This window comes from Salvelinus fontinalis, chromosome 1 (genome assembly GCF_029448725.1).
Source record: "Salvelinus fontinalis isolate EN_2023a chromosome 1, ASM2944872v1, whole genome shotgun sequence".
Taxonomy (NCBI): Eukaryota; Metazoa; Chordata; class Actinopteri; order Salmoniformes; family Salmonidae; genus Salvelinus; species Salvelinus fontinalis.
The window spans coordinates 64,402,480-64,463,427 of record NC_074665.1 but is presented as its reverse complement, the minus strand read 5'-3'; the positions used below and the strand labels follow the sequence as shown (position 1 = coordinate 64,463,427).

Below are 60,948 nucleotides of genomic sequence, written 5' to 3'. Positions count from 1 at the left end.
CTCTTCATATGACAAGGATTAAAAAGGATTTGCCAGTAGATTGTCGACTTGATTCATGATAACTATTAGCTAAGATTGTGAAAGTATGTTGACATGATCAGTCGACTCAAAGCTGCTGTACATATAACATGATCTAAAGTAATTTTATCTGTGGCCAATGATCTTGAGCCTTCTTGAATGGGCACTTCTAATATAACACCCGAAGGGCGAGAATTTGCAAGGTCTCCTCTTACACTTGGCAGTGACGTAAAGTCCCCATGAGTGACAGAACACTGAGCCAATCACGGCGCAACGCTCCGTATTTTCTGCTGGCTTGCCCCACCATCACAGAAAGCACTGAGCTAGGCTGAAACACCTGCATTTGGAGCTGCCTTACTCAAGAAAACAAAAAGAGACCATGTTTGTATGTGGCTTTATTAACTCTGATATTTTTACATCGTTTGCAAATTGATGTGACACATTAATGCAAAAATAACATGCAAAAATAACATGTGTTATACTGTTGTATGTTGAAGAGAGGGAAAGATTGAAGTGTAGGGTCATTGAGGTTGGATGGGATTTTGGGGATGGGGCCAGGGTCTACTAGACGTTAGTATGGCTCTTTTTTATTTTCTCAGAAGTACTGAGTTAGGTAGGAGGATTTTGAAATTTGGAGCCAATGTTGTAAACCGTGAACGACCACACACTCCAGCAAAGTAGGTGGCAGCATGCACCTTTAACGTTTGTTTGCGGACCACCATTATCATATACTGAATAAAAATAAACGCAACAATTTGAAATCAGTCAATTGAAATTAACATAACATTTTCTGACAACAACTCTGGTGGACATAACTGCAGTCAGCATGCCAATTGCACACTCCCTCAAAACTTGAGACATCTGTGGCATTGTGTTGTGTGACAAAACTGCATGTTTTAAGAGTAGCCTTTTAGTGTCCCCAACACAAAGTACACCTGTGTAATGATCATGCTGTTTACTCAGCTTCTTGATATGACACACCTGTCAGGTGGATGGATTATCTTGGCAAAGGAGAAATGCTCACTAACAGGGATGTAAACATTTGTGCACAAAATTTGAGAAATAAGCTTTTTGTACGTATGGAACATTTTTGGGATCTTTTATTTCAGCTCATGAAACATGGGACCAACACTTTACACATTGCATTTATAATTTTGTCTTCAGTATAAGTTGTCGAGTCAAGTATACTGTATCCATTTTAAGTCTACATTTAGCAAAAATGAATTTTCTTATACATTTTGGGCAGTTAGCTGGCTAACTCATTGGAACAGCGCCCAGTTAAGGCGTTCTCATACATAGGTTGGGTTTGCTCCAAGCAGAACTCGGCTAGGCGAAGTGAACAGCTGCGCTCGCATATTCCGTTAGAATACATTCATTTGAAAAACAAGAATAAGGCAGCAATATTACTCTTTGTCCCTCTTAAGACGCCATAGCCAGTACACTCTTCAAATTAGTCAGAATGAATCTAAGATAAATCAATTACACATTTGAGTTTCCAGAAGTCTTAGTTGCGCAACTTTTCATCCAAGATGATTGGTACAGTATATCTCAAGTGAAAAAATGTGCATGAACTAGTAGTCTGTCATTGAATAACAACACACTTCATTGAAGACCCCCTACTGTTGACCAATCACAGACGAAGGGGCATAGACTTCGGCTAGCACACTTCAGCTTGCCACAAGAAAAAATTTGTCGAACAGTCGGGAAAAAAACCTGCCGAATGCTGCTGAACACCAAAATGAACAAAAACGTCAAAAACAATTGTCATATATGCAAACTGTTTAACGTTGGCTGACAAAAATAACCAGAGGGGTACCAGTCAGCGAACGGTTCCAAAAACAGAAATAACTTCAATTGAGTGCAAACAAAAATAGAAAACAAGTGCAAATAGTAAAATGAATTAATAGAACTGCCTCAGTTTCTGTAGATAGGATTTGTCTTTTGCATTGTGCAACAAAGTGCATGAAAAAAAAAAACAAATAATGTAACATTTCTTCACTTGAAGTGATTTACCTGAGAAAAAACATGCAGACAGTTGGGTTAATGGCACCCTATTCTCTAGTCAAAAGGGAATAGGGTGCCATTTTGGATTCAGCTTTAGTCTACAGTCTAGATGACAGTTGGCCTAGACCGGTACAATTCTATATGGATGCAGCCGGGTTGTCTTCCGTTGCAGTCTTCTCTGGTTTCTCTCAGCTTCTCTCAGTCTCCCTTCATTCATCACATTTCTCCTCCATCTCTGAATCTTTCTCCAAACTGCCTCTCTCCTCAGTCTCTCCTTCAGTCTGTCCTTTCCTTCCCTCCTCCACTACTGCTGCCTCCCTTTTTTCTGTGACCCTCTCCTCCGCCTTGACTTCTGTCCGTTTTTCCTCCATGTCCTCCATCTTTTGTTCCTCACCTGACTCCTCTAACGTAAGATCCATCCGCTCCTCTTCCAACTCATCCATCTTCAGCAACTTCTCCTCCCCTCCTAGAATCTCCTTCTCCATGGCAAAGTATTTTTCTGGCGTCTCTCCTCGTTCATCCTCCATGGCCAAAGCCTTTTCTGCAATCCTCTCCTCCTTATCCTCCTCTTCTCCTTCCATCACTTTCCCCTCTTCATCCTCCATGGCCAAGTATTTTTCTGGTGTCTGCTGTCTTTCATCCTCCATGGACAAAGCATTTTCTGCAATCCTCTCCTCCTCCTCTTCTTCCACCACTTCTCCCTCCAACTCCATGACTGTCTCCTCATCCCCTCTCTCCTCTTCTCTCTCCCTGTGGGAGTGTTTGCTCTCCTGGCTGCTACTCACTGCGTCCTCAGGCAGAGGCTGCCAGTAGTCATACAGTTTACCCTGGAGGCAACAGACATATTACATTACTATAAAACACATCACACTGCTATCAAACATGAATTACTACAGCTTACCCTGGAGGGAACAAACATACATTATTACAACAGTATCTCTCTGCAATGATAAACACACAGAATTAAACCAAACACAGCTCTGCGATACCATAGTTTACACTGGCAGTACTTTCCAGCTCTATATAAACTCAGCAAAAAAAGAAACATCCTTTCACTGACAACTGCGTTTATTTTCAGCAAACTTAACATGTGTAAATATTTGTACGAACATAAGATACAACAACAGACATAAACTGAACAAGTTCCACAGACATGTGACTAACAGAAATGTAATAATGTGTCCCTGAACGAAGGGGGGGGGTCAAACTCAAAAGTAACTGTCAGTATCTTGTGTGGCCACCAGCTGCATTAAGTACTGCAGTGCATCTCCTCCTCACGGACTGCACCAGATTTGCCAGTTCTTGCTGTGAAATGTTACCCCACTCTTCCACCAAGGCACCTGCAAGTTCCCGGACATTTCTGGGGGGGAATGGCCCTAGCCCAGAACGAGCAGTATGGCTGGTTGCATTGTCATGCTGGAGGGTGATGTCAGGATGAGCCTACAGGAAGGGTACCACATGAGGGAGGAGGATGTCTTCCCTGTAACGCACAGTGTTGAGATTGCCTGTAATGACAACAAGCTCAGTCCGATGATGCTGTGAAACACCACCCCAGCCCATGACGGACCCTCCACCTCCAAATCGATTCCGCTCCAGAGTACAGACCTCGGTGTGACGCTAAATTATTGGACGATAAACGCGAATCCGACCATCACCTCCGGTGAGACAAGAATCGCGACTCGTTAGTGAAGAGCACTTTTTGCCTGTCCTGTCTGGTCCAGCGACGGTGGGTTTGTGCCCATAGGCGACGTTGTTGCCGGTGATGTCTGGTGAGGACCTGCCTTACAGGCCTACAAGCCCTCAGTCCAGCCTCTCTCAGCCTATTGCGGACAGTCTGACCACTGATGGAGGGATTGTGTGTTCCTGGTGTAACTCGGGTAGTTGTTGTTGCCATCCTGTACCTGTCCCTCAGGTGTGATTTTCAGATGTAGCGATCCTGTGCATGTGTTGTTACACGTGGTCTGCCACTGCGAGGACGATCAGCTGTCCATCCTGTCTCCCTGCAGCGCTGTCTTAGGCGTCACACAGTACGGACATTGCAATGTATTGCCCTGGCCACATCTACAGTCCTCATGCCTTCTTGCAGCATGCCTAACGCACGTTCACACATATGAGCAGAGACCCTGGGCATCTTTCTTTTGGTGTTTTTCAGAGTCAGTAGAAAGGCCTCTTTAGTGTCCTAAGTTTCCATAACTGTGACCTAATTGCCTACCGTCTGTAAACTGTTAGTGTCTTAACGACCGTTCCACAGGTGCATGTTCATTAATTGTTTATGGTTCATTGAACAAGCATGGGAAACAGTGTTTAAACCCTTTACAGTGAAGATCTGTGAAGTTATTTGGATTTTTACAAATTTTCTTTGAAGGACAGGGTCCTGAAAAAGGGACATTTCTTTTTTTGCTGAGTTTAGAACACCTCTATCTATGTCTTTATGTACTGTAGTTATGCCATTGTCTACCTGGAGAGGCCTGGTTCTCTGGACCAGCACCTGCCACTTGGTGTAGATCCTGGCTACAAAGTCTTTCACCTGGAGAGGGGGAGGGAGAAAGGAAGACGAGAAAGATAGGGCGGAGAGAGAGGAAGTGAGCGAAGGGGGGGGGGGGGGGGGTTTAAGAGCAGTTTAACCAGAGAGATCATATCATTAATTCATTTATGTGGGTTACAGATCCATTGAAATGTCTATATGGAAGGAGTGACCACATACCTTGCTCCTGTACAGCATCTTCTCACTCTCCCTGATGTCACACTTGATGTGTTTCTCCAGCTCAGCACATAGCAACAACAACTGGTTCTTCTGCTCCGGAGGGAAGAACTCAAAGTTGGTGGCTTCGTTAGCCAGGGCCAGGAGGCTGTAGCAGAGGTAGTAAGCCTGAAAACAACATGTTCATTAGGCACCAAACGGAAGTGCACTGACTGAACCAGGGAGGGATTACTTGGATTATTGGTCCAATAAAAAAATATTTTAGTTGAAATCACTGTTCATTGTCTGACCTAATGAACACAACCCTAGTACTCCTGATTTACATGAACAACAGGGGTGTACTAATTAGGAACCAGACGGAAGCAAACAAACCTTTATATACCCTGGTAAATAACCCTTTGCTGACCTGCTGGTCCAGAGAGGCACAGTCCTCTTCCTCCTCTTTCCTCTCTCTGTGTGGGTTTTGACTCCTCCTGAAGGAGGTGGCCAGGCCCCGAAGGAGTGAGGATGGGCGCATGCGGGGGAGGTACCGACGCAGGTCTGACAGCTGGAACTCTGTGTTGGAGGGTCTGTAAGTGCATCTGATGTTCAGCAGCTTGGAGATGGCTGACACACTGAGGTGTCTCCTGAGTTGCTTGCCGCGAATGTTGTCTGGCAGTAGCTGGACCAACCAGCGCAGGTTGTGGTGGTCATCACTCAGGTCAATCAGCGACATGCAGATCCTGGGCAGCTATAGGATGGAACAGGAGATAGATAAACATCAGAAAAAAACACAAGTGACATGAGTTTACCTAGCAAAGGAAAGTCAACCTAAAGAACGAAGAATCAAATCGTGACATTGTCTACATTCAGCAGCTAAAAAGATAAGGTCCTAAACAAGTCCTCGAAGACATGATCATAGAGTAGGATTTTTTTTAAATGTCAGCGTCCGAAATCGGTCTTGCCTACTACTTACTGAAACTACATGCTGTGTACTTATCATATAACATAGGCTACTACTTACATCGTACTGTGGAGTTAAAAAGCAGTAAGCAACACATATCAACATACGAGGCTCATTCATTCTGAGAATGCGTCAAATGTGCAATTGCATCAATTCCCGCCATTCGTTAATTTTGGTACAGCGCTCACCCTGTGATTAACAGCTGTTGTCAATTTTTTTTATTTTACCTTTATTTAACTAAGCAAGTCAATTAAGAACAAATTATTATTTACAATGACGGCCTAGGAACAGTGGGTTAATTGCCTTGTTTAGGGGCAGAATGACAGATTTTTACCTTGTCAGCTCAGGGATTCGATCTAGCAACCTTTCAGTTACTGGCCCAACGCTCAAACCACTAGACTACCTGCCGCCCCAATCACATGTGGGTCTGGAAATAATTATACTCCTCCATATTGTGCTCCAAATTCTATTAGATGAAAAGCCGAAATGAGTATGACATCCTGGAATTTAAAGCACTCAAACTTCTAAATTTGACATACGATAAAAACAGTAAATTTTTGCATTCCCAAAATACCTACTATTTATAACGCAAGTATGAGTATTCAGACATGGCCAGTGATTTTCAAAACACGCAATGCTTTCTAGCCAGAGGGAGGGCATTTCCCTGCTCCCCATGTAACCACAAGTTTTTTTTTTTTTTTTTTACTTTGACCACATCATATTGAACGTTTTAACTTTGGGCTCAATTCAATCCGTAGCGCTGAAGAGCTGCACTACAGCTCGATATAAATGTAAAAGGTAATGTTCCCCACGTTAGCGGAGATGGCACGGTAAACGATGCATATGTCAGCTCAAATCGGAAATTACCTTTATATTTCGATCGCGCTGTTTCGTTGAACTTCAGCGATACCGATTGAATAGAAATCTTTATCTTTACAAAACAGATGTGATGTTTTCACATGTATGGTGCTGGAAATAATGAATTTGAGTTTGAAAAGTGGTGGAATTGCCCTTTAAGTATTGTTACGCTTAATTAGACGGCGGACACAGGTAAGTCAGAGATTAAGTTTGAAAGGCTGAGGCGGGGACTGAACCCACAACCATCGGGGTTGTACATGACTGATTTCTACTGGACCACGCAGGAGAATGACATTAAAGGTTGACTGACCATGATGTCCCAGTCCCTGATGCTGCTGATCAGGTTGCGCAGTAGGGAGCGGAGGTGCTCAGTGGGCTGGAGGGTGAGCTGCGTGTCCAAGCCCACTCTGCTCACCACCGTCAGTAGTAACAACAGTTCTCCGTCACTGTAGGCCCGCGGGCACAACGACGTACACTGAGACAGGTACTTGATGACGCTATCAAAGTTGTGTTCAGGGAAAGTGCTGAGCTCCTTCTTACTGGACAGGCTCTCTGTGCTGATCTGGAAGCCCTCTCTACACAGACAAACACACAGGTAGTTATTATCAGTCTATCATCACATTTTTATGAACAAAGTTTTTATTGACACATGCTTACAGCAGGTCTCCCTCGGTGAAGGAGGGTTGTAGGTTCTCCAGGGGGAACAGGGTGACAAAGGGAACCCCCATGTTCATGAAGACCAGGGTCACGTCTCCAACACTGGGCACCCACACCTCAAAGCGCTCATTCTTATTCAGCATCATGTGTTCAGCAGCGGAGCAGGCAATATCTTTGAGGGCCTTTAGTACCTGATGACAGGTCAGCTTGTCTGAGTGGACTGACACCATCTACAGGAGGGAGGGAAAGATAGTCAAAAGTCTATCTTTCTTTAATAAGCCATCCTCATTTGATTAACCCCCCTCCCCTAAAAACACATTGCATACCACGAGAGAGAGAGAGACAGACAAAAGGAGAAAGACAGATCCATCCATTGATCAACATTTAATTCAAGCAATTATTCAAACAAATCTATTTGTAAAAGGGGGTGTGGAATAGTACCTGGAAGAGCCAACGGGCAACCTGGGGAGGGCAGGGGGAGGAGCGGTAGGCTCTCTGGATCAGCTCGGAACTGACATGGGACCTGAACTGGTCTGGAGTGGACCTGCGAGATACCAAGGGGGAGGGAGAGAGAGAAAATGAGGGTGATGGGAGCAAGAGAAGTTAGAACTAAACATTGAACTGCCTCTCTTTCAGCCTGTTCACTCTCACACAATGTCTTACCAGAGTAGTGTTTTCTGTGCGGTGTCTCGAGGGGAGACGTTACAGTGTCTCAGCTGCAGTGTGTGTTGGCTGAAAAGACGGCCAAAGTTGTCCAGACTGAACATCGCTTCGCCGGGGTGCAGGTCCCGGATGCCACTGGACACCACCGAGAAACGCTGCAGGAACTCCCTGGGCGGAGAAGAGTGTGGAATTGTGGTCATTTCACCCTTCCCCAGTGGTCTCCGAACTGTTGTTGTCGTGCCTCCTCTGTTGTTACTTTAGTTTGTGTGAGATGGCCTCTTCTATGTTCTCGGTGCTTTCCTACTCTGCATTTAAGTGTGTGTGTGTGTGTGTTAAGCATTTGTGCTGTTACCTCTGCTGGTGGGAGATGGCCGCCTCCAAGTTCTCTGTGCTCTCATCCTCCTCCTCCTCCTCCGCCAGTCTCAGCAGGTTCTCCTCACAGGACATACGCAGCTTGGTCTCCATCTCCTTAGACCTTGGGGGAATAACCATGACATTGAAAACATTGTTATGACATAGTACTCATACGATATGACATAGTACTCATACAATATGACATAGAAGTCTTGTTGAAGCAATGCAGAGACCTCTACATCTCCTTAAACAAGGGGGGGGGGGGGGGGGTGGAGACAACAAGGACAGAACAATGTCATGTCACAATGGCACGTTGTCATTTTAAAGCAATGCAGTGATTTTGCCATCACCTCGACCCACATAGAGACAATAGCACATATAATAGTCAGGTTGATAAAGCAATACCTTTGAATGCTCTCCTTTTCCTTCAGCATCTCGTCCAGGTTGTTCCTGTAACTCGTGGGTTTGGCTTTAGACATCACAGGCTGCCCGAGAGAACACACAAACGTCATCAACTCATTTAGACTGAGTTCATACTAGTGTAACACACTGTAGTATTGTTAGTGACGACTTGGGATTTGTAGTCCACTATTTTTCTGCACCTCAAATTAGTAATTTGAATTTTTCTAACCTTATACTGTAAGTTAACGAAACACAACCAAGCGACATGCTAGAAAGTAGCTGTTACATTGTTGCTATACTGCACATTTAAGCCTACTTCAAAACTGGAAAATTACAATGAGTAAATACACATTTAAACAATAATCTTGAGTCCCAAATGGCACCCCATTCTCCACATAGAGCATTACTTTTGACCAGGGTCCATAGGGACACCATTTGGAACACAGCCCTAAGAAAGTAGCATTTTACCAGCTGGCTGTGGTGTCGGGGCCCAACAGGGGTGCTGGGTGCAGTGAAGGTTCCTTTCTCTGGGGTGTCTGGGGGCCGGGCGGTACGGTCCAGGATCTGCTGCAGGGATGGCAGCTCGTCCTCACTGCTGCTGCTGCTGCTGGCCTGAGATGGCTCCAACTCTAGCCCCAGGTCGAGGCCTAGGCCCAGCTCCACATCCAGAGGGTCCTCCTCCAGAAATATCAGACTTTTCTGAGGATTGTCTATCTTGCTTCTTTTTTCTCCTTCCTCAAGGAATGATAAACTCTTCTGGTCTCCTTCCTTCCTCTTTTCACTCTCCTTTCCTTTTCGGTCCAGTCGTGAGGTGAGAGAAGGGAGGAAGGGAGAGCTGGTGCTGGCTTTGAAGTCTGCAGTCCCCATGTTAAGCGACTCGTCCTTACACAAGGATGAGGACTTTGCGGAGGCTGAGAGGGGGATAGTTTTCAGGGCGGAAGACTCATTCTTGAGGTTGGCATGCTCATCCATAGGTGACTCCAAGCCTGCTGAAGGAATACCAGGAGATCTGGGTCCTGCCTCTGTCTTAACAGACTCATCCGCAAACAGTCTCACAATGGGAAAAGTAGGACTCGTTTTCAGTTTGGACGCGACATCCTCCATCGTAACAGACTCATCCTTAGGGGATGAGGGCTTCCCTGAGGAAGTGCAGGTGATGGTCCTGTACGAGGCGGTCTCTAATTTAGTCAAGTCAGTCCCACACGACTCCAGCCTTAAAAAAGAGGGAGAGCAGATGTTAGGGCCCAGGAGTAGTTTAGAGGGGTCCACTGCCGCTACCTTACAGGGAAAGATATTGGGGCCAGAGATTCGCTCCGAGGGGGAGATTTGTGGGATTTCTCTGGGGCTTGTTACAGAGGTGGGCCGCAGTCTTTTAGAAGCACCACAGACTGTAGCCGACACACCAGACACAAGAACCTTGTGCACAGAGGGCGACCCGTCTCCTCTCTGGGGACTGGGGGAAAAGGTCATCGCTGCTCTAGACAGGCTAGAGGTTATGGGGTCAGGAGTGAAAAGATCATTCAGGTCATCCGACAAGGCCGACATTCCCCGGGGGCGAGTGACGTTTCGGTTCTGTGCCAATCCGAGATGGCGCAGAGAACTAGAGCAGCTGGAGTATGAGCTGTGAGACCTTGAGACAGGTTTGGGGGTTCTTCTGTCGGTGCGACCTGTCGGTTCTCTTCCTCTACTCTCTGGCACTCTTGCTCTGCCCTCTTTCCCTCTGCTGCATTCTCCTCTACTAGCACTTTTGACAGGCAAGTTCACTGGGTGACCGGATTGGAGATTACTACCACTATAAACAGATTGAGGGTTGCCAGATTGGTGATTCATCCCACTGTATCTACACTGAGGATTGCTATTCTCCCTCACACTGTTCCTGCATGGTGGTTGTCCTCGGTTGTTAAAGAGCTGCCTCGCAGGCTTGGGTGTGGGGAGTGGAGAAGTAGGGATAATCTCCATCCCTCTCGCCATCCCTCCCTCCGTCTTCTTAGGGGTGAGACGCTCCTTCAAACTCAGAATAGGACCTGAGTTCAGACTGTTTTTCATGAAGACTTTCTTCAGGTAGGATGGGCTGGGGGGGGGGGGGGGGGGGGTGGTATTTACAACAGAGCATTTAGCCATCGCAAACCAGACTAAATAGACAAAATATCACAATCAGCAAGATTTACAGCTTTTCAATCGTTATTTCAATTGATGATATATTCATTGATTCTTGTAAAAAATTACTTAGAAATGCCTTATGAGCCTAGATAATTGTACTTTCTAACTTATCATAACCCAAAATATAAGGTTGGCTTACTCCATTGTCTGTCTTTCTGTAGTAATTTTCACCAAGTACACTTCATGCAAAGTTAACCCTAATAGTAATTGCCCAAAGGGGACAAATCAAGTTTTTAAAATTTTATTTCACCTTTATTTAACCAGGTAGGCCAGTTGAGAACAAGTTCTCATTTACAACTGCGACCTGGCCAAGATAAAGCCAAGCAGTGCGACAAAAACAACAGAGTTACACAAACAAACGTAGTCAATAACACAAAAGACAAGAAAAATCTATGTAGTATGTGCAAATGTAGAAGAGTAGAGGGGTAAGGCAATAAATAGGCCATAGAGGTGAAAATAATTCCAATTTAGAATTAATACTGGAGTGATATATCTGCAGATGATGATGTGCAAGTAGAGATCCTGGGGTGCAAAAGGGGTAAGTAATAATATGGGGATGAGGTAGTTGGGTGTGCTATTTACAGATTGGCTGTGTACAGATACAGTGATCGGTAAACTGCTCTGACAGCTGATGCTTGAAGTTAGTCAGGGAGATATAAGACTCCAGCTTCAGAGATTTTTGCAATTCGTTCCAGTCATTGGCAGCAGAGACCTGGAAGGCAGCCAAAGGAAGTGTTGGCTTTGGGGATGACCAGTGCAATATACCTGCTAGAGCGCGTCCTACAGGTGGGTGTTGCTATGGTGACCAGTGAGCTGAGATAAGGCGGGGATTTACCTAGCAAAGACTTATAGATGACCTGGAGCCAGTGGGTTTGGCAACGGATATGTAGTGAGGGCCAGCCAATGAGAGCATACAGGTCGCAGTGGTGGGTAGTATATGGGGCTTTGGTGATAAAATGGATGGCACTGTGATAGACTACATCCAATTTGCTGAGTAGAGGCTATTTTGTAAATGACATCACCGAAGTCAAGGATCGGTAGGATAGTCAGTTTTACGAGGGTATGTAGGAAGCTGATTCTAGATTTAATTTTGGATTGAAGATGCTTAATGTGAGTCTGGAAGGAGAGTTTAGTCTAACCAGACATCTAGGTATTTGTAGTTGTCCACATATTCTAAGTCAGAACCGTCCAGAGTAGTGATGCTAGTCGAGCGGGAGGGTGCGGGCAGCAATCGGTTGAAGAGCTGGCACTTAGTTTTACTAGCATTTAAAAGCAGTTGGAGGCCACGGAAGGAGTGTTGTATGGTGTTAAAGCTCATTTGGAGATTTGTTAGCACAGTGTCCAATGAAGGGCCAGATGTATACAGAATGGTGTCGTCTGCGTAGAGGTGGATCAGAGAATCACCAGCAGCAAGAGCGACATTATTGATATATACAGAGAAAAGGAGTCGGCCCGAGAATTGAACCATGTGGCACCCCCATAGAGACTGCCAGAGGTCCCGACAACAGGTCCTCCGATTTGACACACTGAATTCTATCTGAGAAGTAGTTGGTGAACCAGGCGAGGCAGTCATTTGAGAAGCCAAGGCTATTGAGTCTGCCGATAAGAATGCGGTGATTGACTAGTCAAAAGCCTTGGCCAGGTCGATGAAGACGGCTGCACAGTACTGTCTTTTATCGATGGCGGTTATGATATCGTTTAGTACCTTGAGCGCGGCTGAGGTTCACCCATGACCTGCTCGGAAACCAAATTGCACAGTGGAGAAGGTACGGTGGGATTTTAAATGGTCGGTGATCTGTTTATTAACTTGGCTTTCGAAGACTTTAGAAAGGCAGGGCAGGATGGATATAGGTCTATAACAGTTTGGGTCTAGAGTGTCTCCCCCTTTGAAGAGGGGGATGAGCGCGGCAGCTTCCAATCTGTGGGGATCTCAGACGATATGAATAGGCTAGTAATGGGGGTTGCAACAATTTCAGCGGATAATTTTAGAAAGAGAGGGTCCACGTTGTGTTGAATGTCTACCCCTCTCACCTGGCTGTTCCATCAGGTGGGTGACTGGTACAGATAGGGGCTGGGCTTGAGTCTGGCCTATAGTCCTCCGGACGCAGTTTCTTATTGGCCATTTCCTCCCCTCTTGTTCTCTCCTCCAAGTCTGGGTTTCTACCTCTCTTCTGCGACAGGGATTTGGTGCCTTCTGGTGGGAGAAAGCAGCAGCATCATCAACAACAACTACATGCACAATGATTCGAATAGTTCAAAAAGTAAAATACTACAGAATGAGTGTAAGTGGGTTCTAGCAAGGCCCTTCAATAGATGTGAAAACGTTAAAATTACAGTTTTCATAAAATGAGGGGAAAAAGTCCTTTAACACACATTACAATAAAACAGAGGCCCACTAGACTCTATTTTTCCATCAGCTAACTGCTGCACTTCATGCGAAGTTGGCCAGAATTTACATGGTTTACTACTCTCAACAAGTCATTTGTCAAATGACAGAGGGGGCATCAGAAACTACTATACGTGTCTGCATCAGCATTGTTACTGTATAAAAACAACATTGAAACATAATTTGGAGATGGTTACCCTATTGATTTGTTTATAGACTACATTTACACAGGTTCAGTAATCTATTCAGCAATCTAAACTAAGAGGTCTGGGATGTGCTCGTTATTTTACATAAATTAGGTATAATTTGTACCTGAAGTGAACAGTTTGCTAGTTTGAGTGGTTCCTCTGTAATCCACGGAACCACCACTCTGCAGAAAAACAGAACCAAACATATTAGTCATTTATATTATACAGAGCGACTTACAGGAAGGAGTGAGTGCATACATTTTTGTACTGGTCCCCTGTGGGTATCGAACCCACAACCCTGCCGTTGCAAGCACCATGCTCTACCAACTGAGACAATATCAACATCAGTAGCTGGGTTTCCATCCAAATGGTGACAGATTTCATACAAATATTTTCAAATCTGCATTAAAAACAATATGCACATTTTTCCAACAGAGATGTTTCCATCCAATTGACTTGTTGTCGATAAAAAGGCTGTGCGTGATGACGTAGCGCACATAAAATAACTTTTGCAGTTAAATAAAATATTTAAGTTAAATGGTTTTCCATCGCATTTGTCATAACAAATGTTGAGTTATATAGCAAAGGTGTCCACTCTGGTCTTGATAGGTGCTCTCTAGCCCAGTGGTTCCCAGACTGTGGGGCGGGGGCACAGTGTGTGTCATGAACAGTGCTTGTGCCCATAGAAATAGATGTGGGGTGCTGGATGTTCCCCAATGCTAGAAGGGGGACCTGGGTGAAACATTTTGGGAACCCCTAGCCAACAGCTTGCAGGTACAGTGCGGGTAGGTTACCTACATGAGAGTATTTTTATTTGTCAAACGGCAGCCAAGCATCAATCATCATGTCACCAGAATAAGACTTAATATTTATTGGCAAGGAGCATCAAGCTCATCACTGTGCACTTTCGCCACCCTGTGAAGTTCATCATAACTTATTTGATCTGTAACCTAATAAACTGCATGCTTTCCCAAGTCGTAGTGGGAGGACCAGACATGTCATTGCGCGACTCCAAGTTTACTTCGATATGATGGTTATTACATCAATGTTAGTGCATAAAGGGGTTTCCACCTCCATTTCACCAAAAGATCCCACCTTGTATAGCGTATTTTGTTTTATCAACATTTGGAAAGTTTACCGACAAATGTGCTGTTTCCATCAGGTCTGTCGTGAATGTTTTTTTATTCCACATAAAAGGTTGGATGGAAACCTGATTATTGAATTGTAATTATTGAACTGTGTATGGTGAGAGTTTAGATTATAGTCTGTGTGTTTGTATCTGCGGCTGACACCAGGTTTCGGGATCAATACAGATCTTTATCCATCTACCTGCTGTGGATTGACAGGGCTAAACATGGTGTGTGACAGTGGACAACCATTCCTAAATTTGTGTCCTTCCTGTCGTCACCTGCTGTGTACTGGGGGGTAGACTGGAGGGGCAAGCCAGCAGTAAACAGAGCACTAGAGCTCCCAACATCACTGTTGCCTGTTCCCGTACCAACCCTAGGGTCAAAGGTCATACTTCTAGAGGGGTTAGGGGTCACAGGGCTGTGGGAGGGCTGGGGTCTGTGGGAAGGCTGTACCTTCCTGGTGAGGGGGTTTGTTAAGTTGGCCTTGCCATCCTTGGCTTCATCCCCACCTCCACCCCCGGAAGCTCGGTGGTGCACCCCTGGCGGTTGGGGAGGGTGAGGTCCAGGAGAGGGCTTGGCCCTCACTGGGTTCAGTCCTGGGCTGGTCAAGGGTAGCACTCTTTTTGGCAGGGGGTGCGTGTTCGGGTTGGACAGGCATCCACGGGGCTGAGAGGGTTTCATGGGGGTCACCTGGAGGTGGGAGGTGACCTGGGAGGGTTTGGGACCAGGCAACCCCAGAGGGATGACGTCTTTGACTGCAAACACAGGAGGAAGAACGATACAGGTGTGAGCAAATAAACCAGCAGAGATGTAACCCAGCACCATATGGATGAACCATCCCCTCGCATTGCACCACACTGTATTAATGCAGGTTAACAGCCCGAAAGCATTTCTTGGCCCATCACTATACGAAGGGCAACAAGATACCATCAATTGGTTAATGATAACTCAAATCAAGTATTTTCAGAATACAGGGCAAGTGAGCAAGTAATATTTTTGAGTTTGAGCCCAGAATAATCATGTAAGCTATATAGTTCGTTATGGTTATTGTGCCAAGGTGTCAAACAAAATCCACACAGCCAGAGAGACAAGGAAAGAGACACACCACGCAGAAGCAGCCAGAGTTGACGCAGTTCAAGGGTTAGTGTAAGCATAACACCAACTGACAACAATGAAGCATTATGCTGTAGCCTGTTATTGCTCCAAGCCACAACCCAATAGAAACTCATAAATTCTGTTTCTCACCCGCATTGTTAAGTATTTCCTAAGGCTACTCATCACTCTATATACAGCTGAAGTCGGAGGTTTACATGCACCTTAGTCAAATACATTTAAACTAAATTTTTCACAATTCCTGACATTTAATCCTAGTAAAAATTCCCTGTCTTAGGTCAATTAGGATCCCCACTTTATTTTAAGAATGTGAAATGTCAGAATAATAGTAGAGAGAATGATTTATTTCAGCTTTTATTTCTTTCATCACATTCCCAGTGGGTCAGAAGTTTACGTACACTCAATTAATATTTGGTAGCATTGTCTTTAAATTGTTTAACTTCAATCAAACATTTTTGGTAACCTTCCACAAGCTTCCCACAATAAGTTGGGTGAATTTTGGCCCATTCCTCTTGACAAAGCTGGTGTAACTCAGTCAGGTTTGTAGACCTCCTTGCTCGCACACACATTTTCCGTTCTGACCACAAATTTATTAAAGGATTGAGGTCAGGGCTTTGTGATGGCCACTCTAATACCTTGACTTTTTGTCCTTAAGCCATTTTGCCACAACTTTGGAAGTATGCTTGGGGTCATTGTCCATTTGGAAGACCCATTTGCGACCAAGCTTTAACTTCCTGACTGATGTATTGAGATGTTGCTTCAATATATCCACATAATTTTCCATCCTCATGATGCCATCTATTTTGTGAAGTGCACCAGTCCCTCCTGCAGCAAAGCACTCCCACAACATGATGCTGCCACCCCCGTGCTTCACGGTTGGGATGGTGTTCTTCGGCTTGCAAGCATCCCCCTTTTTCCTCCAAACATAACGCTGGTCATTATGGCCAAACAATTCTATTTTTGTTTCATCAGGCCAGAGGACATTTCTCCAAAAAGTACGATCTTTGTCCCCATTAGCGGTTGCAAACCGTGGTCTGGCTTTTTTAAAGGTGGTTTTGGAGCAGTGGCTTCTTCATTGCTGAGCAGCCTTTCAGGTTATGTCGATATAGGATTAGTTTTACTGTGGATATAGATACTTTTGTAGCCGTTTCCTCCAGCATCTTCACAAGATCCTTTGCTTTTGTTCTGGGATTGATTTGCACTTTCTGCACCAAAGTACATTCATCTCTAGGAGACAGAACGCGTCTCCTTCCTGAGTGGTATGACGGCTGCGAGGTCCCATGGTGTTTATACTTGCGTATTATTGTTTGTACAGATGAACATGGCACCTTCAGGAGTTTGAAAATTGCTCCCAAGGAAGAACCAGACTTGTGGAGATGTACAATTTGGCTGATTTCATTTGATTTTCCCATGATGTCAAGCGAAGAGGCACTGAATTTGAAGGTAGGCCTTGAAATACATTCACAGGTACATCTCCAATTGACTCAAATTATGTCAATTAGCCTATCAGAAGCTTCTAAAGCCATGACATAATTTTCTGGAATATTCCAAGCTGTTTAAAGGCACAGTCAACTTAGTGTATGTAAACTTCTGACCCACTGGAATTGTGATACAGTGAATTATAAGTGAAATAATCTGTCTGTAAACAATTGTTGGAAAAAGTACTCGAGTCAAGCACAAAGTAGATGTCCTAACTGACTTGCCAAAACTATAGTTTGTTAACAAGACATTTTTGGAGTGGTTGAGAAACGAGTTTTAATGACTCCAACCTAAGTTTATGTAAACTTCCGACTGCAACTAAGTACAATCTCACTCCGTTACATTAGCCTGAGGCAGTCACACGAAGCAGCAGGCACCACACTTATCTGTGTGTAGTGAAATCATGTGTGTTTGTATATAGATAGGCTTCCTGAGTCATAAGTTCAGTGTTGTTTCATCAGTTGTCAAGATCTGAAACTCACCAGTACTGCCGTTTGGAGACAAGTAGTCTGCAATTGATCTGTAACAGACAAAAGTCAGTCGAAGTTATTCCCCCAAAAGTCTGGTTCAACATTATGCTGCATTTTAGTCAATTAAACATTGAAAATGGCATACAACAAGTCATTCATACAATGGACAGAGCAACCTGACAGTGGCAAAGTATTTCATTTTTTATTTAACTAGGCAAGTCAGTTAACAAATTCTTATTTACAATGACAGCCTACACTGAAGTAGATGGGTTACACCTGTCAATCATATAGACTGGTTATGTGTAATCGAAACCAGTCAAACCTGTCTCACTCACATACTTGTGCATTAACTAGGACACTAATAGTAAGTTGGCTAGTTAGGCCTAATTGACAATAACACATTAAGTCTACAAAGCAATTTGTCTCACTCGTTACCTTAGTCTTAGCTTAGCATTTAAAAAAAAATTGTCTACAACGCAACACATTTGGGTTTTTAGCTTGCTACTCTAGTAACCTAATATTCTGTTGACTTGTAATAGAGCTAGCTAGCTAGCACTCCACTAGCTAGGTGACGTTAAATAGCTCCCAATGTTAATTAAACTTCCGCCAGGAACATTTAGCTAGCTAGGTTACACATCTGTATGTGATATGACTAACTTACATAGCTAGTAGTTACTAGTTACCACTAACAAGTCCAAAAGATTTGACAAGCTCACAGTGGTTAGCTTGGTGGCTAGTTTGTTGCAAAAAACCGTCAAAGATAGAACAATGAGCCAGATGTTTGACCGGATGTATAAATCTGAAGCATCCGGTTGACGATTCCACTGAGGAAGCCCAGTGGCTGAAAGTGGGAGAAATTTATTTTGGTCGTCCTACAAATTTTATCATCGATGAAACATTTGATCTCAATAGTTTTTCTCTAGCCAAAACTACCTGTTACGAACACAATGGGCTAAGTTTAGTAGACTTTACCCTTTGACAAATTGTATAAAAATTGCGTTGTTTAGGAGTGCAAGTTCCAATCGGGTTATTGCACATCAGAGTAGGCGTTCCCTAACGAAAATATGCATATGCCAGCTAGAACGCCCCAATAGGATCTCGCTAGCTCTTGCTTGGCTCTGCCCACCTCCTTGCTTGTTCTGCCCACTATCATTAATGTACTCCCATTGAAAATGACAAGGTAGTGGTATATCTTTTGTTAGTTATAAACAATCTTAGGTAGCGTTAGCTAGCTAGCTATATCTTCTGGAACGCAGTTAGTTTCTTACCTCCCATTTCCTTCAGATTGTATTTTTCTCATTATGACAGAACAAGTTAACATTTAAATTGACTTCGCTATGTATTTGTTTCCATATCAGACTATCAATAATGATATGTTCCTTGCTTTCACTCTCCCGCCTGCAGTAAAGTTATTATGATACCCGCCATTTTTGTTAATTTACACAACGGGTGGGTCTAAACATGAATGCTGATTGGTTACAACCGCATTTAAACCAGTGTCTATTCCACAAATTACCACCGGCTAAATCTATTACATTAAAATGCCTATTTACGCTGTTCCATCTGACTGCGAAATCCACTGTCTCATCATCCCATCCAGGCCATTTATAAACTTGATCTCAAATGTAAAAAGCATCTAGACATTCTCACGTTTCGTTTTCAACCGCGTAGATTTGTATAAAACTTGCTGTCTGTCTCTTGACATTTGCTACATTGTTTCGATATTCAAATTCGATCTCCAGCTGTTGCATAGTAATGCATGTGTCTGGCAGTCGAAATCATGAATCAGACACATTTTTATGGATATATACAATGAAATATCAATAGAAAACAAACGAAAGGAAGTGCAGCTTGTTTGCAGTCTTTCCAGCTTCAGTTTGAAGTGATTGTGTTAGCTGTGTTGTTGGCCAGCTCCTCTAACCAACAGTGTCCTAATGAGAGCACATGTTATATGTCAGGTGAAATCGCGCATTGTTATGGGTGTTTCCAAATAAATGTCACTAGGAAACAGTTTAAACAAATGCAGCTACTGTTGTTATTCTGGCTGCACTGTTTGACGTGACTGTAAATTAGCTGTAGTTGGCTAGCTAGCAAGCAAGGGATAAGATCGTTGCCAACCAGTATGGCAATGGAACATTTAGAACGAACAACTGGGTCTTGTCCATAGATACAGAGCAAAACGACTTGACGACTGGGTCGCGTCTCTGGCAACCGAACCGATAAAACGAACGACCAGGTGGTTTGGGTAGCAACTCTAGATTTCTGTCGGGATTATATATTGTGGAAGGATGCAATTCACCGAACAAAAATATAAACGCAACAATTTCATAGATTTAGCTGTGTTACAGTTCATTTAAGGAATTCAGTCAATTGAAATAAATACGTAGGCCCTATTCTATGGATTTCACATGACTGGGAGCCAGGCCCAGCCAATCAGAATTAGTTTTTCCCTGACAAAGGGGCTGTATTACAGACAGAAATACTGTTCAGTACCCCGCCCTCCCCCTCTGATGATCCCACAGGTGAAGAAGCCGGAAACTGTGTGCAGGCTTTTGTTTCAGCCCAGCACTAGCACACCTGATCTGACCAATTCTGTTCATGAACAGTTGATGATTTCAAAACAGGTGTATTAGTGAAAGGCTGTAACAAAAGCCTGCACACCCTGTGGCTCTCCAGAAATCACTATTCTAGATTCTGGCTGGCGTGGTTACACGGTCTGTGGTTGTGATGCCGGTTGGACGTACTGTCTAATTCTCTAAAATTACATTGGAGGCAGCTTATGGTAGAGAAATGAACATCTAATTATCTGAAAACAGCTCTGGTGGACATAACTGCATTCAGCATGCCAATTGTAAGCTCCCTCAAAATGTAAGAAATCTGTAGCATGAAAAACCTGCACATTTTAGTGGCCTTTTATTGTCCCCAGTACAAGGTGCACCTGTGTAATAATGATGCTTCTTGATATGCCACACCTATCACGTGGATGGATTATTTTGACAAAGGGTAAAACGCTCACTAACAGGGATGTAAACAAATTTGTGCACAAAATGAGAGAAATAAGCTTTTTGGGTGTATAGAAACTGTCTGGGATTTCTTAATTCAGCTCATGAAACATGGCACCAGCACATTGCGTTTATATATTTCTGCAGTGGTGGAAAAAGTACCCAATGTCATACTTGAGTAAAAGTAAATATATCTTAATAGAAAATTACTCCAGTAAATGTCACCCGGTAAAATTCTGCTTGAGTAAAAGTATAAATAATTTCAAATTCCTTATATTAAAGCAAACCAGATGGCACAATTTTGTTTTAATTTACAGAAAGTAGTCAAAAATAAAAATAGTAAAGTACAGATAATCAAATTATTAGTCACATGCACCTTAGTGAAATGCTTACTTACGAGCCCCTAACCAACAGTGCAGTTAAAAAAAAATACCCCCTAAAACTACTTAAGTATTTTTACACCACTATTTTTGTTCATGTGTATGAATAAATTAATCAAAATAAAGTTCATGAAAATATGTAAATCATTATTTGAATATGTTGGTAACCCGTATAAAAGTGATAATGCCCTCGACACCGGTGTTTGGAAGATATTGGCATGGTTTGCCAGCCCTCGACAACAATCGTGCCAAATATATCCTCCAAACACCGGCTTCTCTGGCATTATCACTTAAATGTGCATGTTCAGTAGCCAAACGTTGTCAAATAGAGCCTATACATGACTCCTTGTTCTACATATCGGAGGCTTTTTTCTTCTTCTACATAACATTTATCTGAACATTACAAAAAATGCTGAACACGGCCGTGGGATGTATTCATTAACTCTTGCAACGGAAACCATTGAGTGTTTAGGAACCAAACAGAGCGAAAACGGGCAGGGACCCACCTGAATTTGTCCAATAGAAACTCTTGTTTGTTGCAAAACGTCTTGCAACAGGATCAGAGTAATGAATAAACCCCTTCAGTGAAATTCATACTAAAACAATCATTCGATAACATTTTTTTTTAAAGGAAAAAAAAAGTACAAACTGACCAAATCATGTTTCTTCCCACACACATTTATTGGTTCAGCACAGGTTTCAGTGCTGTACATCTAAAAAGTGCATTGCAATGAACCCTAATAACATCATTCCAAATGATCTTATTTTCAGTCATAAGATTGCCAACCATTTCAAAAGAGAAAGCCTTGGGAATGGGTGGGGAAGGATATAAGCAGCTTATCCTATAGGAGCAGGTAAGCAGGTACCTACACTGCAGTTTCCCCATTTAGAGGGGTCCAGCAGCATACAGGGTAGCAAAAGTAAACTTATAGTAAAATGCATGTTCCACCATGAAGCATATTCATAGGTTGTGGAATGCTCAAAGTTGCAATGTTTAGAATCAGCTCGCTTGGACATAGAAGAGCAGAGTTGGTCTTTCGTGTGCAATCTATTTCGATCTGTGAAATATGAATGTTTAGCCCTGAATGCCACTGATGCTGGCTGAAGCAGAAACAGACCGACATTGCAGGTACCAAGCATTTGATCCCACTGACAAAACAGTAGCCATGTGCCACAATACTCACCAGGAAATGGGATGGAAAGACATGTCACACACAGTAGTACTAGACATGTAAACGACACACAGAAGTAGCATCCAAGGCTAGGAGGCAGAGGAGAAAGATGTTTTTAGTCTCTGCCATGGCTCTCGCAGGAGATGGAAACAGTCTTCCAACTACTGATTCAGTGGTTCTACAGAGAACTGTACGGCCAGAGACAGAGCACATTGGAAAATAACAGAACCAGTACAACCTTACGTGTTTAGTGTAAATAACTGTTTACGTTTTAAGTGCAAATATTCTTCTATACCATCTAAATATATACTATTTTCTAGCGAGACTAGGAAGTATGGTAACGCAGGACTAAATATTTTCAAATAAATTAGGCTTCATCATCACATTCGTAATCTCAATGATCCATTGTTAAACAGGGAAACATAGACACAATAAGCCAGTGGAATGATGACTGATTTGATAGTGTAGTCAGTTGTCCCCATAGAAGTGGCTTCGTCAATATGAATCTAAACTAATTTATTAGTTACTTTATAATCCACATTTGTTAAGACTTTCTATGCACAGTAGGGTTGAATACGAACACACATTCTTAGTGCCTATGTTTCTTGGACTGCAAGTACAGTGTGTGTGTGTGTGTGTGTGAGCTCCTTTGAGAGCTGTAGTATTACTATCCTCCTCCAACCCATATCCCTTTACCCCTACTCTGTGCCACATGGAGTAGAATGAAGCTTCCCAGAAACACTGATCTAAGGTCAGTTTTACATGCTTCCTCCGGAAGGTTAGGAATTGATGGGAGGCTAATATAAAATCTGATCCTAGATCTTTAAATAAGCACAACGTCCTACTCCATGATGCACAAAGTGCCCCCTCTATTTTTTGGCTTTGCCCTGGGCTGCCACGGCCTCCATAGCCTTCCTGACGGTTTCCTCATCCCCCAGGAACTGCATGGGCTTGACAGGCTTTAGGTTCTTGTCCAGCTCATACAGGATGGGGATGCCTGTGGGCAGGTTCAGCTCCATGATGGCTTCCTCAGACATACCTGCAGGGGGCAGCACATAGGGGTTATGATTAATCAGTGACGACAACATAAATCATGTAAATTAAACAATCACAACAAAGAAAGTGTATACAAAAAAAATAAGGAGCACACAGATGGACACTCACATTTCATATGTGCAGATTAGAATGTGTAGCAAGTAAAACTATACTACCACAGACCAGTACTTCCTAGAAACCAAGCAGAATAAACTCCAATTCCAGTCCTGGGGAGAAACGGTGTGCAGGCTTTTGTTTCAGCCCAGCACAAGCACACCTGATCCGACTAATTCTGTTCATGAACAGTTGATTTCAAAACAGGTGTATTAGTGAAAGGCTGTAACAAAAGCCTGCACATCCTGTGGCTCTCCAGAGATCACAGTTCTCTGCAGTTCTTACTACTTACCCTCGAGATGCTTGACAATGCCCCTGAGGCTATTGCCATGGGCAGCGATGAGAACCCTCTTGCCCAGTTTGATCTGGGGCACAATCTCGTCGTTCCAGTAGGGCAGTGCCCGGGCGATGGTGTCCTTCAGGCTCTCACAGGATGGAAGCTGCTCTTCCGACAGGTCGCCATAACGACGGTCCTAAATAAAAGATGAGATATTTAGTATGTCAACAAACAGACAAATGCTTAACAGCAACCTGGGCCTAAACCCTCATACCACCATATTGCTTTCAGTCAATCAATTGCATTTATAAAGTCCTTTTTACATCAGCAGTTGTAACTATAGGCTGTGTTTACACAGGCAGCCCAATTCTGATATTTTGCCCAATTATTGGCAAAAGAACTGATGGGTCAAAAAAACAAATTAGTAAAACATAGCAGAATTGCAGCCCAACTCTCAGGGGGCACAAATAACTTGACGATGCCTGGAAGTTGGAGTCATAACCATTATGCTTAAATTTGTTAATTTTTCTGCATATCCTCTTGAGCTGTCTGTATTCTACTGAATGGTGTTTTATTTGTATTTTTTTTTACTAAATATGCTTCTGTTCAAATCTGGTTAAGAGATTGAAAGGAATGAGAGTTCAGTACATTTAGTAATTTCTTGCTTTTCTGAAGCCTACCAACACTTTACATTTTAGTAATTTAGCAGACACTCTTATCCAGAGCGACTTACAGTAGTGAGTGCATACAGTTTCATACTGGTCCCCTGTGGGAAATCAAACCCACACCCGTCGCATTGCAAGTGCCATGCTCTACCAACTGAGCTGGACAACCTTACCAGCAGGCATGCCAGCTAAGATAGTTAGACAAGCTAGCTACTCTTAAGTTGATTGACAGCCTGAAATGGCTTCTTGGTAGCTAGTTATAAAATTGCTAGGTGGCTGGTAGTATCATCCCCAGCTTCCAAGTGGCTCATTCGTCCCCCCTCCTCCTCTTCCCTGTAATTATTCCCCAGGTCATTGCTGTAAATGAGAATGTGTTCTCATACTACTTACCTGGTACAATAAAAATAAAGAATTAAACAAATGTAACAATTTGGGGGAAGGAAGACACCTTCAACTGTCCAGTGCCTGGTTCTACATTGAAAGACAAATTCATTGCATATTTCCATATGTTTAGCCTAAAGACCAGTAGGCCCATGCCTCTTTGCTAGTCCTACTTGGTGATTTTTAAAACATGACCCGACAGTGCAAATTACGCTTTCACCAATTGATTCTGATCTCAGCTGAACTTTGCCCTTCTATATCAGACTCCCCTGCAATACATTAACTCAGAGTTGAAACACCAAAAGACCTTGTGATATACAAGAGGACCATGAATACAAATATATATATTTTTTTTAAAGGCCCAGCGCAGTCAAACATGATTTTCATGTGTTTTATATACACTCAGTGGCCAGTTTATTTTTTATTTTATTTATTATTTTATTTTATTTTACCGTTATTTTACCAGGTAAGTTGACTGAGAACACGTTCTCATTTGCAGCAACGACCTGGGGAATAGTTACAGGGGAGAGGAGGGGGATGAATGAGCCAATTGTAAACTGGGGATTATTAGGTGACCATGATGGTTTTGAGGGCCAGATTGGGAATTTAGCCAGGACACCGGGGTTAACACCCCTACTCTTACGATAAGTGCCATGGGATCTTTAATGACCTCAGAGAGTCAGGACACCCGTTTAACGTCCCATCCGAAAGACGGCACCCTACACAGGGCAGTGTCCCCAATCACTGCCCTGGGGCATTGGGATATTTTTTAGACCAGAGGAAAGAGTGCCTCCTACTGGCCCTCCAACACCACTTCCAGCAGCATCTGGTCTCCCATCCAGGGCCTGACCAGGACCAACCCTGCTTAGCTTCAGAAGCAAGCCAGTAGTGGTATGCAGGGTGGTATGCTGCTGGCAAGTTCACAAAAATGGTTTGCTCCTATAGACAGTGAGTCACGTGGCCATCGCTTGCTATATGAAGGCATTGAAGCAGTCAGTTAGTGTTCGATTTAATGTTAGAATGGGCAAAACGAATGACCTTGCGCATGGTATCATTGTCGGTGCCAGTCGTGCCGGTTCCAGTATCTCAGAAAAGGCCGGCCTCCTGGGTTTTTCCACGCACAACAGTGTCTAGGGATACCGAGAATGGTGCGACAATCAAAAACAAAAGTCAGCAGCAGTCCTGTGGGTGAAATCAACGAGCTGTTGAGAGGTCGAAGGAGAATTGCAAGAATCGTGCAAGCTAACAGGAGGCCACAAACAAGCAAATAATGGCTCTGTACAACAGTGGTGTTCAAAACGGCATCTTGGACCGCCTATCTCGTCATCCTTGTCACGGATGGGCTATTGCAGCAGACAACCACACCGGGTTCCACTCCGATCAGCTAAAAACAAGAAGCGGCTCCAGTGGGTACGCGATCACCAACACTGGACAATTGAGGAGTGGAAAAATGTTGTACTCGACTAATTATAATTGAAGAGAATTCTCTTGGTAGATAATGCGGTCGGCATTTGATTATAAGGAATTCTAGGTCAGGTGAACAAAAGGACTTGAGTTCCTGTATGTTGTTATGATCACACCACGACTCTAATCATAAGGCATACACCCCCGCCCTTCTTCTTACCAGAGAGATGTTTGTTTGTCAGTGCAATGCGTGAAGAAACCAGGTGGCTGTACCGACTAACATGTCGCGAGTGAGCCATGTTTCCGTGAAACAAAGAATGTTACAATCTCTGTCTCTCTGGAAGGGAACCCTTGCTCAGATTTCATCTACCTTGTTGTCAAGAGACTGGACATTGGCGAGTAATATACTCGGTACCGGTGGGCGATGTGCCCATCTACGGAGCCTGGCCTGAAGACCGCTCCATCTGCCCCTTCTGCGGCACCGTTGTTTTGGGTTGCCTGCAGGGATCTGATCCATTGTCCTGGGTGATGGACCAAACAGAGGATTCGCTTCAGGAAAGTCATATTCCTGGTCGTAATGTTGGTAAGTTGACATTGCTCTTATATCCAATAGTTCCTCCCGGCTGTATGTAATAAGATTTAAGATTTCCTGGGGTAACAGCATAAGAAATAATACATTAAAAAAAACTAAATACTGCATAGTTTCCTAAGAACGCGAAGCGGCCATCTCTGTCGGCGCCAGTAAAAGCACATGACAGCGTGCTTGGAGTTTGCCAAAAAGCACCTAAAGCGCTCTCCTCAGCAGAACACACAATCCATAACAGTCTCTGGTACTACCACTCTCACGGAACACTAAGTTGCCATGACAGAGGCTTTGGCATCTACGTAATCAGACAGCCCATGTCTCCTGTTAAGGGGCCGGTGCATCAATAAACTGGGGAAAACACATGGTGATACTTTGAGACATGCTTTACTGTAGCCCTCAGAAACATACTAGCACAGGAAGAAACCCAATCGTCAACAACATTTAAATCTGTCAAGACTTCCACTATAGGCTCTTCCCAATGTGAGTGAGCTGGCCTAAAGAAATATCTATATTCTGTTGTTGTCCGATGTCATATCAGGCAAATTCTTATCCATACTAGTGAGTGTATGTGAATGTGTGTCCCTCACCTTGCTGATGATAGTGTAGAAGTCATGGTCTGGGTCCATGGTGGGAGGAGGGATATCGAAGCTCCGCCTCCAGATCTTCACCTGAGCTTCGCCATGCTTGGCAGCAGTCTCTGACTTGTTTAACCCCGTCAGGCCACCATAGTGGCGTTCGTTGAGGCGCCAGGTCCGGTTGACGGGAAGCCACATCTGGTCAATGCTGTCCAGACACAGCCAAAGAGTGCGGATGGCCCTCTTCAGAACTGAGGTGTAGCATACGTCAAACTCATAGCCAGCATCTGAGGAAGAGAAAGGTTGTGATCGGGTTTGATTCATGATGATTTGTGGGTGGGTGGATGGACAGATGGATCAACAGAGTAAGACTAGGAAAGCAACCAATGGTCAAGTTCTGGGTTGGGACAAAAGCTTATGCTAGGTCTACAGGACCAAGAGTGGATTCGATTGAGAGTACAACACCTGGACACTGCTGTAGACTTTTTACATAATTCAAGCAAGCACCATCATCATCGTCAACTCATCTATCACTCCAGTGTTCATTTTCTAAATTGTAATTACTTCGCTTCTATGGCCTATTTATTGCCTTACCTCCTCACGCCATTTGCACACTGTATATAGACTTTCTTTTTTTCTATTGTGTTATTGACAGTAGCTTGTTTATTCCATGTGTGACTGTTGTTGTTTGTGTTGCACTGCTTTGCTTTCTTGGCCAGGTCGCAGTTGTAAATGAGAACTTGTTCTCAACTAGCTTACCTGGTGAAATAAAGGTGAAAAAAAATAAGTTACTAAGTCTTCGTTTTGGCCCAAATATGACTATTTAGTCAGAAACACCACATATTTCCCTAACCAATACAATAAGGCTTGATAGTATTACTTCTACGAAGCAGCACGTCTAGAACTGCAGGTTCACATTCTTCGGAAAAGCTGTGACGTCAAAAGCGGTGGAGTCGGGATCTCCGTTGCTCATTTGTCCACCGGGAAAGGGGGCTGAACTAATAAGCCACAAGAGGGCATTCTATTAATGTCCCGAGCGAAGCATTGATTGCATTCAATTTGGAACTGGCTGCGTCCCGGGCGTGAACCAGGTAACCCCGTTTTGGCCACCAGCACGTTGAGTAATGCGTAGGATTCTGTGTTTTCACATACAGAAGTGATTGCATTTGATACAAAAGCTTATCTGCCTTCCCAGTGAATCATGCTGCCTTGTTGACAACATGAACGAGAGCCGAAGATTACTGTTCGATTTGAGAAAGACGCTCCTTCCTCACAGCTTTTGACCATTCACGTAATAGGCCATAGCCCGGTGCACTTAATCGAACTCCTTATTAGAACGGGGCACGGTCAAAGTGGAAATGAGGGCGTGATTGACAACGGGGGAGACCACCAAAACACACCTCCATCCTATGTCAAATCGATGGAGTAATCACGTAACGTTACTGGTATTGGTAACAAGTGGTTTCACATCTACATTTTTTATTGTAAATCATCAATAATAGTTGAGATCCCTTCAAGCAGCAAAACATGCCAAATGTGCAGGCACTCAGCCTTTGAAATTGCTGTAGTCGCTGCTGCCACAGGACTTTCGATAAACAGAGAATGGAAATGTACAATCAGTCAGTTGCATTAGTGAGGACACATTTGATGTGTTGTGTCTGGTATAGTATCCAAACAATGTAAGTAACTAGCTGGTCAAATACAATAGAACTAGAATCCACCTTTCAGGGCCTGTCCTCCTCTCTTAGCCTCCCGTTCTCCAGTCTCGCTCAGGTCGGCGTCGAACCAGCCACAAAATCGGTTCTCCTGGTTCCAGTTGCTCTCTCCGTGGCGGATCAACACCAGCTTGTAGGCGGCCATAGTGTTATTAGTATTTTAATTTGAATAAGCTCCGTATATAAGGAGGAAACGCCGCTATTCAAGTTGAAAAGAAGCAACAGAATGGTTGGACCCAGCTAGCTACTTTTGAAGCTAGAGGATATGAGTGATGCGATTGGTTGTTTTCTCACTCTGTGTTTCACACCAATCCAATGGGATCCCGCTGCAGTAGACCTACTTCCTGAATATTTATCGACCAATGAAATAAAGGTAGGCGGGCACATGGTCCCATGACCTTCATAGGGAACATGTATTTTATAGCTGTATTATAATGTTTTGTAGTTTGATACCTACAATGTGACTACTACCACATTTCAGTGGCATCAATAGCAACCACTGAATTTGGACTGAAAATGATGAAGGATTGTAAATGTTATGAAAGAATACTTAACTACCAGCGCCCCAATCTCGCCTGATTTATCACATTCCTTTGATCAGTTGGGTGGATCATTCAGAATAATTCAGTCATCGCGACAGTTTTAGTAATCATCACTGCATTGTCAACCATCTTTGATGTCAAATAGGTTGATACATTTTTTTTATTTATAATTCCATTTTACACTGAACAAAATTATAAATGCAACATGCAACAATTTCAAAGACTTTACTGAGTTCATACAAGGAGAACAGTCAATTGAAATAAACAAATTAGGCCCTAATCTATGGATTTCACATGACTGGGATTACCAATATGCATCTGTTGATCACAGATACCTTTAAAAAAAGGTAGGGATGTGGAACAGAAAACCAGTCAGTAACTGGTGTGACCACCATTTGCCTCATGCAGCGCGACATATATCTCCTTCCCAAAGATTTGATCAGGCTGTTGATTGTGGCTTGTAGAATGTTTGTCCCACTCATTTTCAAAGGCTGTGCGAAGTTGCTGGATATTGGCGGGAACTGGAACATGTTGTCGTAGACGTCAATCCAGAGCATCCCAAACATGCTTAATGGGTGACATGTCTGGTGAGTATGTAAGCCATGGAAGAACTGGTACATTTTCAGCTTCCAGGAATTGTGTACAGGTCCTTGCAAGATGGGACCATGCATTATCATGCTGAAACATAAGATGATGGTGGCGGATGAATGGCACAACAATGGGCCTAAGGATCTCATCACAGTATCTCTTTGCATTCAAATTGCCATTGATAAAATACAATTGTGTTCATTGTCTGTTGCTTATGCCTGCCCATACCATAACCCAACCTCCACCTTGGGGCACACTGTTCACAACGTTTACATCAGCAAACCGTGCACCCACACATCGCCATACACACTGTCTGCCATCTGCCCAGTACAGTTGAAACCGGAATTAATCCGTGAAGAGCCCACTTCTCCAGCATGCCAGTGGCCATCGGAGGTGAGCAATTGCCCACTGAAGTCGGTTATGACGTCGAACTGGAGTCAGGTCAAGACCCTGGCGAGGACTACTAGCACCAAGATTAGTTTCCCTGAGACGGTTTCTGACAGTTTGTGCAGAAATTCTTGGGTTGTGCATAAATTCTTGGGTTGTGCAAACCAACAGTTTCCTCAACTGTATGGGTAGCTGTTCTCAAACGATCCAGCAGATGAAGAAGCCGGATGTGGAGGTCCTGGCGTGGTTACACGTGATCTGTGGTTGTGAGGCCAGTTGGACATACTGCCAAATTCTAAAACAACGTTGGAGGCGCCTTATGGTAAATAAATGAACATTACATTATCTGGCAAGAGCTCTGGTGGACATTCCTGCAGTCAGAATGACAATTGCACACTCCATCAAAACTTGAGACATCTGTAGCATTTGGTTGTGTGACAAAACTGCACATTTTAGAGTGGCCTTTTATTGTCCCCAGCACAAGGTGCACCTGTGTAATGATCATGCTGTTTAATCAGCTTCTTGATATGTCACACCTGTCAGGTGGATGGATTATCTTGGCAAAGGAGAAATGTTCACTAACAAAGAAGTAAACAAATTTGTTCACAAAAGTTGCAAAAAATAAGCTTTTTGTGTGTATGGAAAATTTGGGGGATCTTTTATGCTAAAATTTCAAAGACTCTGTTTTTGCTTTGTTATTGTGGGGTATTGTGTGTAGAATGATGAGGGGGGAAAACAATGTAATCCATTTTAAAATAAGGCTGTAACGTAACAAAATGTGAAAAAAGCCAAGGGGTCTAAACTTTTTGAATGCACTGTACGGGTTTCTAACTCCATTGAGAAATGGTAATCAGAATCAGAGATTATGCAACAGATCTGCTTTGCTAACACTGATTGAAAAGTGTTCAGAGACTCCGCCGATAACATCGACGAGCTAACATCCTCCATCATCGGCTTCATAAGGAAATGCATCTGCGACGTTGTCCCCACAGTGAAGGTTAGCTGCTTTCCCAATCAAAAGCCCTGGATTAACACAGAGGCTAGTGCTAAAATAAAGGACAGTGCTGCCACATGCAGGGCTATCGCAGACAACCCTGAGGCTACGGCTGAAGAAAGGAAAACCACAAGATGTCCTGTTACGACCTCCGCAGAGTCATCAAATGAGCAAAAGGACAATATAGGAATAAGGTGGGCTCTGACGCCCGCCGCTTGTGGCACGGGCTATAGTCCATTACGGATTATAAAGAAATAGCCAGCCGTGATCTGCTCAACGATACCTCTGTTCCAGATTAACTCAATGCATTTTATGTATGCTTCGGCAATAACAACGTGCGTGAGGGCCCCCAGCCACCCAGAGGACTGGGTGATCGCGCTCTCCGAGGCTGACGTGAGTAAGGTCTTTAATCAAGTCAACATTCGCAAGGCCGCAGGACCGGACGATATTCCAGGACGGATTCTCAGAGCATGCACAGGTCAACTGGCAGGCATATTCAATGTAATTTTCAACCTCTCCTTGTCCCAGCCTATAATCCCCACGTCTTAATTACTACCGCCCTGTAGCACTCACATACTACTTTACTCATCTCATATGTATATACTGTATTCTATTCTACTGTATTTTAGTCACTCTAACACTCTAACATTGCTCAATCTAATATTTATATATTTCTTAATTCCATTTTCTTACTTTTAGATTTGTGTGTATTGTTGTGATACTACTGCACTGTTGGAGCTAAGAACAAAGGCATTTCGCTACACCCACAATAACATCTGCTAAATAAGTGTATGTGACCAATAACATTTGATTTGATATGTAATTATGAAGTGCTTTGAAAGGTTGGTAATGGCACACATCAACTCCACCATCCCAGACACCCTAGACCCACTCCAATTTGCATACCGCCCCAACAGATCCATAAACAACGCAATCTGCTGTATCTTCCACCCTCATTCCTACAGAACACATGATTGGGTAGGGATCACTAACCCCTGTAGATTCCTCCTAAACCTCCCAATTACATCTGCCTGCCAATGAACTCGAGATCAGAGTAAGAGCCAGAGCAGATTCATTCCCATTTACTGGGTCAATCCTCGTTTCCTCGGCCGTCATTAAGGCACACAAGCCCTTTCTCATCTAGGAGTTCCTCCAACACTTATCCATTTACATCAGTCTGTGACCCTCCCCAGAGTGTACTGAGTTGTCATAATGCTTCAGCAAATGTACATTATTCCAGGGGTGTTGGAAGACAAAATGTAAGTAACCTCATTTATATCCCTCTTACAGCCCCAGCCCTGAATGCCTCTGTGGATCCTACAGCTATTGCATGCAGTAATCATATGCCTATGAACCAGAGTTATACTGTTAGCACTGAGGTGTTGTGCCCTAGCAAGAAGTCCACTCTGCACTAACATAAATAACCTGAGCATGTCTACCTCTGCCAAGCTTCCCAGTAAAGCAAGAAAAACAATCAAGCATCCCAGAAAAGTGTTAAAAAATTGCCCATGTTAACATATGTAGCTTAAGAAACAAGGTTCATGAAATCAATAATTTGCTAGTAACATTCATATTCTGGCAATCTCTGAAACTCACTTAGATAATACGTTTGATGATACAGTGGCAGCAATACATGGTTATAATATCTACAGAAAAGACAGAAATGCCAGGTGGAGGTATGGCTGTTTATATTCAGAACCACATTCCTGTAAAGCTTAGAGGGGATCTCATGTTAAATACTGTTGAAGTAATATGGCTTCAGGTTCATCTGCCTCACCTAAAGCCCATTCGGGTAGGATGCTGCTATACCACCAAGTGCTAACTGTCAGTATCAGGATAATATGTGTGAAATGCTTGATAATGTATGTGATATCAATAGAGAGGTATATTTTCTGGGCAATTTAAATATTGACTGATTTTCTTCAGGCTTCCCACTCAAGATAAAGCTTCAAGCTGTAACTACTGCCTGTAAAATGGTTCAGGTTATCAATCAACCTACCAGGGTAGTTACAAAGAGCACAGGAATGAAATCATCAACATGTATTGATCACATCTTTACTAATGCTGCAGAAATTTGTTTGAAAGCAGTATCGAAATCCATTGGATGTAGTGGTCACAATATAGTAGCCATATCTAGGAAAACCAAGTTCCTAAGGCTGGGCATAATATAGTGTATAAGAGGTCATACAATAAGTTTTGCAGCAATTCCTATGTTGATGTAAAGAATATTTGTTGGTCCGTGGTCTGTAATGAGGAGCAACCGGACACTGCACTTGACACATTTATAAAATTGTTTATCCCAATTACTAATAAGCATGCACCCATTAAGAAAATGACTGTAAAACTGTTAAATCCCCATGGATTGATGAGGAATTTAAAAATGGTATGGTTGTAGAGGGTGATGAGGATAAATAAATGGCAAATAGGTCTGGCTGTACAACCGATTGGCAAATGTACTGCAAATTGAGAAATCATGTGACTAAACTGAATAAAAAGAAGAAAATACACTATGAAACAAAGACAATTGACATAAAGAAGGACAGTAAAAAGCTTTGGAGCACCTTAAATGAACTTTTGGGCAAAAAGGCAAACTCCGCTCCATCATTCATTGAATAAGATGGCTCATTCATCATAAAACCCACTGATACTGCCAACTACTTTCATTATTTTTTCATTGGCAAGATTAGGAAACTTAGCAACAAATGCTGACACTACACATCTAAGTATATCTGACCAAATTATGAAAGACAAGCATTGTAATTTTGAATTCCATAAAGTAAGTGTGGAAGAGGTGAAAAAATATTGTTGTCTATCAACAATGACAAGCCACCTGGGTCTGACAACTTGGATGGACAATTACTGAGGATAATAGCGGACGATATTGCCATTCCTATTTGCCACATCTTCAATTTAAGTCCACTAGAAAGTGTGTGCCCTCAGGCCTGTTGGGAAGCAAAAGTTATTCCCCTACCTAAGGATAGTAAAGCCCCCTTTACTGACTCAAATAGCCAACCAATCAGCCTGTTACCGACCCTTTGTAAACTTTTGAAAAAAATGTGTTTGACCAGATACAATGCTCTTTTACAGTAAACAAATTGACAACAGACTTTCAGCACGCTTATAGGGAAGGGCATTCAACAACCACAGCACCACAGCACAACACTCAGAACAGGGCAGCACGGCTGGCCCTTGGATGTACACAGAGAGCTAACATGAATAAAATGCGAGATTGACTTCATCATTACTTGTATTTGTGAGAGGTATTGACATGTTGAATGCACCGAGCTGTTTGTTTGAACTACTGGTACACAGCTCGGACACCGATGCATACCCACAAGATATGCCACCAGAGGTCTCATCAGTCCTCCAGAACAGACAATGGGAGGCGCACAGTACTACATAGGGCCATGACTACATGGAACTCTATTCCACATCATGTGGAATATGCAAGCAGTAAAATTTGGTTTTTTGAAAATTATAAAAACACACCTTATGGAACAGCGGGGACTGTGAAGCAATACAAACATAGCCACACACACATTAAATCAAACTTTATTTGTCACATGCCCCAAAAACAACAAGTGTAGACCTTACCGTGAACAATACAAATAATTGAACAATACAAATCGTCTTAATTATTTATTTACTAACTAACTTAGTCAATCACAGAAATACATAGCAAACAAATAGTAGATATTGTTTACTAACACAATGCATTGATAACATGATAGAAAAGTCCCTAGTGGGCTAAGCCGATATGACGGCTTGGTAGACAAAGGAAAGGGGTGGGGACTGAGAAAGAGCGGGAGAACAGAATGGATAACTACACTCATAGAAATTGCTAATACTTCACATGAACGATCGCTCATTCAAAAATAATTGCAATTTACATATTTACGGGTGTATGTCTTGCTGTCTCTCTCTGTGGTCGCCGGTCCATCTGCTGGAGAGAGTCGGCAGAAAAGTCTCTGATTGTGTTTCCCTCGAAGATCAAAGTTGTAGGTGGTTAGAATGGATGCTTCAGAGTACCATTCAGGAATGTTCTTAGAATAGGTGTTTTCGGCAGTTGTCGGTATTCTTGTTCTAGGTTTATGTAATTTCTAGCTGCAGACAAGTAATTCGTCGTCTAGAATTTCTCACTTATTCTCTAGTGATCAATAGTCTCAATTCCACGTGGGGATTGTCTTCTGGTCTTGTAGTTTTAAACCATTTCACACGTAGCTTCAGCTGCATGTTTTCTAGTCTTAGAAATTCAACCATTTGCAACCTTAGTTTACACCGTGGTTTGCTTAGTCTGGTGTGAATTGAGTCACGAGTGGGTTTTATACACTTCAGAGAAAAGGGCGCTCCCATGACACCGACGTAATGTATATGCTCATGTGGGCGTGGCCATTGATTTGGTTAACTTTATTTTAAAAATCCATACTCTCATTTAGAAGGTTAACATCACATTACATATTTTCACAAATAGTTTCATGTTTAATCACATACGTTTCACAATATTTAGATGTAAACCTGATAGCTGGGAAATGTACACATTAAGAGATACAGTTATGTGTGTTTCCTGTCCTTCATGAGATCACCAAATGAAACACACTCGTCATAACTGTCCTCTAAGTGTCCACGGACCATTCCCACATTCTCAAAAGTAGAAATATTGTTTATTCTCCCATTTTGGGGATTAGGAGTTTGGCCAAGAGAGGTTATGTGTTCTCTTAGACTCTCGCAATACTGCACGGCAGTTTCTACCAGGTATTTATGACCTGTCATAAAGTCATGAAACTGTGGAGAGAGATGGGGGGAGGGGCTATGATCCTCCCCCCAGTGCACGTCATGACAGTACGTACGGTCACTGTGGGGACGACGTTGTCGATGCACTTATTGATGAAGCCGATGACTGTATACTCCTCAATGCCATTGGATGAATCCTGGGAAAAAATGTTCCAGTCTGTGCTAGCAAAACAGTCTTGTAGCGTAGCATCTGCGTCAACTGACCACTTCCATATTGAGCGAGTCACTGGTACTTCCTGCTTTAGTTTTTGCTGGTAAGCAGCAATCAGGAGGATATAATTATGGTCAGATTTGCCAAATGGAGGGCGGGGGAGAGCTTTGTATGCATCTCTGTGTGTGGAGTAAAGGTGGTCTAGAGGTTTTTTTCCTCTGGTTGCACATGTGTCATGCTGGTAAAAATTTGGTAAAACTGATTTAAGTTTGCCTGCATTAAAGTCTCCGGCCACTAGGCGCGCCGCTTCTGGATGAGCATTTTCTTGTTTACTTATGGCCTTATAGAGTTTGTTGAGTGTGGTCTTACTGCCAGCATCGGTGAAACATAAGATATTACAGTTCTTAATGTCCCATTAGTAGGATAATTGTAATCGTATGTCATCAATTTTATTTTCCAATGATTGCATGTTAGCAAGTAGAATGGAAGGCAGTGGGAGTTTACTCGCACACCTACGGATTCCCAGAAGGCAGCCTGATCTGCGTCCTCTTTTCCTTCGTCTTTTCTTCATGCAAATTACGGGGATTTGGGCCTGTTCCCGGGAGAGCAGTACAGTATATCCTCCTCGTCGGACTCGTTAAAGGAAAATGCATCTTCCAGTTCGTTGTGAGTAATCGCTGTTCTGATGTCAAGAAGTTACTTTTGATCATAAGAGATGGTAGCAGCAACATTATGTACAGAATAAGTAAAAAAATAAGTTACAAACAACGCAAAAAAAACTAACAAAATAGCACAATTGGTCAGGCGTTAGCCACGCTCTTCGGCGCCATCTTATGTAAATGCATACACAGTCGTGAAGAGGGCACGATACATGCATACAAACACACAATAACATACGTACTATGCACACACGTACACATGGATTTTGTGTTGTAGAAATGTGGTAGTAGTGTAGGGGCCTGAGGGTACACACTTAATACGTTGTGAAATCTGTTGTTAATGTATTGTAATGTTTTAGCAGCAGCTAATAGGGATCAATAATAAATACAAACGCAAATACAGTGGGCATTGAAATCTCCACACCACATCACCCGTCTCCTATTTTGACTTTCTATGCTCCCAAGGGCCATCAACTCTCTTACAGAAGTTGTGTCATCGAATTGCCCCTACCCTGACCGACAGTCCCCTCACCCTATCACCAACCACTATCGCCTGTCCAATCCCCCTCCAGCAGAGGTGGGACTCAAGCTACTTCACCACCTTTAAATACCCCCACCTGTCACTAATCAGTGTGCCAGACATCATTGTTTCAGTTTGCAAGTGTTTTGTTACAAGACACTTTTTCTCTTTTCTCCAAGTTTGTTTTTATTTCTTCTTTTATATTACCAATTGAAGAACATTTACTTCATGCTTTTCTTTTACTCATGTTTAAACCTGTAGCCTAAGTTTTTTTCAATGTAATATTATTGAGATTCATGAGTATATTTGTGGATCTACACTTTATTTATATTAAATCACTAACATGTATGTTTGCTAACCACCATCTGCTAACCACCATCTGTGTTTGAAGGGACACGCCACCACAATAGCCTTAACTCAAACCAACAGCTACAGCGAGATAGTATTTTTACCACAACTCTGATCAGCTTTCACAGGCTGTAAAAGTTAAGTATTACCAGATTCCCCCCTCCAAACCACACTTCAACATAGTTGGTTCATAACCACATACAACTGGGATAAATCCATTTGAACTCCCCTCCAACTGGCAATTACTAATGGAGGGGTCAAGCCTGAGCTCTGACTTCTCCCACATGCTGACTTCTGAGGTCAACTACTAAGGAAATTACCTCGATAACAGCATTTTCGGCAGTTAAATGCAGCTACAAAACATTTTTTATAAAAATATATTATTATGGTTTTTGAACGCTTTGTTTACAAGCATGAAAGCTGCACTTGTAGTTTATGGTTGACGCAGCGTTTCACAACGAATTGAAAACAAGTGAATGCATCCAACTGTTATTTAAGCCTTCACAACTGGTAATTGCCACCTTCTCACTTGGTTACAAATGCAGCATTAGACATCTAGGAGGCTGGGCAGGGAAAGCGCCAATCGCGAGTCTCTATTCCAAGTGGGCGTGTCATTACGCGGAAGACGACACTGTTTTGTTTGAAAGCTTGCGGTAGGCCAGAATCAGCAGCGTTGAGACAACAGCGTAGAAACAACTCGTCTGAGTCCCTCATCCTGGCTCTTATCTGTCCATTCGCCGACGCTTGTAATACCCCACATCCCACTTTGGGATGGACGAAACGAGCCCCCTCGTCTCCCCTCTCCAGGACTCCATAGATTACAACTACTGCCAGAGCGAAGCCACCAGTCCGAGAACGCCGGGTTCTGTTGTGCGAGTGTCGGCTGGGAGCCCGGGACGCAGCCGTGAGAGACAGCCGCTTCTGGACCGGGACAGAGGGAATTCTCCGCGGGATCCACACAGGAATGAGTTTCCGGACGACCCGGAGTTTAGGGAGATCGTGAGGAAAGCAGAACAAGCCATAGAAGAAGAAATATTTCCAGAGAGGATCTGCCAAGGATCCAGTGGTAGCTACTTCGTCAAAGACTCTCAAGGGGTGAGACAGACAAGCTTCTAGCTACTATGGTCTTTCTTTCTAGAGGGGCAGAGGGAGAGCGAGAGATGTAAAAAATACAGACATAAACAGGGAGGGAGACGAATAGGGAGAGGATGCCATCTCTCATGTTTGAAAATGTCCTTTGTTTTCAAGTAAATCATAATTCAGTTTAATGCAGCAACAACATCACATGATTTTGCTTACTGTCTGTCTGCTCTGGCAACCTGCTGTTGCTGATTCTAGCTCTGACTGTGCAGTGATGTCATCATGTTCTGTATTGAGTTCCAGCATGTATCTGCAGTGTTGATTTTTGGGTTGAGGTGAGCATTTTACACATGGTGGCTTGTTTCTAGCCATGGTAGTAGACCTTGCCATATAGTAGATCGGTATATATACTGAACAGATATATATATATAAAAAATAAAGGGAACACTTAAACAACACAATGTAAGTCCAAGTCAATCACACTTCTGTGAAATCAAACTGTCCACTTAGGAAGCAACACTGATTGACAATAAATTTCACATGCTGTTGTGCAAATGGAATAGACAAAAGGTGGAAATTATAGGCAATTAGCAAGACACCCCCAATAAAAGAGTGGTTCTGCAGGTGGTGACCACAGACCACTTCTCAGTTCCAATGCTTCCTGGCTGATGTTTTGGTCACTTTTGAATGCTGGCGGTGCTTTCACTCTAGTGGTAGCATGAGACGGAGTCTACAACCCACACAAGTGGCTCAGGTAGTACAGCTCATCCAGGATGGCACATCAATGCGAGTTGTGGCAAGAAGGTTTGCTGTGTCTGTCAGTGTAGTGTCCAGAACATGGAGGCACTAGCAGGAGACAGGCCAGTACATCAGGAGATGTGGAGGAGGCCGTGGGAGGGCAACAACCCAGCAGCAGGACCGCTACCTCCGCCTTTGTGCAAGGAGGAGCACTGCCAGAGCCCTGCAAAATGACCTCCAGCAGGCCACAAATGTGCATGTGCCTGCTCAAACGGTCAGAAACAGACTCCATGAGGGTGGTATGAGGGCCCGACGTCCACAGGTGGGGTTTGTGCTTACAGCCCAACACTGTGCAGGACGTTTGGCATTTGCCAGAGAACACCAAGATTGGCAAATTCACCACTGGCGCCCTGTGCTCTTCACAGATGAAAGCAGGTTCACACTGAGCACGTGACAGAGTCTGGAGACGCCGTGGAGAACGTTCTGCTGCCTGCAACATCCTCCAGCATGACTGATTTGGCGGTGGGTCAGTCATGGTGTGGGGTGGAATTTCTTTTGGGGGCCACAGCCCTCCATGTGCTCGCCAGAGGTAGCCTGACTGCCATTAGGTACCGAGATGAGATCCTCAGACCCCTTGTGAGACCATATGCTGACACATGCACATTTGTGGCCTGCTGGAGGTCATTTTGCAGGGCGCTGGCAGTGCACCTCCTTGCACAAAGGCGGAGGTAGCGGTCCTGCTGCTGGGTTGTTGCCCTCCTACGGCCTCCTCCACGTCTCCTGATGTACTGGCCTGTCTCCTGGTAGCGCCTCCATGCTCTGGACACTACGCTGACAGACACAGCAAACCTTTTTGCCACAGCTCGCATTGATGTGCCATCCTGGATGAACTGCACTACCTGAGCTACTTGTGTGGGTTGTAGACTCCGTCTCATGCTACCACTAGAGTGAGAGCACCGCGAGCATTCAAAAGTGACCAAAACATCAGCCAGGAAGCATAGGAACTGAGAAGTGGTCTGTGATCACCACCTGCAGAATCACTCCTTTTTTTGGGGGTGTCTTGCTAATTGCCTATAATTTCCACCTTTTGTCTATTCCATTTGAACAACAGCATGTGAAATTTATTGTCAATCAGTGTTGCTTCCTAAGTGGACAGTTTGATTTCACAGAAGTGTGATTGACTTGGTGTGATTGACTTGGAGTTACATTGTGTTGTTTAAGTGTTCCCTTTATTTTTTTGAGCAGTATATATATATGTATGTATGTATGTATGTGTGTGTGTGTGTGTGTGTGTGTGTGTGTGTGTGTGTGTATGAATGCGATGTAAAGTGTTCCCATATTTCATGAGCTGAAAAAGATCACAAATGTAAAATTTTCTCAAATGTTGTGCACAAATATGTTTACATTCCTGTTAGTGAGCATTTCTCCTTTGCCATGATAATCCATCCACCTGACAGGTGTGGCATATCAAGAAGCTGATTCAACAGCATGATCATTGCACAGGTTCACCTTGTGCTGGGGACAATAAAAGGCCACTCTAAACTGCAGTTTTGTCACACAACACAATGCCACAGATGTCTCAAGTTTTGAGGGAGTGTGCAATTGGCATGCTGACTGCAGTTATGTCCACCAGAGCTGTTGCCAGAATTTAATGTTAATTTCTCTACCGTAAGCTGCCTCCAATGTGTCGTTTTAGAGAATTTGGCAGTACGTCCATCTGGCCCCACAAACGCGGACCACGTGTAACCACGCCATCCCAGGACCTCCACATCCGGCATCTTTACATGCGGGATCGTCTGAGACCAGCCACCCGGACAGCTGATGGAAATGTGGCTTTGCACAATCAGAGGTTCTGCACAAACTGTCAGAAACAGTCTCGGGGGAAGATCATCCGTGTGCTCGTCGTCCTCACCAGGGTCTTAACCTGACTGCAGTTCAACATCGAAACTGATTTCAGTGGGCAAATGCTCACCTTCAATGGCCACTGGCGAGCTTGAGAAGTGAGATCTTCACCGATAAATCCTGGTTTCAACTGTACTGGGCAGATGCAGACAGCATCTCAAAGCCCAGGGTCACTGGCAGTCAGGCTAGGAAAAACAAATCTGTGGGCTGCCAGCCCTGCGTAATGTATAGAATAGAAATAAGTTGCCCCCAGACACTGGTCTAAGGATAGAGACATTGTAAGATCCTAGATGTGCCTTTGGGCATCTTTTAACACAAGTGTGGTGCAAAGTGCACACAGGCCCAATCTCTCAGAGATTAGCTGTCACTATCAGTTCTCAGGCCTAAAATAATAGTAATTTGCTGCCATTCCTGTATAGAAAAGGTTGAGACATCCTGTCATACAGCTCGTTAGTTCCTTTTGAAATGAAGCAGGCTGGGAGAGAATTGTGCAGACATTCTATGCATTGTTCACATGTAAGTAAGATCGACCCTAGACCTGCCAGTCTTTTTTTGAACCCAGAGAAAATCTATTTAGTTTACTCTGTGTGTTTGTGTACCATGTAGGCTACTATCTGTGTGAAGATGTCGTAACTCAGGAGAGGTCATGTATTAGCAATCTGAATGGCTAAAGGTAGAAGTCTCCATTTTCTCTGCAGTGGCATGCCTAGTAATACGCATTTACACTCTGAAGATGGCCACTTCATTTCCATTCCCTAGCCTCTCTCTCTCCTCTCTCTCAATTCCACATGCTCAATTAACACAGTTCTGTTACTCTCCTATGGACCAGTGAACTATTAAAGGCAACAGATATAACCTTATATCCAGGCACTGTCTCAGCCAAGGTTACATAGGCTGCGTTCCAGGGCGTCTTTACTGCAGTCATGGGACAAAACAATACCATGATTTTGTTTGGGGATTTTCACAAAATGTAATCCGAGGAAGGATTATTGACATTTTGTATTTTACAGTATAATTGAGAAGTAATTCATTTGGAATATTTGTGACATTTTGGCCTTTATCCAGGCGTCCTTTAACATAATGTTTCCTCTGGGTAAATCCATTGGAATTCAATGACTTTTTGACAGCATCTCTTTTGATTTAGACAACTTTCCATACATGTTTGCCCATGGAAGAGTGGTTAGAAAGTTACTGTTTGGGCCTGAATGCCAAAACATTAAAGTTGACCCATTTTCCATACCCCACCATACCATGAGACATACTTTTGGCCATGTAGCGTATGTGGACACCCCTTCAAATGAGTGGATTCGGCTATTTCAGCCACACCCGTTGCTGACAGGTGTATAACATTGAAAACACAGCCATGCAATCTCCATAGACAAACATTGGCAGTAGAATGGCCTTACTGAAGAGCTCAGTGATTTTCAACGTGACACCGTCAAAGGATGCAACCTTTCCAGCAAGTTAGTTCATCAAATGTGTAAAGCTCGTCGCCATTGTACTCTGGAGCAGTGGAAACGTGTTCTCTGGAGTGATGAATCACGCTTCACCATCTGGCAGTCAGATGGAGGAATCTGGGTTTGGCGGATGCCAGGAGAATGCTACCTGCCCGACTGCATAGTGCCAACTGTAAAGTTTGGTGGAGGAGGAATAATGGTCTGAGGCTGTTTTTCATGGTTCGAGCTAGGCCCCTTATTTTCAGTGAAGGGAAATATTAACGCTACAGCATACATTGACATTCTAGACAATTCCGTGCCTCCAACTTTGTGGCAACAGTTTGGGGAAGGCCCTTTTCTGTTTCAGCATGACAATGCCCCCGTGCACAAAGAGAGATCCATAGAGAAATTATTTGTTGATATTGTTGTGGAAAAAATTGACTGGCCTGCACAGAGCCTTGACCTCAACCCCATCGAACACCTTTGGGATGAATTGTAATGCCGACTGCGAGCCCAGGGCTAATTGCCCAACAACAGCGCCCAACCTCCCTGAAGCTCTTGTGGCTGAATGGATGCAAGTCCCTTAGCAATGTTCCAACATCCAGTGGAAAGCCTTTCCAGAAGGGTGGAGACTTATCGCAGCAAAGGGGAGACCAACTCCATATTAATGTCCATGATTTTAGGATGAGATGTTCGACGAGCAGGTGTCCACATACATGTGTCCATATACAACAGTGTTGTCAAAAATGTTATTTCTTGAAAAAAAGTTTCAAATCACAATGTCATTTTTAAACCTTCAATGATCTAAAAACGCATAAAGTTTCTTCCATATTCGCATATGTTGTAGCTCAGACCCTATTGAGGTTTTTGTGTTGTGCCCGCCATTGGTTGAGACACAGCATGCTATTGAAATGACACCAACCCTGTATTCAATCATAGAAATATAGATTTCATAGAATGGACCTACCCCTTCAGAAGACAAATTTAGCTAGTACACCATTGACATTTTTAAAAATTGAATTAAACATGTTTACTTCTAATTACTACCACACAGATGACCGCCAGTCCACCCTCTGTCGAATGTCAACTTAAATGGTCATGGAACGTTAACGGATTTGCGCTTTAACTCAGATTTGTTACTTAAAAATGTATGCCAAACAAAAAACATTGATTCCCAAGTTTAACAAACCATACAAATATATGTACAAGGAATCAATTTGCCTAGACTGATTTACTTATATGAACTGTAATTCAGTAGAACTTTGAAATTGTTGCATTTATATTTTTGTTCAGTATAGTAAATGGAAAGAGGGTAGGTGGTAGGTGCCAGTATGAGCCAGGAGAAGTGCCATTAACTGGAAAGAGTGAGAGGGAAGGGTAGTCCAGACTGTTTTCAGTCTTGCTTTGACCCCCAGACAACAGAAATAGAAAAAAAAACGTTCTGAGCGGAACATAACAATATGCTTGTGGAAGGGAGGACTGTGGAAATGAGGACTGTAGCAGGTGACTCAACTGTGGTTTTGTGTCTGATTTCCCAATCTGCCAAAACTCCAACTTCAATTATTTCATTCTCAGTTATGCTTTAAGATACAAATGTCAAATATGTCAACAATCCTTCCTCCGAAGGACCATTCTATGGATTAAATCTTGTTCATGAGGAATCACCCATATGAAGTGGAGGCGAGACGGACTGACACTTTTTTTGTGTTGAGGTAGCTCTACCTGCTGCTACACAAATCAGTGTCATCCTCGGCTCGAGGGAATTTACTCTTTGTCTAATAGTTTAGCATCTCTGGAACCACAATGCCTTAACACTTATCCAGGTGTTGTGAGATCTGATCATCTGACACAGCCAGCGAGACTACATTTAAGACTACCTGGAACGTGCCCATAGAATTAAAAAGCTAGCCACAGTCTCTGTACTTAGCCTCCTTTGCTTCTCCTTCCACAGTCAATCATGTGAGGAAACTTAAGTTAATCTGATTGACTTTAATGGGTTGCGAAACCATTCCCATTCCAGCTCGTTAGCCCCAGCCTGCAGGTTCTGTTGCACCATGAATCACCCTCTGATGGCAGATGTTGTGTGATGTCACTTCCTCTGACATCACCACTCACATTTGATGTATTAAGGACTGAGGGGGCTGAGTCATGGTTAGAAGGACAGGGTAGACCTTGCCTGTAGGCACAGATCAAGGGTCAGATTTTCATTCCTTCACCGTAAACTTAACCATTTACAGGGAAAATGCAAAAAAAATCTTAGATCACTGTCTGGTTGGTACTGTGTCATCAGCAGGCCTCAGGTAATCAGTGAAGCACAGGTAGTATTTTGATACCTAGGTTTCTATCAAGCAAATGCTTTGTTTATCATATGATCCTCCTGAGCAGTCTTTGTACACAGTAACAGTCTGCCTGAACCAACATTAGTGTCGTGAAGATTTGGGTTAATCTAAAAATATTAGATGAGTGAGCCACTGTGCTCTGTCGAACTTTGTACTGTTGTAAAACTGCAGTGTGGTTTTATTGTGCAAAAAAATCTCATTTTTCATAGCTATAGGATACTGTTAGGTGCGTTTTACACTCTCTCTCTCTCTCTCTCTCTCTACAAATAAAGAATATGAATTGCGTGTAATAATAATCTGTCTGTCTGTAGAAGGTCATTGGTGTGTTCAAGCCTAAGACTGAGGAGCCGTACGGTCAGCTGAACCCAAAGTGGACCAAGTGTCTCCAGAAGTTGTGTTGTCCCTGTTGCTTCGGACGGGACTGTCTGGTCCTGAACCAGGGCTATCTGTCTGAGGCCGGGGCCAGTCTGGTCGACCAAAAACTAGAGCTCAATATCGTGCCCCGGACCAAGGTAAGAAGGGTTACAGGCAGACATTAGAGCTGGGATAATAAACCGACAATTATCGACACCGAACAAACCAACAATTTATCAATAATAACGTAGTCAAGTAGCCTTGACTAGAGGAATGTAAAGTTTGAAATTAAGTAGGCCTAAGTTTGCTCATATGGGTTGTTGCTCACAGGACAATAATACCATTCAAAGTAGTAGGAGTAGTTTTAAGGGTAATATAAACAAGTAACTGGTGCTTGTTAATTTCATAAGTATCGTTCAATGTATCGTTATCTTGATAATTCAGGCAATTTATTGTGATATGGGTTTTTGCCCATAACGCCCAGTTCTAACACACACACACACACACACACACACACACACACACACACACACACACACACACAAGGGTATGCACTGACAATTGACTGATCTCTCTCTCTCTTATCTTCTCTACCACCCTCTCACCACCATCTATTTCTCTCTCTCTTTTCTAGGTGGTGTACCTGGCCAGTGACACGTTTAACTACAATGCCATAGACAGAGTCAAGTCTCGGGGAAAGAGGCTAGCTCTAGAGAAAGTTCCCAAAGTGGGACAACGCTTCCACAGAATAGGCCTCCCTCCTAAGGTAGGTACGACTTCTGCCTAGGGTTCAGAACCTACAACTCGGTCCTGTTCATTAGGCATGAAACTGGAGAAAGCAGTCCGAAACAGTAAGTACTACCTGAACTTGTCCAATAAGAAACACTCATTTAGTTTTCCATTGTACAATGTTTAGAAACATTTTGCTACAGTGTTTTAATGAACATGACCCTGTTGATAGGGGGATTTCTGTCTCTGCTTTAGTTTAGACAGCACTTCATGCCACATGTAGTGTTGTTGACTAATTCAACCAATCAACGGCTCAACGGCTAATTGAATCAGGTGTGTTAGTGCTGGACTATATAAAAAGAAATCCTGCACCCTCCATGGGTCCCCAGGACCAGAGTTGAAGAACACTGCCCTGAAAGTAAATACTATTGTTACACTTAAACCCTGCAGGTATAATAATTTAAAACTTCTTATAAGTATGTATGATCCTTTGTAATGTCTTAGAATAATGCTTATACATAATACATTTCACACATGACTCAGGTGGGATCATTCCAGTTGTTTGTGGAGGGCTACAAAGACGCAGACTATTGGCTGAGACGGTTTGAGGTGGAGCCTCTTCCAGAGAACACCAATCGGCAGCTGCAGCTTCAGTTCGAGAGACTGGTGGTCCTTGATTACATAATCAGGAACACAGGTGTGTGTGTGTGATTCGCGTGTGCGTGTGCATGCACAGAGAAACTGGTGGTTCTGTATTTCATCATCAGGAACAAAGGCGTGTGTGTGTGTGTGTGTGTGTGTGTGTGTGTGTGTGTGTGTGTGTGTGTGTGTGGTGGGGAGGATGTATGACTGAATTTGATTTATTGTTGCTTAATGATGAGGCTGTTGATGCTTGCAGATCGGGGGAACGACAACTGGCTGTTAAAATATGACTGTTCAATGGACACGGAAGGGAAACGGGTGAGTAGACGTATAAAATATTATTTAAAACTAGAGATTTCAATCTGCCGCATTAGTTTTATAGGAACTTCTATAAAAAATGTTTTTTTAAATGGTAAACTAGAATGTCACATTCATATCCTTCTGTCTGTTTGTGTAGGACACAGACTGGGTGGTGGTAAAGGAGCCTATCATCAGACTGGCAGCCATAGACAACGGCTTGGCCTTCCCAATCAAACACCCTGACTCCTGGAGAGCCTGTGAGTCACACAACCCCCCCCCCCCCCCACACACACACACACAGAGAGAAACACACACAAACTACTTTATTCCTCCTCTGTGTAGATCCATTCTACTGGGTGTGGCTGTCCCAGGCTAAGGTTCCTTTCTCTCAGGAGATTAGGGACTTGGTTCTGCCCAAACTGGCTGACCCCAACTTCATCAAAGACCTGGAGGAAGACCTCTACGAACTCTTTAAGGTTAGCAGGGGTTTAATTTGCCTGGTCACAGATCTGTTTGTGCAGTTCTACCAATTCCTATGGACAGCACATATCTGGGAGCAAGTTTTTTTTTGTGGCCTTTTAACGTCACAACAAAGTTATATTCTACTCTATTCTGTCATCCTCACAGCACTGAATGAATCATGCCAGCGTTATTGAAGTTGTTGTGTGTATCCTACAGAAGGATCCAGGTTTTGACAGAGGGCAGTTTCACAAACAGATAGCTGTGATGAGGGGACAGGTGAGTTGTTGGAGGAATACCTGGACAGTGTCAGTATTTGTCTTTATATTGTCAGACTGTTACCCTGAGTGTGAAATTGTACGTGTGGGTATGCTAAGTTGTGCTGAAGCTCTGTATGTTTCTGTCACCAGATCTTGATATGTAAGTCTGTCTGTGTAAACCTATGCTGAAACTCTGTATGTCTCTACCACCAGATCCTGAACCTGAGCCAGGCCTTGAAGGAGAGTAAGACCCCGCTACACCTGGTTCAGATGCCCCCAGTCATAGTGGAGACAGCCAGAGCACCACAGAGAGCCAACAGTGAGTCCTACACACAGAGCTTCCAGAGCAGGAAACCCTTCTTTACCTGGTGGTAGAGGAGAGGAGGCCAAGTAGAAGAGGAGGCCAAGTAGAAGAGGCAAGAGGGGGAGTGAAGGAGACTCAGGAGGGAGGAAGAATGGAAATGGTAGGATCAGAAAGAGGAGGGGGGGGGTGAGAAAGGGAGGAATGAACCAGATTGAGAGACTGAAGAGTAGAGAGACAAAGGCCAAGTAGAAGAGTATAAAAGGAGAGAAAGAGGAGGAGAAGAGCTTCATCCAAAAAACTCCAAAAACCTCTGCCTTAGTCCTGTTTCATCAGCCAGTAAAGCTCTTCCCCTCTCCCGCTCCATAGTCAATAGGAAGCCAGGTATGTTTATACTTTCCCTGGAATCCATCACATTCACAGTTGTGCTTTAACTACAGACATTCACCAGTAAGATGGGAGGGTGGAGAAAGAGAGAGATGGAGGAGTTACATTGAGTAAAGAGATAATGAGTTTGTCTAGTGTCAATATTCAGAATGGGGGGGAAAAAAGAGAAAGAAAATAAGTATGGTATATTAAGACAGTTGGGTAGCCCTACACTGGTATCTGGCTGAAATATGATTATAGAGACCAAAAACTGTGAAAGGCTCCAACTATAGTAGATGTTCCCAATTGATGGTTCTATGGTAGCATTCTCCTTCAGTGACCGAATGTACAAAATGTCAATATATGGTAGTCCAATCAAATCCATCCAAGTGCACAGAAAAAGTTTTTACCTAAGGCTAAACATTTCAGCCCCAACTCTTCATTTTCCTTATCAAGTTACAGATTTAGTAGTATCTCTTATGGAAGCACGGCATTACCATGGCTTGTAGCTATCAAGCAGATAAGAGTCCTGACATTTGGTTTGCAAAAGTCTGGTAACTTTCCCAAATTCCTAGGTTTTCCAGAAATCCTGGTTGGAGAATTACAGATTCCCTGTTTATGTCTATCTGATTCCGGGAATCCTTCAACTCGAAAAACCTAAAGTTACAATAATTTTGCAACCCAGTGGTGTATGAATGCTGTGGTCAGACATTCAGCGTTTGTGGCCTTATTTTAATGAGTCTCTTTCTTTGATACAGAAGAACCTGACTGCAGTAGTCTGGTTGGACCAGACTGAATACTTCAGTGTTAAGTCTGGGTTAACCAGGCTGACTTTAGGGCCAGGTTATAGGTGGTACTCGCGTTGTAGTCGATTAGGTTTGAACTGCAGACTGAAATGAGCCATGTTCATTAGGGTATACTGTAGCAGAAAGTTTGGCAACAGAAAAAATAAATATAAGCCAGATCCTTCTAATTTCACTCCTTTTCTGGCACTTTTCTTCCATTTCATGCCTACTGAACATAACCCAGGCAACAGTACCTCTTGTGTTATTGGCATGTGATGGCAGCCCTGTGGCACCACCTAGGGGAGGACTGCGATGTAGTCGGTCTCAAACACGCACATTGCCTGTCACGCTTGTTTCCCTACATCTCATTTTGTCTTTGTTATGTTGACATTTTTTGTATTCGTTTTTTAATTGATATTTCCTGCTGTAGCAACCAAACTGTTCTACTAATGTATTGTATTAACAATGCACTGTACAAATTGTATGTAATGTATTACAGAATGAAATACATAAAGAATTGTACTATTGCATTATCAGGGTCTCTTGTACTTTTCTTGTCTCGTGGGCTGCATCCTGATTTTCTACCCTTCTCCCAAATTGTGCAAGTAGTATGCACTTGCACACTTCATCACATGGATTTAACAATGGTGGAAACTCAAGCCACACCAATCATATACTTTTAAATCCAAAGAGGGCAGAGAATTGGAGGACAGACTTGGTTTAGTTTTTTATTAAAACTTGAAAGGAATGTCGATCGTTAAAATGTTCTGCAAATTTGTTTCATTGTCCACCAGAGAGAATGTTCAGAGAAGAAACCATTTATCATGAGTCAGTTCAGAGCACAGGAGGTTGGTGGCACCTTAATTGGGGAGGACGGGCTCATAGTAATGGCTGGAACGGAATTAATGGAATGGTATCAAACTCATGGAAAGCAAGTGTTTGATACCATTTCATTCACTTCATTCCAACCAATTCATTCACTTCATTCCAGCCATTATTATGAGCTGTCCTCCACTCTGCAGCCTCCTGTGTCAGCCAGGCTTTACTGTACAACTGTATTCAGTGGTGTGAAACAGAAGGAACAGGGCTGTCACAATTTCCTATTTTATCGCTGCGTCTAGACAGGCAGCAACAACAAAAATATATTCACTAATTGGTCTTTTGACCAATCAGATCAGCTCTGAAAAAGATCTGATGTGGAAAGGGAGGTGCGGACAGCCCAGTACCTCACATTGTTATACTACAGCCACCTGAGCCATAGACTGTTCTCTCTGCTTCTGCACGGCAAGCAGTACCGGAGCATCAAGTCTGACACCAACAACCTCCTGAAAAGCTTCTATCCCCCAAGCTATGACTGGTAAATAGTCCATGTAGCCATTTTGTTAGCTATCTGCATTGACCCTTCTATTGTATTGTTTATTTTTGATCTGTCTGTATGCACACTCACTCAATTTGCTCATACTGACTACACACACTCTAATAATCATCTACAGTGCATTCAGAAAGTATTCAGACCCCTTCCCATTTTCCACATTTTGTTACGTTACAGCCTTATTCTAAATTTGATTAAATATTTTTTTCCCCTCATTCTACACAATACCATATGACAAAGTGAAAATAGGTTTGTAGAAATTTTAGCAAATTTATAAAAAAACATACCTTTACATAAATATTCAGACCCTTTGCTATGAGACTCGAAATTGAGCTCAGGTGCATCCTGTTTCCATTGATCATCCTTGAGATGTTTCTACAACTTGGAGTCTACCTGTGGTAAATTCAATTGGTTGGACATGGTTTGGAAAGGCACACCTGTCTATATAAGGTCCCACAGTTGACAGTGCATGTCAGAGGAAAAACCAAGTTGTGGGGTCAAAGAAATTGTCTGTAGAGCTCCGAGACAGGATTGTGTCGAGGCGCAGACCTGGGGAAGGGTACCAAAACATTTATGCAGCATTGAAGGTCCCCAAGAACACAGTGGCTTCCATCATTCTTAAATGGAAGAAGTTTGGAACCACCAAGACTCTTCCTAGAGCTGGCTGCCTGGCAAAACTGAGCAATGGGTGGAGAAGGGCCTTGGTCAGGGAGGAGACCAAGAACCCGATGGTCACTCTGACAGCGCTCTAGAGTTCCTCTGTGGAGATGGGAGAACCTTCCAGAAGGACAACCATCTCTACAGCACTCCACCAATCAGGCCTTTATGGTGTAGTGGCCAGACGTAAGCCACTCCTCAGTAAAAGGCACATGACAGCCTGCTTGGAGTTTGCCAAAATGCATCTAAAGACTCTCAGACTTTGAGAAACAAAATTCTCTGGTTTTATGAAACTAAGATTGAACTCTTTGGCCTGAATGCCAAGCGTCACTCTTGGAGGAAACCTGGCACCATCCCTAGGGTGAAGCATGGTTTGCTGCATCATCATGCTGTGGGTATGTTTTTCAGCGGCAGGGACTGGGAGACTAGTCAGGATCGAGGCAAAGTACAGAGAGATCCTTGATGAAAACCTGCTCCAGACCGCTCAGGACCTCAGACTAGAGCAAAGGTTCACCTTCCAACCGGACAACGACCATAAGCAGACAGCCAAGACAATGCAGGAGTGGCTTTGGGACAAGTTTCTGAATGTCCAGGCAGAGCCCGGACTTGAACCCAATCGAACATCTCTGGAGAGACCTGTAAATGGCTGTGCAGCAATGCTCCCCATACAACCTGACAGAGCTTGAGGATCTGCAGAGAAGAATGAAAGAAACTCCCCATATACAGATGTGCCAAACTTGTAGAGTCATACCCAAGAAGACTCGATGCTGCCAAAGGTGCTTCAACAAAGTATTGAGTAAAGGATCTGAATAGTTATGTAAATGTGACATTTAATTTATTTCTTATCAGTAACTCTTTGTTAGTTCCCTCTTCTGTTTGAGTGACATTTTTGTTTTTCTGGCTTGGGAACATAACAAAATGGGGGCTCGTCCGGGATCTTGTTTCCCATGAGTATGGTAGTCTTTCTAGTCACTTACTCTGAAGCGGCCAGATATTTGAGTGTTCTAAATACACTTTTGTGATTGTTTCTGTCACTAATATCGACCCTGAGGAGTTTGAATCATTTTGAAAGTTGCATAATCGCACAGGCTTTTATGTAACTTTAAGTTGGGGGTGCTCCTGAGTGGCGCAGTGGTCTAAGGCACTGCATCGCAGTGTTAGCTGTGCCACTAGAGATTCTGTGTTCGAGTCCAGAGCCTGTCGCAGCCGGCCGTGATCGGGAGACCCATGGGGCGGCGCACAATTGGCCCAGTGTCATCAGGGTTAGGGGAGGGCTTGGGCGGCAGGGATGTTTTTGTCCCATTGCGCACTAGCAACTTTTGTGGCAGGCCGGGCGCAGTGCACGCTGACACGGTCGCCAGGTGTACGGTGTTTCCTCCGACACATTGCTGCGGCTGGCTTCCGGGTTAAGTGGGTATTGTGTCAAGAAGCAGTGCGGCTTGGTTGGGTTGTGTTTTGGAGGACGCACGGCTCTCGACTTTCGCCTCTCCTGAGTCCTTACAGGGAGTTGCAGCGATGAGACAAGACTAACTTCCAATTGGATACCACGAAATTGGGGATATTTTTTTAAACAAAAATTCAGTTGGAAGCATTTGTGGAAAACCTTACATGGGAGATACTAGATAAATGTAGAAAGGCAAATTTGCTCATCATTTCAAGGCATTATGACATCAAGGTGGCATCTGGCGATCCAAAAGCAGTAGTCAAAGAGTTGATCGGTACTGCTTTGGTGGAGGTGTAAATCCTTCTGGAGAGGGAGGTTGATGAAAAGGGTCCTACGGGTCGTAGGGTGAGTCCTGCAGATGTGTAATTGTGAGAGTTAGAACTAAAGGCAAAGTTGAAGCAACAGAAATTACAGCTTGAGCACACTCCGGCCTATTATGTGTTTGAATGGGACTGGTGTATCTCATAAAAAAGATTTGGAATCAGATGTGAATGAACCCTTTGTTTCAGATGGGTTCGTGTCTCTGCGGAGTAGCGATGGTGTTAAGCAGCCAGTGAAGATGCTGCGAGTCACTGGGGCAGCCCAGTCCTTCATTTTGGAGGGTGTTTTGCCTTTGTCTGACACTTCAACAACTGTTACGGTGTGTTGGTACAAGATGTGGAGATGGGTTGCTTGGAAGTTTCCTCTGGGGGAAGCTATGGCTTGTTGGATTAGTGTCGCTGCCGCCGCTTTACCAGCTGATTGCTCACACTCTTCCAGTTGCGTGGGTATATGTTGATGTATCGATTTTAGAGGCTTGATTTAAACTTTGTCTTGTTTTTACATATAACTACAGTATTGTCAATACAAAACTGAGCGACTCACACTCCATGCGTCCACACATGCACTTCCCTGATATCTTACACTTTATCATGTTCTTAATTCTATTTGTGAGTTTTTGTTTTACTTGATTTAAAAATCTGTATATACAGTATATTAATAGTACTACTTATTTTGATTACTGAATTGTTGGGAAAGAGCAAGCAAGTAAGGATTTTCACTGTACTTGTGCACATGACAACTTGAGATCTGATGTTATTAGTCAAAAGAGAAATGAGTGGAAAAAACATCAGAATTAGGGTGCATCTCTAAACACAGCCTATTTGACAATCATATCTGTATATTATACATTTGTCAGAAAGTTCTGTTATATCCTACATTTTAGTCATTTTAAACAAGCCCCACCCACCTTCCTCCTGAAGAGCCACTGGATATCAGCCAATGATTCAGCTAATCAAAATCCCAGTGAGAAGCTAATTAGATAAATCTGTTCTGTTAGAGCAGGACTGGAGCAAAAGCTTGTATAGTCATAGTAGCTCTCCAGGAGAATGGCATATTGCATCCATCTATCCTAGACTAAGATCTACAGGAGTGAGTAGGCCTGGGGGTGCTAAGGATAGATGTAGAATTCAGGATAGCCTGGTTGTTTCTGGACGAAGCCTCTCTGCTGAGCCCAATGATTTCAGATCTGAAGGGTCTGGATATGTATAAGGATTGTAGTAGTTGAACTTACATCAAATTGTCTACACTCTACAGAAATGGAAACGTTGAAGAGTTAGGGAGCGAATTGGAACAGATGGGTAGTCTCTTGTATGGTTATACCATGCATGTTGGGAGATGCAGTCAGGTGATCAAGGGTTGCTGTTGGTGATGATTTGCTCAACTGTGTCAGAGGTCAGCAAAGGATCACTGCAGTCATGTGACAAGGGTGTTGCGATTTCTCTCATTGGTCTGCAGTACCTCCCGTTCACATGTCAAAAGATAAGTATGATGACCTGGTAACCCTCTGGCTATTTTTTTCCCTCTATCCCTCTCTCAATCCCTTTATCCTTCCTTTACATAATCTCTCTTATCTCACATGGTTTGCTAGTAAAGGTCTGAGACAAATTCAAAACACTACCCAAATACAGCATCACATAAAATTCCAACATCAACTCTTAGTTTGAACATACATACTCTGTTCTATAGATTCATAAACAATCCGCAAAGACAACACAATATTAATCAAAACCTTTAATCAAACTATGCAATCACATTAACGTCTTAAAAATAGAAACATTCTACAATCAAACCTTTGATGATATATATATAATACACACACACAGTTGAAGTCAGAAGTTTACATCCACTTAGGTTGGAGACATTAAAACTCATTTTTCAACCACTCCACAAATTTCTTGTTAACAAACTACAGTTTTGGCAAGTTGGTTAGGACATTACTTTGTGCCTGACATAAGTAATTTTCCCAACAATTGTTTAAAGACAGATTATTTCACTTAATCACAATTCCAGTGGGTCAGAAAGTTTACATATTCTAAATTGACTGTGCCTTTAAACAGCTTGGAAAATTCCAGAAAATTATGTAATGGCTTTAGAAGCTTCTGATAATTGACAAATTATTGACTGGCTAATTGACATCATTTGAGTCAATTGGGAGGTGTACCTGTGGATGTATTTCAAGGCCTACTTTCAAAACTCAGTGCCTCTTTGCTTGACATCATGGGAAAATCAAAATAAATCAGCCAAGACCTCAAAAACAATTGTGGACCTCCACAAGTCTGGTTCATCCTTAGGGAGCAATTTCCAAACGCCTGAAGGTACCACGTTCATCTGTACAAACAATAGTACGCAAGTATAAACACCATGGGACCACGCAGCCTTCATACCGCTCAGGAAAGAGACGCGCTCTGTCTCCTAGAGATTAACATATCTTGGTGCGAAAAGTGCAAATCAATCCCAGAATAGCAAAGGACCTTGTGAAGATGCTGGAGGAAACAGGTACAAAAGTATCTATATTCACAGCAAAACGAGTCCTATAATCGACATAACTTGAAAGGCTGCTCAGCGAGGAAGAAGCCACTGCTCCAAAACTGCCATAAAAAAGCCAGACTACGGTTTGCAACTGCACATGTGGACCAAAATCGTACTTTTTGGAGAAATGTCCTCTGGTCTGATGAACCAAAAATAGAATTGTTTGGCCATATAGTTATGTTTGGAGGAAAAAGGGTGGAGGCTTGCAAGCCAAAGTACACCATCCCAACCATGAAGCATGGGGGGGCAGCATCATGTTGTGGGGGTGCTTTGCTGCAGGAGGGACTGGTGCACTTCACAAAATAGATGGCATCATGAGGAAGGAAAATTGTGAATATATTGAAGCAACATCTCAAGACATCAGTCAGGAAGTTAAAGCTTGGTCGCAAATGGATCTTCCAAATGGACAAATCACCCCAAGCATACTTCCAAAGTTGTTGCAAAATGGCTTAAGGACAACAAAGTCAAGGTATTAGAGTGGCCATCACAAAGCTCTGGCCTCAATCCTATAGAACACTTGTGGGTAGAACTGAAAAAGGTGTGTGCGAACAAGGAGGCCTACCAACCTGACTCAGCTACACCAGTTCTGTCAGGAGGAATGGGCTAAAATTCCCCCAACTTATCGTGGGAAGCCTACCTGAAACATTTGACCCAAGTAAAACAATTTAAAGGCAATGCTACCAAATACTAATTGAGTGTATGTAAACTTCTGACCCTCTGGGAACGTGATGAAAGAAATAAAAGATGAAATAAATCACTCTATACTATTTTTCTGACATTTCACATTCTTAAAATAAAGTGGTGATCCTAACTGACCTAAGACAGGGAATGTTTACTATAAATGTCAGGAATTGTGAAAAACTGAGTTAAAATGCATTTGGCTAAGGTGTATGTAAACTTCAACTGTAGATATATATATATTTTAATTTTTTATTTATTCAATGAATTTAAGTTCCGTTACCATATGTGTGGAAGACAATATACTGTAGTGTCAAATTAAAGTTAAGACAACATTAACATATTGAAGTGATATGTGACATATTGACATATTTTCCCAGGTTTCTCTTTCCTTGTACATTAACGAGGTATGAGTTGGGCCATGAGTTTTTCCTGTCACCTGACCAAGAAAATGTGTCCTAGTTACAGGCTACATCTAGGGCCCAGAATTTTACCCTATTTATAGCCAACCTTTTCTAGCATGAGAACAAATTTTTTTTTTTAAATTTAAAGTTACGAGCTACTAATTTTATCTAGCTTTCGAATAGGAACATTCTTCTCCTCTCCCCTGAAACTCTTCCTCGGATCCTTAGTGTACAAGAGAAAGTAGTGCAGTGTTCTGTCAATATACCTGGTAAAAGAATGGTTAATAAAACAACTAAGGGGTGGGTCCTATAACATAGATTTCCCCCCCCAAAATTGTGTTGAGTTTTATTTTTCCTGTTTTGAATTTCACTCACAATTACAAATTGTTTTAGAGAAACAACAAAAATGGATGTTCTGAGTCCATGTCAATGCTTAAATCACATCAGAATACCAATAATTTTTGGTCTGGAAGGAAACAAATTGATTTGAGTGTAATTCCCCTTTAATTGTGCATCTGGCTCTTTAAAACCTCTATAGGATCGGTGTCCCTATGCCGGGACGGTTGTTGCTAATGTGACTAGAATGATGTAAGTAACATCCAACTTTCATCACAGCACTTGATTTGATACATGATTTACCTTCAGAGTTGAATGTATTTACATTCAGTAATCTTGCTCTGGTTTATCATCCTGAGGGTCCCAGAGATAAAATGTAGCATTGATTTGATCAAACAAAACTATTTCTATATTCAAATGTAGGAACTGGGTTCTAAAGTTTAAACCCCTGCTGTTTCTGTTCTTACACATTGAAAAGGAAATAACGATACCAGCAGACACTTGGCCCTGTATGAAATGAGTTTCACACCCCTGGTCGAAATATCTCCTTTCCAGTTGACGTCAACTCATTTTCCTTTACTTTCTTTTTGTGGATGCACCTTGGCACATTTGTCTAATTTGGAGAATAAAATGACAAATACTTCATTCAAAAACAAGTCCAGGTGGAATTGAGCTTCCCTGAGGTGCTCTGCTATATCCCCACACAGTCAAAACCTCTTTCCTTAATTCTTTGTATGAATCCAAGGTTTAATACGTGATGCTCATCAGAGACACGAGACAAACAGAAGAACAGATAAGCCTGTTCCTGAGAGAGAATGAAATGTTAGAATATCATATCAAAGTGTTCCCCATCTTGTAGATCCAGTTTGTTCTTCATTCATCTGATCTTGGTTGGCCAGAGATAAAAATATAGTATCTTTGACTCTGTCCCTCTCTGAACTAGGGTTGGTCAGTACTCCACATAGAAGTTGTCCCCATCCACAGATTTAGAATCAATTTACCATCACCTAATACACACAATGATTAGCAGGGAAGGGAAAAAAAACTGATCCAAGATCAGCATCTAGGGGCAACAAAGTCATCCTAGTCCTCTGTGTCCGTCAGTGGAGGATGCGGTGGAGGTACCTCTCCGGGTCGCTCTCCCCTCCTTTCTTCAGTAGAGCTCCTGGTCTGGCTGGTCTCTCAGAGGCCCCTGCAGGCCCTTGGCCCTCAGTTAGGTCCTCTCTGACTCCTGTAGCGCCTCTGGGGCCCTTAGGAGTCAGTGGCTGTGTGTCTGGGCTGCTGTGTTTTGCTCTTGCCTCCGTCTTGCTGTCTGATGACTGCTCTTTGCTCTGCTGGCTACTCTCTGAACTCTTACCAATCCTGTAGAAACAAGCCATCTTTGTCAATTTTTTTAAAGCCACAAAGTTCAGGGAGTTATTGTGCTCTTTGAGGACTTGGAAAAAGTTTAATGTTATGAAGGCTTCAAATCAGTCATTTTTATCTCTTGATTGTGATTGCATGGTGTGTGTGCGTGCGATTGTATGTGGAGAATGGGCATGCATTGAGAGCATTCGGTGTGTGTGTGTGTGTGTGTGAGAGAGACAGTCACCCACCGCAGATCAGATAATTGAACGCCCATAACCAGCATGGTCCTAGTGTCTCTCCCCTCAACTTTCCAGTGTGTGTGTAAATATTCATGATTATTATATATTTATATCAAATTATTATTTTTGTAAATCATAACAGCATATTACATAATGCCAACCCACCTCAGTTGATTAAACGCCCGGAGCCAGCGCGACCCCAGTGTGTCTCGCCCCGCCACCCTGAGTCCTCTCCGTCGGCCCCTCGCCCTCAGTCCTATCAGGGCCTGGGCCAGCTCAGCCTCGTCCCCGTGGCCCCACACCAGCTCGGCCCTCTGCTCTGCATCCTGGTCCCCAGCTGCCGTGAACAGCCTCTGCAGCTGACGTAGGTTCACCTTGGGGGGGGGGGGGGTACATTAACGACCTTTATTCAGCCAGCAGATTTTGAATGATTCCTAATCGTTGTTCCTTACCCTAACCCCATTAATCCAAACCCTTGACATTTGTTAATCACTATGCCTAACCTATACCTCTGAATCTGCTGACTGAATATTCACTTCCTAAATAATAGCAAACTCACCCCGCCAAAGATGTTCCCTGAGCCATCCTTCCTACTCCTCCGCTCAGCGAGACGCCACAGTGTGGAGGGCCCTGCCACCGTGGAGGAGAGAGACGGAGAGGCTGCCTCCGTATCCATCCTCCCCAAGCGAGAGGCTGGGGAGCGGTAGGCGATGGCGCGAGATGGGCCTTCCTGTGGAGGATAGGAAAGGTTAGGGAACTCACTTGTTGCAATTGTATTTCATGTCAGTCGGTTTCTATGGGCAACTTGATCTTACTCAGAGGAATGATTGTGCTAGTTACAGACTTGGGATGGTGTGACTGAAGCATGTCCTGGCCAAGGGAAACTCCAGGTTCTTATTCTTTCCTGGCCAGGTTATGGTTTAGGAAAAACTCCTGGCCTTGTGTGAGGGCACACTGTAGGATGCAAGGCAAGCTCCTGCCAGTCTCTACCGTTCCTTGATTATTTAATCCTGCTTGAAGGAGCAGAGAGAGGAACTTAATCTGTCCTGCTTGAAAGCCCATTACACTGCAGATGGTAAGAATCAATCTAGCTATACAGTAACTCTCGTAAGAACCAGTCCACCTAGTAACTAAGTCTGCTTGGTCACATGAGGAACTGTAATGGTATTAGCATTTAGTAGTTACCTGGCTATGTCACTAGATCAACTGTACTGGAGGAAATAAAGGCTCTGCTCCAATAGTCACACTAGAATTCCACTTGGAATGCATGCACAATACATTTCCCAATTGTAAGTTCTCACTCAGAAAGCCACTAAAATATTATGCACCGAAGATGACTCATATCAATAATGTAATTGAAATGCCTTTAACTTAAATAATTGCATTAATAATGGAGATAAAGAATGTAGCAAATGCACATAGGCCATGCACATCATTCAACCCCATTTGCATCACAGCAGGTGGGTGGACGCTAGCCTCTTAAAACCCGAGAGTGAAATACTTACTCTGGTCTCTAACATGTAGGCTCAGTATTCCTGAACAGTCCCATTACAAGTCAGAATGTTGAACAAACTCAATTTATGTAAAGTTCTCAGACGATTTGCCACTTTGTTGGAGGTAATCTGTGACAAAATATGCACAGGGAAGCTTTATCAACCCGACCTTTTAACACATGACAAACACTTGCACAATATGGGCGAGCCTAACCAAACCAGACAGAATGTTGTCCCACTCAATCAGCTGGCAAATTTCACAAACACTTCCAGTTGATTATGAGGGAACATGCTACAGTCCACTACAATGTGTTAGGAGATTGAAAATAAACGGGGCTGAACCTACTGGCGCTGCAAAGAGTCAGGTAAACAACACTTATCTCCACCTCCTACCATCAGAAGGACAAACAACCTGTAGATAGTGTAAATATAATTTTATTCAACATTCTGGCTTGTATAGCCTTTTTTTTTAGGCAGACGTCTTTCAAATTGAATATCCATGGGGTAAACCTTCAATGAACAAAAAAGCAAATACAAAAACCGAAATATACAAACAAGAGTACATAAACCTAAGACTGGGGGTATTACATGTCGAGATAACTGAAACATTTAAAATGTATGGGGT

General features: G+C 43.1%; 4 protein-coding genes across 12 annotated transcripts in view; 1 reads left to right on the top strand and 3 right to left on the bottom strand.

The window, feature by feature from the left end:
• Window positions 1–396: 396 nt before the first annotated feature.
• Window positions 397–18,984, bottom strand: LOC129859696 (SMC5-SMC6 complex localization factor protein 2-like). Of its 6 annotated transcripts, none has more exons than XM_055929774.1 (16): window positions 18,795–18,984; window positions 17,539–17,576; window positions 14,918–15,219; window positions 13,459–13,516; window positions 12,792–12,954; window positions 9,069–10,671; window positions 8,604–8,683; window positions 8,197–8,319; window positions 7,845–8,012; window positions 7,623–7,725; window positions 7,182–7,411; window positions 6,835–7,099; window positions 5,130–5,453; window positions 4,727–4,891; window positions 4,481–4,549; window positions 397–2,849 (listed from the first exon to the last, which is right to left on the bottom strand). In XM_055929774.1, the coding sequence occupies exons 1-16, from the start codon at window positions 18,845–18,847 to the stop codon at window positions 2,232–2,234; spliced, it is 4,362 nt and encodes a 1,453-aa protein (XP_055785749.1). In that variant the 5' UTR covers window positions 18,848–18,984; the 3' UTR covers window positions 397–2,231. The 6 variants fall into 6 exon arrangements, with proteins under 6 accessions (XP_055785749.1, XP_055785766.1, XP_055785793.1 ...); XM_055929791.1 differs by having other exon boundaries at window positions 12,792–12,951; XM_055929818.1 differs by having other exon boundaries at window positions 9,069–9,813; window positions 18,795–18,983.
• Window positions 18,985–21,565: 2,581 nt separating this feature from the next.
• LOC129859754 (phosphoglycerate mutase 1-like) lies at window positions 21,566–29,117 on the bottom strand. Its single transcript, XM_055929868.1, has 4 exons — window positions 28,839–29,117; window positions 27,130–27,404; window positions 23,522–23,702; window positions 21,566–23,119 (listed from the first exon to the last, which is right to left on the bottom strand). Exons 1-4 carry the CDS (start codon window positions 28,975–28,977, stop codon window positions 22,950–22,952), a joined length of 765 nt encoding a protein of 254 aa, XP_055785843.1. The 5' UTR covers window positions 28,978–29,117; the 3' UTR covers window positions 21,566–22,949.
• Window positions 29,118–38,429: 9,312 nt separating this feature from the next.
• LOC129859724 (phosphatidylinositol 4-kinase type 2-alpha-like) lies at window positions 38,430–50,036 on the top strand. 2 transcript variants are annotated; one of them, XM_055929838.1, is made up of 9 exons: window positions 38,430–38,907; window positions 45,622–45,819; window positions 46,296–46,427; window positions 46,934–47,087; window positions 47,289–47,350; window positions 47,490–47,589; window positions 47,675–47,808; window positions 48,011–48,070; window positions 48,265–50,036. In XM_055929838.1, the coding sequence occupies exons 1-9, from the start codon at window positions 38,584–38,586 to the stop codon at window positions 48,424–48,426; spliced, it is 1,326 nt and encodes a 441-aa protein (XP_055785813.1). In that variant the 5' UTR covers window positions 38,430–38,583; the 3' UTR covers window positions 48,427–50,036. The 2 variants fall into 2 exon arrangements, with proteins under 2 accessions (XP_055785813.1, XP_055785803.1); XM_055929828.1 differs by having other exon boundaries at window positions 38,431–38,907; window positions 45,619–45,819.
• Window positions 50,037–55,013: 4,977 nt separating this feature from the next.
• LOC129859678 (arginine vasopressin-induced protein 1-like) overlaps window positions 55,014–60,948 on the bottom strand; it is a 6,435-nt gene continuing 500 nt past the window's right edge. For 2 of the 3 annotated variants that reach the window (XM_055929743.1, XM_055929752.1), the window contains exons 2-4: window positions 59,390–59,560; window positions 58,996–59,204; window positions 55,014–58,606 (exon numbers count right to left, since the gene is read on the bottom strand). In XM_055929743.1, the coding sequence (XP_055785718.1) occupies window positions 58,345–58,606; window positions 58,996–59,204; window positions 59,390–59,506 (588 nt within the window). In that variant the 5' untranslated portion in view covers window positions 59,507–59,560 and the 3' untranslated portion in view covers window positions 55,014–58,344. Of the gene's footprint in view, window positions 58,607–58,995; window positions 59,205–59,389; window positions 59,561–59,645 lie in introns of all 3 variants that reach the window. The other variant, XM_055929760.1, reaches the window with a different exon arrangement.

Bases quoted from the DNA above. Each gene is read 5' to 3' on its own strand.
- LOC129859724 (XM_055929828.1), top strand. From the start codon at position 38,584: ATGGACGAAACGAGCCCCCTCGTCTCCCCTCTCCAGGACTCCATAGAT. The intron at 38,908-45,618 runs GTGAGACAGACA...GTCTGTCTGTAG, and splicing joins TCGTCAAAGACTCTCAAGGG to AAGGTCATTGGTGTGTTCAA. The intron at 47,590-47,674 runs GTGAGTCACACA...TCCTCTGTGTAG, and splicing joins CCCTGACTCCTGGAGAGCCT to ATCCATTCTACTGGGTGTGG.
- LOC129859754 (XM_055929868.1), bottom strand. From the start codon at position 28,977: ATGGCCGCCTACAAGCTGGTGTTGATCCGCCACGGAGAGAGCAACTGG. The intron at 27,405-28,838 runs GTGGATTCTAGT...TCTCTTCCTCAG, and splicing joins AGGAGGACAGGCCCTGAAAG to ATGCTGGCTATGAGTTTGAC. The intron at 23,120-23,521 runs GTAAGTAGTAAG...TGCCCCCTGCAG, and splicing joins CATTGTCAAGCATCTCGAGG to GTATGTCTGAGGAAGCCATC.
- LOC129859696 (XM_055929774.1), bottom strand. From the start codon at position 18,847: ATGTTAACTTGTTCTGTCATAATGAGAAAAATACAATCTGAAGGAAAT. The intron at 17,577-18,794 runs GTAAGAAACTAA...TGTCTGTTACAG, and splicing joins CAATCTGAAGGAAATGGGAG to ATCAATTGCAGACTACTTGT. The intron at 8,320-8,603 runs GTATTGCTTTAT...TATTCCCCCAAG, and splicing joins GAAAAGGAGAGCATTCAAAG to GTCTAAGGAGATGGAGACCA.